The sequence below is a fragment of the Helianthus annuus genome, chromosome 4 (genome assembly GCF_002127325.2).
Source record: "Helianthus annuus cultivar XRQ/B chromosome 4, HanXRQr2.0-SUNRISE, whole genome shotgun sequence".
NCBI classification, from domain to species: Eukaryota; Viridiplantae; Streptophyta; class Magnoliopsida; order Asterales; family Asteraceae; genus Helianthus; species Helianthus annuus.
Window position 1 is genome coordinate 182691738 of NC_035436.2, and position 72089 is coordinate 182763826.

Here is a 72089-nt window from a genome sequence, read left to right on the forward strand (position 1 = left end):
GCCCCGCTTATGTTTCTCGTTCACAACCTCGAAGTGAGTAGTCATTTGTCAAAAGCAACGAAGCATCGATTCACTGGATGTAACTATCGAAGCCAACTGAATGCAACTACTAACCAGGTTTATTGGATGTATCTATCAAAGGCAACTAGATGCAAGTGTCGACTGGTTATGACCTTTGAACCCGAACCAAACTGATGATGTATGCAGTTCCTAGTCCGAGTGGTCTTTTTTGTGAAAACATTGGTGTTACTTAATATCGAATATTTTGTATATTAATTTATCTGAGGATGTCTTTTTCTTTTAAGGTATTTAAAAGAATTATTAAATGTATGGATAATGAGATAACACTTATAAGGAGATTATGTTAACATTATTTCGTGTTGATGGTACAGTTATATGGATAAATAACTTGATTGCTTAAAATACCATTTGATGGTAAGAAAAATTTCCAGAAGCTATCACTACATGAAACTAACTAAATAGTTGATTTTATAAATATAACCAAAGTTTATATGAAAAATCTGGTGTTTCAGTCATGTTATGCAAGAGTGCGACAGAGTGGATCAGTCGAATATTACAAATTAAACTAGTCCATCGAGACCTTATATAGATGATACTAACATCTTACACCTTATATACGCTTTGATTGTATTATATTCCCGTTATAAGAGGTCTATTGTGAATGATACATGGTTTGTAAAAGAATCAAACGGTCTGATAAATTCGAACCAAAGCTGCACGACGAGATTTAAGAAATTTGTGGTTGCCCATGCCACAGTTTTGTACTTGACCTTCAAGACACATATTTGGATTTCATGATGTTGCCATGACTTGATCCCATTTATTGTATCATCACAATCTTAATTCTGTCTTTTGTCTAACCTCAGATACACGCGCACACATATATATACATATATGCACACATATGGAGGGACATATCCACAAGCAACCACTGGTTCTAGTTCACACAAAGCAACTATATCAAAAAGAAAATGGATACCAAGAGTCAAACAATTGTTCTTTTTCTCATAATGAATGTTCTTGGTCTCCTGCTTTTGAGTCCTACAGAACAAAAACTAGTCATGATTCCTATATTATTGGTATTCTTCATACACATCTTTCCTACCAATGATTCATCTACCGACTCATATCAGCACGGATATGATGCTAATCACCAAGACCAATGGAATTTCGATTCAGAGATTTTCTACTCATCATGATATCCTCCAAATCACATAAGCTTCATGTATTGTACAAGTTATTGGTTGTATTTTGATTCATTTATGCCTGTTATCTATCATAAGGATGCACCATTATTATAGAAATGAACCTCATATCCATGACATGGCTACCTTAGGTACATATGCATTGTAAACTTGATTTCGAGTATATGTGACGATAAAAAACATACAAAATTCTGCTGATTTAATTATTCCCACAACTCTATTCTTGTCCAATTTGGAAGATTTGTATGGGCAAATTATTCTTGATTCAAAGAGTAAAGTACACGGATGGTCCCTGTGGTTTACCAAAATTTTGGATTTGGTCCCTAACTTTTCAAAAGTACACGGATGGTCCTTGTGGTTTGCACTTTGTAACGAATTTAGTCTCCAGCCAACAAATCTAAAGGTTTCAAAAGGTCCAAGTGAGGGACCAAATGCGTAACAAAGTGCAAACCATAGGGACCATCCATGTACTTTTGGAAAAAGTTGGGGACTAAGTGCGTTACAAAGTGCAAACTACATGGACCATTCGTGTACTTTTGAAAACCTAGGGACCAAATCCAAAACTTTGGTAAACCATAGGGACCATCTATGTACTTTACTCTTTTTCAAATATCCAGGAGTATTAAAGGGCATCTTCAATATCATGCTCCAATCACACAAGAACAAAAAACAATAATTAGTGCTCTCACAACTTAGTTAAAAGAATAAAAGGTACAATCCCTCTCCTCCTATGGGACAAAATTGTGCTTTAGGCAAATTCGCCAATAGACAAGTGAAATTGCATGTCTATGGAATACACTATATGTTATCCTGGTGACAACTAACCATTATTAGCGTTTATCCAAAAGGAAATGAATGCAGGCACCTTTTAGATGTGTTGCATTGCGGTCGACGTAACACAGGATAGAAGAACTGTTTTTGCTGGAGGTCTGTTACTCTGAGAGATCTTGTTGGTCATCGATTGACTAAAAATGCAGCATAAAAGTTACTAAAAAGGAAACTTAAACTTATAAACAAATGATTGGAGAAAGTTTTAAGATGTACCTTGTTATCCAGTACAGCTCCATCAGGGATTACGATTTTCTCGCCTGGTCTAGCATTAATGCTAACTAACCCCTATGTAATTAATAACAAAGCGTTGTATAAGAATAAGATACCAAACTAACAAATAAACCTAACAAATATCAAGTATAATGATATAATGTGGGAGCATATTTGGTACCTTGAGAATGACACCACTTCCGAACCAAACATCACCTGAGACCTTCAAGATATCAAGATCGATGATGCTTGGAATCGACTTAAAACGACTTTCAAAGTCCGCTACCTAAAAGAGTTTAAAAGAATGTAACTGTAAAATTCGATTAACAATTAAAAAGTATCCAATAAGGTGAATTAAAAAACGAATTAATTATTTACTGGCTGCAAATGTTACCTTTTCAAACTCGGGACCTAATTCTATGATAGGATTAGCAGGGTTTATTCTAGCTTCGTTGCGTATAAGAATGCCTTTGTCACAGGTGTACAAATCAGACTGCAGCAAGATAAGATTGTATAAGATCAGATCAGTCAGATTTGAAATTATAATGGATAATAAAAGTTTCCGAATGGGCGGCGGGGCAGTTAACGGTCAAAAAAGATAATTTTTAGCAGGTAAAACACGGCCTGAATCGACCCATTCCTATGTAAATGGGTCGAAATTGCCACCTCAGATAGTAATGTCACGATGATAACCTTAAAGATAAGTAAATCTGATGTATCCTCCACAGGAAGATTTTGAGATACAGGAATAGTTACAGCAATGGGAGGCCCAAATAACTGGAAAATAAAGAATAGAAAATCGTAAAGTCAGTACTCAGTATCTAATACAAAAAACTACACAACACAAACATAAACATGTATACCTTTGTTTCCGGATGATTCGCGATAGTATTAATGTTTACCCACCTGCAGAGTCAAGATTAATAACTATTATAAAAATGTAATAAGTTGCATCAGATAAAAAAGCATTAGATAAACTTAATACTCACGTATTCATTGTAGTGGCGATCCTAAACCTCTCTTCTATCTCCATACAATACTTGATCTTATTCTTGATCACGTGATTTAGAATATCTAACACATAACATAAGGATCCCAAATCATAATAATAGTGTTGGTTACTGATTAGGTTCATAAGTACATAACAATATAACATATTAGTACATTGCAGCTGCGTGGAATAAGTAACTTGTAAATCTTTACAAGTTTAAAGCGACAAGGATACTTAGGTCCACAACTTCAGCTAAATTATCTGAGTTCAGCATCAGTATGAACTCTTTACCCTGAAAAAGATATTGACGTTATCGTGTAATCTTAATAATAATATAAAAACTAACAGAAAGAAAAGATTTCAATAGATGATACCTGCGATAATAGATCATCAAGTTTACCACTCTTCTTTAAGGAAAGCAAAGCTTCCCTCTGGTCAAAAGCAATTTTGACATCATTCTCTTGATGTTGATCCTATCATGCATAGTTTCCTTGTGAGATACAAGATACAAGAATAGCAAAAGAAGCTACCGTAAATGATCAAAAGATTTCAAAGAAAACAAACCTTGACTAAACAAATTATGTTTTTGTTGGATTGTTTCTCCACAATCTATATGACAGGAAAAAAACACAGCTTTATTACACATGTATATGCAGAATAACGGAAATAAATAAAATTAAGCTACCTTCAAAGTCTCATCGTGTGTACTATCATCATTCATCAGAAGCAGAGGAACATTGCATCCGTATTTTGAGTTCAGAACCTACAAACAATTCTAAATATAAATTTTAAACTGAACCTAAATCTTTAAAATTTCACACAAAGTAGCAATTCAAAAAATTAACCTCAATATAATTAGCAAGTAAGTCTAGAGATGTCAATCCATTAGCAATCTCAATGGCAGACCTGCATGAAGTACATGAGACTATATTATATCAATAATTCAATATACTTTAACACCAATAATACAAGAATTATGAAAATGCAGGAACTGATGGTCATAATAAACCCATACTTTGGCCCATCAAAACCCATCTTGGTCCCTTTATTATCATTGATCTTAACGACAACAAGTTTTTCCAAAAGCTCCTTGATTTCTGTGGGATCTGCATTCAGAAATATATCACATGTGCATAAAAAGATAGTCATAAATGATTATTAAGTGAAACAAATTACACAATTACCATCAGAAGCCGGAGATAACCCTTTGTACGATAGAACCGTCAATTCATCATTTACACCATCTATCTTAATCGTACCAGCTGGTAAAGCAGCCTCACTTCAATCCAAAATTCAACCACAACAAAACTTGTTATTCATCTAAACATCAAAACTTATACACCAACATTATACACCTTCTTACCCAATTTTCGGCTCGACTTCCTTAACCACGTTCCCTTTAGCCGCAGCAAGCTTCTTCTGCTCGTATTGAATTGTTTTCGTAATCAAATTACAAAACAAATACACAAACTGCACCGAATCATTCGCCGGAACAGGATACGTAATCTTCTTAAACGTCTCCAATGGCATACTCGGATCCACCAGCCTATAATCAAACACTCAAATCCTTAACTCTACACTTAAATTCAAACATTCATCATCATTCATCATTCATCATAATTCATAAATAACACAAATCATGTTATCAATTTATCATAACACTAACCCTACAATAGGAATCTGCAACCTAGTAGCTTCCAAAATCACAGAACTCTTCCTTTCAGTATCAAAAATCACCACACAATCCGGCCGATTAACCGAGGTCAAATTAAACTTCTGATTCCTGGACCGAAACCTCTTCGGACTAAACCGATTAGTCAGAAACCCTCCCAGGCGCCACGAGGTATCATTTTTGCAGCCGGTGTTAATAATCATCTGCTCAATGATTTCATCTACTACTGGATTCGTGTTGACGAACAGAAACCTAGCGTTTTGGCTTGCAAGATGACCGATGAAATTGCAGGCGCTACGGAGGCAAACTAGGGTTTTATCCGAGTCGATAATGGTGAGTCCGTTTCGAGAGCCGTAGGTGTAGATTTTGAAGTGGTTTTCTGCGACTCGCCGGCCTAAGTGAGCGTTTGTGCGGAGGAGTTTTTGGATTACGGCGGAATGGATCGTCATTTTGGGTTGAATGTGTGGAGAATGTGAAGGATGACTGTGATTGGTTAAGTTGTTGATGTGGTGGAATGAAGGTTGTTCGAGTTGTTGTAGTTTTCGGTTTCTAGGGTTCAGTGGCGGAGCTCCGGTAGCGGGAGGTTCAGTGGTGGTGGCGTTACGGCGGAGGGGAGGGTGAAGAAGCCGTGATTGTGTAAATGCAAACTTTTTGGATTAATGTTGGGAATATTTGTGATTTCGTCCTCTAAGTTTTGATGTGATTCAATTGGACCTCAAAATTAGTTAACCTTTAAAAACTAGTATTTAGAACCTGCGCTTTGTACTTGCAAAAAATATATCAAGACGTAAAACAAAGATAAGAATAACTAAGTCGACATAGGACCCGCACTTTGCAACGGGATCGTCAAGCAACATAAAATAAAGACGTAAAGTGTTAACTTGCATTTGCAGCAAAACGTAAAACATTATCATAAAAAAGTGTGTGTTAACTCGCAAATATTAGACCAAAACGTAAACATAGAAAATAAGATGTAAGACCCGCGCGTTGCGACAGGATTGTTAAACCGCAAAATAATAAACGTAAAGACATTGAACCACTACGCACGTAGCATGTTAACTCGCAAAATTTAGACCGAAACGAACATTATCGTAAAAAAGACCTCTAAAAAGGTAAAAATAAAAAGCTTAAAGTTTAAATAAATAAATAAAAAGATTAATGGAAATGAAAGTGTCCATCTTGTAATTTTTAAAGGTATGATGTGTAAGAAATGAAAGACAAGAGGTCAAAATTTGTAAAAAATAAAAAATAAAAAATTTGAAAGTGCAACGATGCACAGTCGGTTTCATATGAGCCGTCGTCTTTTTTAAGAATTTCTAATGATCTTGCAGGCCAATATCCATTTTTCACACAAAGAGAAAGTGCTAGTCGCAAAATTGGATTATCTGGAATACAAAAGTGTACAGCCGCAATCCGTCAACTTGCGTGCGACACAGCGAGTGATGCGTGTGATGAATATTTAAGGATGTCGACTAGAAGTTGTTGTGACTATCTTTGTGACAACTCGAGTTTCCGAGATTCTACTTTCGCATTTATTGCACGTTCACTGTTTGTTTAGTTGTTTACTTGCACAATTGGTTTGCTTTGTAACCGTATACGTTTTGGTTCAATAAAGTGTATTGTGATTGTGCATGGTTATGTGTTAAAGATTTGACAAATACATGAACTTGGTGATGAAACTGTAAATTATATTGTGATGGGTGTTTTATAGGGGTGAGTAGAGTAGTTAGTGAAATCTTAACAACTCTTAACCCTAACCTCCTTCACTAATCATCTCACAAAAATCAACATACGTACTTTCACATCCTCCTCTCCTCTCCTACAATCATCTTCTTCATCATTGGCTCAAGCTCTCAATCATCACTCTTGATCCCTCTCTTCATCTAGAATCAATCTAAGGTAAAAGTTTAAAGATTATTTGTTGTTAATCATTGATTATGTGATTCATGCAAAACCCTAGTTAATGGTATCGTGTTTATTGATCAATTCTGGTTATTGTGAAATGGTTATGATTAGTTGGGTAATCATTTGCCTGATGTTAAGATGCATGATATGTTAGAACTGTTGATTGTTAATTGGATTACAGCATTGGCCAATGTATGAAATTAGGGTTTCTTGATCGAAGAATGTAACTGTTACATTGAACTTGAATACTCGCATGATTTTAGTCCAGAGAATTGTGTCAGGGTTTTGTGAAGTCACAAAGTCCGAATTTTATTTGAGATGCATAGTCTGAGTTTTGATTAAACACTATAGGGTCCGAATTATATAAATGAACATCATATGTCCGAGTTTTACCCTAGTCCGACTTTTGAATGACATGCCTCATATGTCCGAGTTTTATATGCTTGTAAGGGTCCGAATTCTTGGTTAGTATACATGAAGATCCGAGTTTTTGTATAAACAACATGGAGTCCGAGTTTTAGGGGCATGATGGTCCGAATTTTATGTAATTGTCCTAGTCCGAGTTTTGTTTAGGGTAAACAAGAGGTCCGACTTTTACAATGAATAAGGGTCCGACTTTTGAATTGTGTTGTGCAGTCCGAATTTTAAGTGTAGTGTGGTGTCCGAACTTTTGATTAAGGAAAACATGGATCCGAGTTTTGATATTCCATAAGGGGGTCCGAGTTTTATGATACCTAGTCCGAATTTCTTTGTGATGTTACTTAGTCTGACTTTTGTGATGTTACCTATGGTCTGACTTTTAAAATGCTTAACATGGTCCGAATTTATATATGTGATGCACATGGGGTCCGAATTTTATAAGAGTATGCTTGTATGTCCGAGTTTGTTTATAAGGAATGCAAGGTCCGAACCTTATGGCTTGTTAGCTCTGTTAATTGATTTACATGGTTAATTATTATTTCCTGTTAAGCAAGATAATCATGTTAAGCTTGTTAACCTTGTTAAGTATGTGGATCTTGTTTAGCCTGATAACCCTTAAAGTGTGTTATTGAGTAACTATGTTAGAATTAACCACTAACTCTGTCATATGACACATGATTGGATGAACGTGAAATAACTGTTATGTGTTTCATGACGATGATTGCTTAAACACACTTCATGACATATATTGCATGCAAATCCATGCGAGCTTAACTGATTGTGTATACATGCATAACTATAGGACTTGACTGATTTCTTGTGAGCACATAGTTTAGCATACCGGGCAAACCAAGGTGAGTTTACACTATTACCAAGGCATGGGATTCCCGGGATTGGGAATGGGATTGAAGGATTAGATTTGTACTTACACTGTTACTAGACTATCTACCATCGTCCTTGGATGCGCAGGATACATACGTAAAACCTACGTATACTTGTACTCATCACTGTCCTCAGGTTGCGAAGGACACTTACGTAAAACCTAGGTAAACTTACACTCACTACTGCCTCAGGTTGTGTCAGGCACTTACGTAAAACCTACGTAAACCCCCGCGTACCACTGTCCTCGGTTTGTGAAGGACACTTACGTAAAACCTTGTACGTACTACTGTTCTCGGGTTAAGAAGAACACTTATGGTTACAAATAGTCTAGTGTATATGCAACTATGGGAAGCCCCCACCAATAGAACATACTATCGGCCCAGTAGAGCCATACGTTACGAAACGAACTTACTATTACGAACTTACTTTCTGTGAACTCGCTCAACTAGTTGTTGACTCTCTGTTACAAGCCTTGCAGGTCGTTAGGTATACATGGAGCTTGCACTGGGAGGCGCGGTCGTTGTGGACAAGGATCGTGAATGCGTTGATTAAACATTATGACATTGCATACTTTATTTATGTTGGGCTATTACTCATATGCTTTTGCTAAACGTTGAATTTATACTTATGTTTTGAACACCTTTCATATGGATTGGTTTGGTTTAATTACATTTACTTTTACTATTTACATTGTTCTATATGATTGGTGGCTTGATCCTGGTCAGTCACGCTCCCAAGCGGTGATACTCCGCGTGTGGATTTTGGGGGTGTGACAGATTGGTATCAGAGCCATTGGTTATAGAGAACTCGGTTTTAATAAGGGAAAAACGTTTTTATTAAAACCAGACTATAACCAGTACAGTGCTCAACGATCCACAATGACGCCTCGCTCCACGTGCAAGACTCAGCATCCTAGGTAATAAGGTTTATGTTTATTGCCTACATGCTAGAATTATATAGAACTTTGCTCGTGGTATGCTTAGATTACATTGCCTACTATTCGTTATTGCTTGAGAACACTTGTGTGCTTACTCTCTTCTGTCATCGCACTATTCGCGAACCTCTCTCACATATGTTATATTTGCTATAAAGATCATGGTTGGACGCATTAACTTGACACAAGCCCAGTTGACGGCTCTCATCAACGAACAAGTTGCTGCGGCACTTGCAGCCGCACAAGCAGGAGGTATACCCTGCAGTCGCAACTCACACTAGGATCTTTAGATCCTACATTCCTAAACCAACTCTTGTGTTTAACCTTGTCCTGTTCTTATATACACAACAGGTCAACACGCTCAGCCACCTGTTTGCACTTTCAAGAATTTCATGGACTGTCGTCCAAGCACGTTCAGTGGCACGGAGGGAGCAGTGGGACTCCTCCATTGGTTTGAAAAGCTCGAGTCTGTGTTTGAAATGTGTGAATGCCCTGAGGCTTGCAGGGTGAAGTACGCCGCTGGCACACTAGAAGGAATCGCGCTGACTTGGTGGAATGCGCAAGTCCAACTTTTAGGATTGGCAGCTGCTAACGCCACTCCTTGGAATGATTTCAAGGAGCTGATTAAACGGGAATACTGCACACGCGACGACATCCACAAGTTAGAAGTGGAGTTATTTCATTTGAAGATGACTGGGTCGGAAATTGAGGCATATACTAAAAGGTCAAACGAGCTGGCCGTTCTGTGTCCAACTATGGTGGACCCTCCTATCAGACGCATTGAGTTGTATCTCAAGGGGTTGGCACCAGAAATTCAAAGCCACGTGACATCGGCCAAACTTGCTAACATCCAGGATATTCAGCGCCTTGCTCATCGCCTCACGGATCAGGCAGTGGAACAAGACAGGCTGCCTAAGCGCATTAGCGCTACTGCTACCGTTACCACTTCTGCTACTCCTGCTACCCCCAGTGACAACAAGAAAAAATGGGAGGGGGATTTCAGCAAAGGTTCAGCTTCAGTTCAGTCTCAGGTGCAGCAGCGAAAGACTGACAACTATCAGAGCCCTAGTCAGCAATCTTCGGGCAGTCACAGGCAGGGTGGTTATCGAGGGAACCTCCCAAGGTGCAACAATTGTAACAGACACCACAGTGGCCAGTGCAACAAGGGTCGCTGTCAGAGGTGCCTCAAAATGGGTCATGAGGCCAAGGATTGTAGGAGCCCGCGGCCTGCGAATCAGAATCAGCAACAACACCAACCACCACAGAATCAGCAACAGGGCAACAAGGGATGTTTTCATTGTGGCGCTGAAGGACACTTCAAAAGACACTGCCCTCAGTTGAACCGAAACCAGAACAACAACAACAACAATAACCAAGGCAACGGGAACAATAATGGGGGAAACAACAATGATGGGAACAACGGCGCTAGGGGTCGTGCATTTGTGCTGGGGCAGGGTGATGCCAGGAATGATCCCAACGTAGTTATGGGTAAGTTTCTTCTAAACGACTTTTATGTTACTGTATTGTTTGATTCGGGTGCGGATACCAGTTATGTGTCTTTGAAAGTTAGCCAAATGTTAAAACATGCACCAACTACCCTAAACACCAAACATGTCGTAGAGTTAGCTAATGGTAAAAGTCAAGAGGCCACACACATAGTTCAGGGTTGTAATCTTATCCACGCTGGTCAGACTTTCTCCATCTTTCTCCATCGACCTCATTCCTATAGTTCTGGGTAGTTTCGACATCGTTATTGGTATGGATTGGTTATCCAAGCAGCAAGCAGAGATCCTATGTAAGGAGAAGATCATTCGTATTCCCCGATCTGGTAAATAACCTCTCGAAGTTCAAGACGACAAGAGTGGTGCTGTGGTTGGCATCATCTCCTTCCTGAAGGCTCAGAAATGTTTACGAAAGGGTCACACTGCCATTTTGGCACTAGTTACTGATGCATCAACGAAAGAGAAAAGAATAGAGGATATCCCAGTTGTACGCGATTTTCCTCAAGTGTTTCCTGAAGATTTACCTGGTCTACCGCCTCATCGCCAGGTCGAATTCCAGATTGAACTAGCTCCTAGAGCAGCACCCATAGCTCACGCACCATATCGTTTAGCTCCAACTGAACTGGAAGAACTGTCGAAGCAACTACAAGAGCTCTTGGATAAGGGCTTTATTCGACCTAGCTCTTCGCCTTGGGGAGCTCCAGTGTTATTCGTGAAAAAGAAGGACGGCACCTTCAGGATGTGCATTGATTACCGCGAACTAAACAAGGTCACAGTGAAGAATCGCTACCCTCTTCCACGTATTGACGACTTGTTCGACCAGTTGCAAGGGTCGAGCTACTACTCCAAGATTGATCTAAGGTCAGGATACCATCAGCTGAGAGTCCGGGATGAGGACGTCTCTAAGACAGCATTCAGAACTCGCTACGGCCACTACGAGTTTCTAGTCATGCCATTTGGGTTAACCAACGCACCGGCAGTCTTCATGGATCTTATGAACAGAGTGTGCAAGCCTTATCTAGACAAGTTAGTCATTGTTTTCATCGACGACATCCTGATCTATTCCAAGAGTCAGGAGGAACACGAGCAGCATCTACGACTTATCTTGGAACTTCTTCGAAAGGAACAACTGTACGCCAAGTTTTCAAAATGCGACTTCTGGCTTCGTGAAGTTCACTTTTTGGGCCATGTGGTAAACAGGGATGGGATTCATGTTGATCCATCCAAGGTAGATTCGATCAGGAACTGGCCTGCACCGCGTACACCAACGGAAATACGCCAATTCTTGGGTTTGGCGGGTTATTACAGACGGTTCATCAAAGACTTCTCCAAGATCGCACAGCCGCTTACTTGGTTGACACAGAAAGGTGTTACCTATCGTTGGGGTAATACACAAGAAACGGCTTTTCAGTACCTAAAGGATAGGCTATGCAGCGCACCTATTCTCTCATTGCCTGAGGGCACGGATGATTTTGTGGTCTATTGCGACGCGTCGATTCAGGGTCTTGGTTGTGTATTGATGCAAAGGGATAAAGTCATTGCCTATGTTTCGCGGCAACTTAAAGTTCATGAACGGAATTACACGACGCACGATCTAGAGCTGGGAGCTGTTGTTTTCGCGCTTAAGATATGGCGACACTACCTGTACGGTACCAAGTGCACTATCTACACCGATCACAGGAGTCTCGAGCATATCTTCAAGCAGAAGGAATTGAACATGCATCAACGTCGATGGGTTGAACTACTGAATGATTACGAATGTGCCATCAAGTACCATCCAGGCAAAGCCAATGTTGTGGCTGACGCTCTCAGTCGAAAAGATACTTTACCTAGGCGCGTGCGAGCACTGCAGCTTACTATTCAGTCTAGTCTTCCTGCATAGATATGAGATGCTCAGGTAGAAGCATTGAAACCAGAAAACGTAAGAGCTGAAGCCTTACGTGGCTCAAGGCAACGATTAGAATAGAAGGAAGACGACACCTACTGACGCATTTGGGTTCCACATTATAGCAATTTACGCGAGCTGGTAATGGATGAAGCTCACAAGTCTCGCTACTCGGTACATCCAGGTTCGGATAAAATGTATCACGATCTCAGAACTACATATTGGTGGCCTAGCATGAAGGCCCACATAGCAACTTACGTCGGCAAGTGTTTGACCTGTGCGAGAGTCAAGACGGAGTACCAGAAACCCTCATGCCTACTTCAGCAACCCAAGATACCACAGTGGAAATGGGAAGAAATTTCCATGGATTTTGTTACTGGCCTGCCTAGATCCCAGCGTGGGAATGATACTATTTGGGTGATCGTAGATCGACTCACAAAGTCTGCTCATTTCTTGGCTATCAAAGAAACGGATAAGTTCTCTACCTTAGCAGACGTCTACTTGAAGGAAGTTGTTTTGAGGCACGGAGTGCCAACCTCTATTATTTCGGATCGGGATACACGATTCACTTCAGAACTATGGCAGGCAATGCACAAATCTTTTGGCTCTCGATTAGACATGAGCACAGCTTATCACCCTCAGACGGATGGGCAGTCTGAGCGCACTATCCAGATTCTGAAAGACATGCTTCGGGCGTGTGTTATCGATTTCGGCAACAGCTGGGAAAAACATCTCCCTTTAGTGGAGTTTTCATACAACAACAGTTACCACACCAGCATACAAGCCGCTCCATTCGAGGCATTGTACGGACGTAAATGCCGGTCACCTCTCTGTTGGGCAGAGGTGGGGGATAGTCAGATCACAGGTCCAGAAATGGTAGTTGATGCTACTGAACGTATTGCACAGATACGATAATGCATGGCGGCAGCTCGCGACCGTCAGAAAAGTTACGCTGATAAGCGTAGGAAACCACTCGAGTTCCAAGTTGGGGATCGAGTGCTACTCAAAGTCTCACCCTGGAAGGGTGTAGTTCGTTTTGGTAAACGGGGCAAGCTCAATCCGCGGTACGTTGGACCGTTCGAGATCATTGAAAGAATAGGCAAAGTGGCCTACAAACTGAATCTACCAGCTGAACTCGGTGCAGTTCACAATGTTTTTCACGTGTCGAATCTGAAGAAGTGTCTGTCAGATGAGACCCTCATAGTTCCTTTGAAGGAACTCACTATCGACGAACAGTTGCATTTCGTCGAGGAACCCGTTGAAATCACGGACCGGGATGTCAAGGTCCTCAAGAACACTAGAATACCTCTTGTACGAGTTCGTTGGAACTCCCGTCGTGGCCCAGAGTTCACATGGGAACGAGAAGACCAAATGAAACTCAAGTATCCCCAGTTATTCGAAAACCGTGCAACCACTACTGAGGCTGAAGCTACTACAGAATTTCGGGACGAAATTCCAAATCAACGGGGGATGATGTGACACCCCAGGAAAACCAGTAAACGATGCAACCTACCTAGCTTCCTCAGTAACCGCATGCTAAATTTCGGGACGAAATTTCTTTCAAGTTGGGGATAATGTGACAACTCGAGTTTCCGAGATTCCACTTTCGCATTTATTGCAAGTTCACTGTTTGTTTAGTTGTTTACTTGCACAATTGGTTTGCTTTGTAACTGTATACGTTTTGGTTCAATAAAGTGTATTGTGATTGTGCATGGTTATGTGTTAAAGATTTGACAAATACATGAACTTGGTGATGAAACTGTAAATTATATTGTGATGGGTGTTTTATGTAAAAGATGATACTTAGGGGTGAGTAGAGTAGTTAGTGAAATCTTAACAACTCTTAACCCTAACCTCCTTCACTAATCATCTCACAAAAATCAACATACGTACTTTCACATCCTCCTCTCCTACAATCATCTTCTTCATCATTGGCTCAAGCTCTCAATCATCACTCTTGATCCCTCTCTTCATCTAGAATCAATCTAAGGTAAAAGTTTAAAGATTATTTGTTGTTAATCATTGATTATGTGATTCATGCAAAACCCTAGTTCTACATGTAATGGTTCTGTGTTTATTGATCAATTCTGGTTATTGTGAAATGGTTATGATTAGTTGGGTAATCATTTGCCTGATGTTAAGATGCATGATATGTTAGAACTGTTGATTGTTAATTGGATTACAGCACTGGCCAATGTATGAAATTAGGGTTTCTTGATCGAAGAACGTAACTGTTACATTGAACTTGAATACTCGCATGATTTTAGTCCAGAGAATTGTGTCAGGGTTTTGTGAAGTCACAAAGTCCGAGTTTTATTTGAGATGCATAGTCTGAGTTTTGATTAAACACTATAGGGTCCGAATTATATAAATGAACATCATATGTCCGTGTTTTACCCTAGTCTGACTTTTGAATGACATGCCTCATATGTCCGAGTTTTATATGCTTATAAGGGTCCGAATTCTTGGTTAGTATACATGAAGATCCGAGTTTTTGTATAAATAACATGGAGTCCGAGTTTTAGGGGCATGATGGTCCGAATTTTATGTAATTGGCCTAGTCCGAGTTTTGTTTAGGGTAAACAAGAGGTCCGACTTTTGAATTGTGTTGTGCAGTCCGAATTTTAAGTGTAGTGTGGTGTCCGAACTTTTGATTAAGGAAAACATGGATCCGAGTTTTGATATTCCATAAGGGGGTCCGAGTTTTATGATACCTAGTCCGAATTTCTTTGTGATGTTACTTAGTCTGACTTTTGTGATGTTACCTATGGTCCGACTTTTAAAATGCTTAACATGGTCCGAATTTATATATGTGATGCACATGGGGTCCGAATTTTATAAGAGTATGCTTGTATGTCCGAGTTTGTTTATAAGGAATGCAAGGTCCGAACCTTATGGCTTGTTAGCTCTGTTAATTGATTTACATGGTTAATTATTATTTCCTGTTAAGCAAGATAATCATGTTAAGCTTGTTAACCTTGTTAAGTATGTGGATCTTGTTTAGCCTGATAACCCTTAAAGTGTGTTATTGAGTAACTATGTTAGAATTAACCACGAACTCTGTCATATGACGCATGATTGGATGAACGTGAAATAACTGTTATGTGTTTCATGACGATGATTGCTAAAACACACTTCGTGACATATATTGCATGCAAATCCATGCGAGCTTAACTGATTGTGTATACATGCATAACTATAGGACTTGATTGATTTCTTGTGAGCACATAGTTTACCATACCGAGCAAACCAAGGTGAGTTCACACTATTACCAAGGCATGGGATTCCCGGGATTGGGAATGGGATTGAAGGATTAGATTTGTACTTACACTGTTACTAGATTATCTACCATCGTCCTCGGATGCGCACGATACATACGTAAAACCGACGTATACTTATACTCATCACTGTCCTCAGGTTGCGAAGGACACTTACGTAAAACCTACGTAAACTTACACTCACTATTGCCTCAGGTTATGTCAGGCACTTACGTAAAACCTACGTAAACCCCCGCGTACCACTGTCCTCGGTTTGTGAAGGACACTTACGTAAAACCTACGTAAACCTTGTACGTACTACTGTTCTCGGGTTAAGAAGATATAACAACCCTCGGTAAAACCGACACCCTCATAATATTTCTGACACCCTAATATATCTTAAAATATCCCAATATGTCTTTATATGCACCCCATATGTGAAAACCGAGCCCAAAGTAGATTATAATATATAAAATAAATTAAAAACAATAAATATTAAGTTGAGGCGGGCCGCGTAGGACCTCACCTCAACTTAACGTGGGCCGCATTAAGATGTAACCGGACTCCGCTGAATTCTTAAGTTCATGCGGGCCGCGTATGATCTTGTTTAAGTTAATGCGGGCCGCGAGCGATCTGGAATGTGGCGTAGCCGTGGGCCGCCACATGGCCCAACACACGGCGAACCTAGGTGGTGACCGGGCCAAGCTACGCGTTGACGCGGGCCGCGTAAGCTTAGCCCATTCTTAACGCGGGCCGCCTGGTAGTGCGATTTCAGCCCTATAAATAGAAGGCAACGAGCCTTCAGTCCGTCGTTCAACTTTCTTTCTTTATTCTAAATTTCTGTAGTGGCGTTACTATACCCGGGTATTATACCCCCTAAAATAGCGAGGTTCTGCTATGATGTAAGTATTGTAACCCCTGGAGACGTATTAGATGCGCTGCCCGATTGATCTAGGGTTCCGTAACGGCTGTCGTGGTTCTGCCCGACGTAGTCGTTGGAATGCCGTCTCGGGGAGGGTATTACTAATGTTAAAATGGGTTATTATACTAACACACGTGCATTTGTGTAAATTATAGATATTCACCAGGAAACCCTAAAGAATAACCTAAGACAGCAATGTGAGTTGATCCACTTTTTGTAAATCTTTTTGTTACTGTTTTTACAAAACCTTAAATATCTTTCCATGCGAATGACAGTTATTGAGTATTTGTAAGAATACAATTACAGTCGGTAAATTTGGGGTTTTGTATACAAAATTTGTTACCACCTGGTAAAGGAGTAACATGACCATAAGTCGGAACGACAGTACCGAGTGGTGGTAATTGATATAACTTGGAAACAAATGTAATTGCGGATGCGCCCTCAATACTGTTCACTGTGAAATTGTTTTTATATAAACTTGATTAAACTGGGATTCACTCACCAGTATTTCCCACTGACAAAATGTTTTTAAAACGCGTTTCAGGTAACAATATGTGAAAGCCAAATAGAAGCCAGCTGGACAGCACTGAAGGCTTGGAAAAGTGGCAATAAAGTTACCTAAGAATAAAAGAGATGTTTTTAATAAATAAATAGGATTTATTCCTATGAAACGTGTGTATTGAAAACTTGGGTTTTACCCATATGTTTAATATTATTAAACGAGGTGGTTTACTCTGATTAAATATTTCCTAACTACGGTCCTGATGAAAATTCCGCTGCCAAATAAATGCGATACCACCGAAACTGGCTCACGGCCGCCCGTTCCCGGGAACTAGGGACCGGGGGCTGTGACAGAAGAACACTTATGGTTACAAATAGTCTAGTGTATATGTAACTATGGGAAGCCCCCACCAATAGAACATACTATCGGCCCAGTAGAGCCACACGTTACGAAACGAACTTACTATTACGAACTTACTTTCTGTGAACTCGCTCAACTAGTTGTTGACTCTCTGTTACATGCCTTGCAGGTCGTTAGGTATACATGGAGCTTGCACTGGGAGGCGCGGTCGTTGTGGACAAGGATCGTGAATGCGTTGATTAAACATTATGACATTGCATACTTTATTTATGTTGGGCTATTACTCATATGCTTCCGCTAAACGTTGAATTTATACTTATGTTTTGAACACCTTTCATATGGATTGGTTTGGTTTAATTACATTTACTTTTACTATTTACATTGTTCTATATGATTGGTGGCTTGATCCTGGTCAGTCACGCTCCCAAGCGGTGATATTCCGCGTGTGGATTTTGGGGGTGTGACAGTCTTGATAATTTCTGTGAAGGTATTCTTTGTTATTATTATTGTTGTTGTTGTTATTGTTGTTGTTATTTTTGTTGTTGTTTTAATTCATAGTTTATTAAAACTATTATGTTATGTGTTAATTTTCTTTACGGGAGGCGATATTTGAGAATGCCGACCGCTACCGACATTCAACTTTTATACAAGGCCCATCAGCGGATAGTCGGATACACGGGTTTCCCAGGATGTTGGGTAGTCTTGATTGCACGCACTGGGGGTGGGCGACATGTCCAACCGCTTGGAAAGGGCAACACCATCGTGGTGACCATGAGGGTCCTACCTTAATACTATAAGCGGTCGCGTCTCAAGATTTATGAATTTGGCATGCATACTTTGGCATGGTTGGTGCGAACAATGATATCGCTGCTTTACAATCTTCAGGTCTTTTCGACGACGTCATAAATGGTGTTGCACCAAATACTTCACTCTATGCAAACGATATGGAGTATAAGTATGGGTGTAATCTTATCGACGATATTTATCTGGAGTGGGCTACGTTGGTGAAAACTCTTTCATGTCCAGATGACGAAAAAAGATTGTATTACAAGAAAAAACATGACTCGGCTATCCGAGCGAGGATACGTGACAGGGACACACACCTTAACCTTCGAACCGATCTGACCGAGCTCCTATGGTTTGATCGTGAACAAGGAGGAGACGACGAGTGAAGATGTGTATTTTTTAGTTTAACCTTTTAAACATTGTATTTTTTTAAAGATTGTATTACAAGAAAAAACATGACTCGGTTATCCGAGCGAGGATACGTGACAGGGACACACACCTTAACCTTCGAACCGATCTGACCGAGCTCCTATGGTTTGATCGTGAACAAGGAGGAGACGACGAGTGAAGATGTGTATTTTTTAGTTTAACCTTTTAAACATTGTATTTTTTTAAGTGACATTGTATTTTTTATTTAAAATATGAGTTTATATTTTGTTCATGTTATTTAAATTTAAATTAATATATCAAAATTAAATAATGTTTAAATTTAAATAAAAATAACAACTAGATAATGATAATAGGGGTTTTAAACCATTGCAAGGATGTTAAAGGAAGGGACTTTAAAGTCCCCATATGAGGTGGCGATGACTTGGGCTTAAAACCACATCCACCAACCTACACAGAATGACCGTGTATCGAGATTTGATTAAAGGAACATTTTGATTCTAACGTAAACAAGACTCTGGATGTTGTTTTCACTCACATTGTCCGTAGTAAGCTTCTTTCAACTGTCAACACATATTGTTACCTCTGTTCCCGAGTTCACTTAGCGAGAGAAGAGAGAAAAGAAAGTAAAAGGAAGAAAGGAAAATAAGAGAAAGGAAAAAAAATGTCTTTCCTTCCAAATTGGAAGGAAAGAGAAACTTAAGAATTTAGCCTGATTTTCCTTCCATTTCCTTTTTTTTCTTCCTTAAATGAAACTCGGGAACACAAAATATTTTTACTTTCTTTCTGTTTCCTTTCCTTCCATTAGTGAACTCGGGAACACAATGAGTTTTTGGTAAGTGTACAACTCGATAAATCCTATTCGACATACACAGGGGCAGATCTATAGCCAATAAGGGGGTTCCCAGGAACCCGTTTGGTTCGTAATTTATAGTGTAAAATCATATATAAAATACTGAAGGAACCCTTTAATATTTTGTTGGGGAACCTAAAAACAAATGTGTGTATTGGTCTACTGGTAAACCGCGTGATTCATAAGGTTAAGGTTCCGAGTTTGCATGTCTGGTGAGAATTAAGAGGAAAAGATATGGTTGTTGCTGTAATAGAATATTGACCAATATTAAAACAGTGGCATCATGGTAAATAATCCTCCGACAAAAATCTCATTATTTAAATATTGAATCCAATATCCAGTCAGTCTCTATAGAACGTTATGAAAGTTGGGGTAAACATGTGCCGATAAGATATACCCATTTTCACTTAGGTTATATACATTTATACTACTTTAACCGTTAACTTTAGCTAACGATAAAAAAATAAACATTTCTCCGATATAGAGTTTGAGATTATGTATCAACTAAAAGTCACTTTAGCATGTGAATAAACATTGTTTTAATTTCAACAATAGGCTCTTAGGTTAAAGAACATAAAATTGAACTGCGTGAATCTGAAGTTTCGATCACTCTTTGAAGAAACACCAAACTAATATGGTGATTAGTTTGTGGTATGTGCCTCGACAAATAAAGTCAATCTTCTATGTCTTCTCCAAGCTGTGGTGATAATGATCCTGCAAAACACTAAACACCCCATTAAGCTCGTTACGAGGAGGGGAACAGAGGGGTTCTCCTCGTAACCACTCTCCGGCGTGAGAATAAGTATATGATTTGAGGAAATAAGTGTGTGATTAAGAGTGAGAAAGCAAGGAACAGAATGGTTAAACCTAGAGGTGAAGGCTCCTATTTGGTCCACTGCTCTACCACTTGTACATGTCGCACTTTTCCTAGGATGACTGGCGCTTCTGCCCTCCGCGCGGCCACTAGAGATGTGCTGTGTAGCCGGCGCAAGTGTAATGCCCAGTGTCCCTAAACTTTAGACTTTTGTCAGATTTAGTCCCTGAACTTTATCTATTTGGCAAGTCTAGCCCCTCTACTATTTTTATGTGTGATACTTAATAACTTGGAATGCCTAAATCTACGTGTGGAATGTCTATATCTATGTGCTTGGAATGCCTAAACCCATGTTTGAAATGCCTAATTTTATATTGAAATGCCTAATTCTATATTTGAAATGTCTAAATCTATGATGGAATGCCTAAATTTATGTTTGGAAAGTCTAAATCTATTTGGTGCTTGACTCTTCAGACTCGTGAAACTTGATTCTTGGTTAAACGAGATACTAGAGTCTTGTCACTGGCGGAATCTATAAAACTTGTGAAAATTTTAATCTAGTTAATTCTATTACTCAATAATACGTAACGCTTAATCTAACTCGCGAATCAAAGACGGGAATGCGGAAAGGGTTGGATTGGCCAAGTGGTGTCATACCCCGATTTCCACACGTTTCACCGGTGGGCCCGGTGGGGGATTACCGTGACGTAGTTGGCAACAATACGGTCAAACAACACAATAATTAAATGCACAGCGGAAGCAAAAGATAGATATATTTCAACTGAATATAATTGTAATATCGTGTATCACAAGTAGCTGAAATAATCCACAGGGGATCAAAATAAAATAGGAGTAATGTTCAACAGTTTGACGTCCAAGCTTGCGAGACTTATTGTGGACACTAGGAGAAAACCAGCCTATTTCGTTTAGTACCTGCAGTTAACCTTTTTGGGAAAATACGTCAGTTTACACCAGTAAATACATTCAACCGACACTTTTGTAAAAGGTTTAATATAATTTATTTAAATGCACGAGGCACAAACTTTTATAACTTGGGATAATTATTTTAATATAATACTTGTAAACGAATTACATGTTTCTTTGTGTTCAGTAGCCCGTTCCGTAGACCGGGTTAAAGACTAATAGACACACCACAGGTATAATGCCCACAAGGTTAATCCTTAAGCGGGATACCATTTTTCATATGCAGCTGTCAGGTGTACGCCTACACCCCGTGCTTAGGTCGTGGCCATCTCGTAAGATGATGCCAGGGATATCCGGGACATGGTCATTAACCCCCCAAAGGCTTTAAGCAAACAAATCAAATTTCTAACGGGTCATATTGATAATACTTAACCACTAATCGGTTAAGGTCAATAGCCCGACCAAGCGGTATTTTATATACCGTACCCCAAGCCCGTATGGGGAAATAAGTTAAAAGTATTTACCTTTGCAAGTATAATTCACAAACAACTAACGCAGGTAGCTTTTACCGGGTCTCCTATTCTGGAACGAAGGTTTATAATAACCTATTAGAATCCTAACGGGACTTTTAATTTAGCCTTAGCTTAGACTGGTTAGTTTTAACGAAAGATACGGTTCGAACGCACGATTAAGCGAGGACCGGAATAAAATGTGATTTAGACCCGACAAGTTTGAAGACTTGTTTAATATGGGTAATTCAATCACATTCTGGATTTTGAGATAAAAACGACAAGGTTTGACCCGTTTCGGCTAATTTATGCAAACTAGTTACATAAACCGAACCGAACGCGTAAATGGCGTAACGGGTAACCGTAAGAGTCCTATACAGGTTTCCTAAGTTAATATGCTCTAAAGAGGTTGTGATATCAGTAGGATACCTTCCATTATGCCCATAACGAGTTTAATCCCAATATACTCCCCGTAGGGGTATTTTGGTCATGTTAAAGATTATAAAAGAGATTTCCGGGTTATACAGGAAATATGAGTTTTCTGACCAGGTTATAAAGTTCAAAAATACTTTATTTATTATATGAAATCAGAAGCAATTGGATTCGGGTCAAAATACCATGTAGAACTCATTTTAGGTTCGAAAAGGGTATATTCGGTATTTATCGAATCAATGCCATAACCGCAGGTTATGAGCAGGTTAAAAATAATTAAAAATCTTTAAAAATCCTAAAATATTATTTTACATCAGCGTGTAAAAGGTTCGGTGTCGAAATCCGGGTTTAGATAGGCTTTATGCTAATTGCGCCGTTTAATTACAAAAGTTTTTCTTAATTGCGCTATTTAGCATAACTCCTATTCTAGACCTCGGATTGACATGAAATTTTAGGGACATGTTTAGAAATCAGTAACTGAGGTTATTGTCCTTTCACATATCCAAAATTCTCGTTTTAAGGTCAAAAGGGCATTATGGTCAACTTTAAGCATATAACGGAAAATGTGCAAACGACTCGGACAAACAACGAACCAGCCACAGAGGGTTATACCATCGTGTAACCTGGTCCTAAGAGAGTCCTAAGGCATATCTAAATCATACCGAATCGGGTCAGAACTGAAGTCAAAGCAAAAGTCAAAGTTTTGCGACTTTCGGTTCCGAACCTGGTCAAAACAGTAAATGGTCGGATCAAACAAGGTTAGACCAGTTATAATACTTACTATCAAGTTATATGAGTGATAAAACAGGTTACATGCCATCTACATTGTTAGTTATGCATTAAATCGAAAATTAGCATTCTGTTGACTTTTTCTAAGCAACTTTGACCTGACATTTGGACTAGTTAGAGTGGGAATCAGAGGGTGCCCTTTTAAGGGTTTAATGCCCACATAATTACCAACATATAACTACCTTTGATTCGACTAATCACTGGACCATTTGTGATTAACCGTTAAGTCAACCGTTAATTACGACGGATTGACTTTTAAGCTAAAACTAAGCAAAAACTTAACTAAGAAAGGTTAAGGGTGCTTACCAAAGTCCTATGCACGACTAGGGATGACTTGGTTCTGCTTTGGAGCTCCAGAAGTCTTCACAAATGCAGATTGAAGTTGTGAACACAATGTTGCACATGAAGGCCTTATATAGTGCTTATAAGTCACTAGATTGTTGACAACCAAGGCTACAACTGATCATTGATCATCAACAAGTGTCCCTAAGGGCTCTAAAGCATGTAGGGGGCGCCCATGCTGCATCATTTATGGTTCTAAGTCGGTTTGAATGAAAAAGGCAGACATATGAAGCAAAGTTTTCGGATCAGACAGGCCCTCGCGCTACGCGAAGCCCCCCCCCCCCCCAGGGACCGTCGCGTCGCGCGATTCCCCTTATGATCAAATCTTCAACTTTGATTTTTAAGCTTTGGTCCTTCCCCTTTCACAACATTGTTTTGATCTTTTTTCTTGCATTTTGAACTTTCCAAGTTGACTTATAAGGGCTTCAAGATATATACCCACTTCGTTAAGTCCTCGGTTAACTGTATTGTCACCCGAAAGTCACGAACTTCATCGTTGACGCTTTCAACCCCTTGTATATGAATTTGATCATAACTTTCTCATACGATAACGAAACCTTACGAAATTTTTGTCATCTATTCTAGTGAGCATAATTTACCGTTACAAAGCATCGGGTTTGCTAAAAGGTCACTCAGAGGTATAACTTAAACATGTTGACACATTTAAACCCTGCAGTTTGTAATCTCTCACTTTCTTCCACAATCGTTCCGTATGATCCATGATTCTATTTTGTGCTATGTGACGTTTAATCCAGGGTGTGTAGTTCCGCCTTAACAATAGTAGCGCTATAGGGGGTGCACCTCTCCCATTATTCTCAGGGGGTATTGTTAGGAGGATTCTAGTTTACCTTGAGTCTTGGGTAAACACTAAAGCATCGGGATACTTGGGCTATCACTGCGTGGACTGCGACACTAGCACGGCTGAAACTATTTTATTACTTACATTGTGGATATGAGTTGTTTTAATCTATTATTCTATTATCAAACTTGTATACTCGCCAATACCTTTGTATTGATATTTTAATACATGTTGCAGGCTAATAGGTTGCTATGGAACACATGGAAATCAAGCTAGGAGATGCCTAGAAACGTCGCCTAGTTAATTTAGTCATTTGAACAATTTGAACAAACATTTGTTATGTTTTCGGTACTTGTTACGTATGGTTGATGATTTTAGACAATCGCTATCACATTTATTTAATGTCTGTCGAAATATTTAGTGTTATGGAAATCTCATGAGCAATCTGAACGCTTAGTGCTCACACCCCGATGTTTCCGCCATCGGTTGGGGTGTGACAGATTGGTATCAGAGCCATAATTATAGGGAATTATGATAAGTAGGAATACTTGCCCTAGTCTATAGTTCTAGGAACTTTGACTCTTATTTGTTGTTTAAGACTTATGCATTCTACCGTATATGCTTCCTAGCAGCACATATTCCTGTTAAACTTACAAGCCTTTCCTAAGGCCAACACAATATACACTTAATGCTTGAAAACACTGTTATTCGGTGTTTATATGTTGCACGGGATTGCCCTCAAGTCAGGAGTGACATTCAAACCTTGATGGAAAATCTCCTTATTATTCTAGTAGGACTTGTCTGCGGATAAGTACCAACGCTATTTAGGGTACGATGTTATCAAGATAGATGTGAAACTCAGACCTTGATAACTAGTCCCACTCCTTGATTTTTATGTCTCGCCAAAGTCTCAAGTTTCCATTCAATTAGGAACGTGGAATGACTAAAAGGACGAATATCGTAGGCCTGACATCGATGACGTATTTGTCTAAGTAAGTTAAGACACGTTATCTCAATTCGAAAGGAGTTCAAATCACTTTGGTTAGTCTATTATGTGTTTTTAAATTTATAATGACGATATTTTTTTCATTATTGTATCATATGCCTATTATGTGATGAACCTTACCCGACCTGAATCGTCAAACCGACCCGAATTTTTTTGTTCGGATATATGAATTTGGAACACTTAAAAAAGTGAACCCGTTGGAAATAATTCCTGGGTCCGCCACTGGACATACAACTCGGTGGCATTAGTTTCTTAATTGAGTGTGCTACACAATCATGTATGTATTTACGTATAACTAAACGCGCCATCTCTCATTTCGTTTACACAGCAAGACTTAAACTGTTAATACCGAAGTTTAGACTATCAAACCGTCAAAAATGAACCTCTAAACCGTTGATCGATTTGATTTACGCTTATACAAAACCATCAAACTGCAAACAAACAGTATCAAGTGAACTGCAGTTCAAATAGATGAAATTTTTAATTACATAAAATGATAACAATTTATATGCTAACTGAACAAACTAAATTCATATAGAACATTAATACCAAACCAGCTTGGATATTAAAAACAGACACAAATCTTTAATGTCATATACAAGAACAAAATCACTCCTTTATCTTGTAACAAACATGGTTTACAATTCCTCTCACATATCTTCAAAAAATATCAGATTTTGTATTCTTTACAAAATCACTTTCAAATCACACTACCAGTTTCACTCTGCAACAAATCAAAAAATTTCAACCCATCACCTGATTTTGGGTTGAACAAAGAATGAACAAAAATCAAATTTTTAGCACTCATTTTATCATACTGTAGCTCCCTTGGATTCAAAATGGGACCTGCAATCATATAATTACACCAAACTTGTCTTTTTTTTTTCTGCTAGTTTCGCGTATAACCGAAGATTTTTCAATCTATTTGCTGCAGCAGGAAATGGAAATCCGATCTCTGGCGCAGGAGCGGTGGTGGATCGATATCGGATAAATCGACGTCAAGGAAAGATTGAGATATTTCTTCCAAGGAGAATGGTATGCTGCATTATCATGTCAAAAAAAAAAAAAATTAATAATAACAAAGTTTGCCGGTTAGTCGTGTGCTAGCCTTTTAAAGCAATTATTGTTTTTTAGGTTTGTTTTTTCAGTTACCTTGAATCCACATCAAGCAAGAAAGAATTGTTGGGCATGCTAACTGAATCTTCTGCCATTAGCGCTCTCATCTTGCCGATTACCTTAGTTCCATAAAATGAACGGTTATCAGATTGATATATATTATGTTGATCATACGCATTAGGTGTGGCCACAACAGATCTAAGTTCAGTTTGCCTCTTATTTTATCATAATTTTTTTACTGAACATGTTTTGGTTTGGTTTGATTTTTTTATAATACAACTATAAGTTTGTTAGTTACTAAGAAATATATTTAGATGTTGCTTTGCTGGTCCGGGTATAAACATAGTGTAAACTCTCATTGCGTGCTTAAGGGAAATTAGTGACATTATTAGATTCCTTACCTCTTTAGATAACCCTTGGGTTCCATATTTATCATCCCAAAACATAGTTCCGATACGATATATTTGTGGAACACTGAGTGCCTACATTAAAATGAAATAGACAAAGAAATGATTAGTTTTCTGATAATCTTATATTATATGCTTTGGTAATTACATTATATTTTTTGAGATGTAAATCTTGAAGTCCACTTTGATGGAAGGATATGCACTTTAAAACTATAAAAGGACCGTAAAAGTGTGTTGAGCAAATTACCGGGCAGAGTTCGTTTGTGATCTCCTCCATGGACTTTTGAGTTTTCTGGTGTGATACCTGCGTAAACATTGTATTAAATAATAAATATATATTTAATTGTTTAATTACTGAATTACTGCATTGAAGGTGATAGTCCAGAAAAAAAAACATACCAGTAATGCAACAGCCTGTCTTATGTGTTGTAACTCATCCCATGATGATCCAGTAAACTGTGTGATTACAAAATACAAAATTCGGTAAATTATTTTCCTAGCTCTTAGTAGGGGTTGCAAATGGACGGGTCGGGTAACGGGTCAAAACATGTAATATATCCTTTTGGTTTGGTTGACTAGAAACACTATTTATCCAAAACTTTAACTTCTTATAAATAGTTAGTGCATCAGATAACAACAACAACAACCATACCCAGTAAATCCCACAAATAGCAGAGCTATTTATAGGGCCTGGGGAGGGTGGGATGTAGGCAGACCTTGCCTCTATCCATAGGGATAGAGAGGCTGCTTCCAGAGAGACCCCCGGATCGAAAACGAACAGCAAACCAACACATCAAGTCAAAGAATATAGAAATAATACAGAGATAGGAAGCCGCCCATACCAAGAAAGTGATCTGAGTGGCACAATATAATATAATGTAAATCATGTATAATAGCATACAACATCAATTGGGCATAAACACAATGTACATCATGTATAATAGCATACAACGTCATTTGGGCATAAACACAAGATATGTCGACAAAAGTCATATTTTTTGGATAATAACGAATTACCTGATCGGTTGCTTTCTTGCACCACTGTTCAAGTTCATGCAAACCAGACTTAACATATTCTCCATTACTAAACGAGCAGCATTCACGACGAAGCAGTAAGCTGCAAAATCACAAATTATTTACTATCTCAACCCTAATTAACATTAATATATCATATTTTTGAAGTATTCAGTAAAGCTACATTACCTATTAAAGAACTGGACATCTATGAACGAGAAAACCTGACTGAAAATTTTCCTTGTGATAATCGAAGGGACCTAAAGATGGATAAAACAATCAGCACTAATAACTAAAACTTAAATTAAAAATTAAAAATAAATGTTATGTATTCAACTCACATAATTTTCAGACAAAATTCCCAAAGTGTTATCCAAACTGTTGACAATGCTTTGCCAGTGTATCATTGATGCCTGTTGTTTCGCCACAATGTTCGAAAGAATATTCCTCGATGCCCCTCTTGTTGGTCTCACTCGTGTTGATCTCGGTGCCTGTTAGTGTATTTGATGGTTCAGACGTTTTATCGAAGAACTTACAATCTATTTTATTTTTTATAAATATTTTACCTGAATACATGAATTTAGGAATGGACTTATTTCTTTCTTCAAGCTGTCACGTATCATTCCGTACAGTTTTTCCACACAAGCAGTTAGATGTTGCTTGAACAAAAGCGCGGGATACTTGGCCTCTATTTTCGATTGTGTGTTTGGCTTTCCTTCCATTCCGCTATACCCGCTAGAGATGCCCATTCCGACAGGCGATGTACGGAAACCCTGATAATCAATAACTAGGATTCGTAAATTTTAAAACATCAAATAAATATTCGGCGAAACACTCTAAGTAGTAAGAACATACTTGTGTCATTCGACCAAACAATGTACTGGGTGAAGCGCGGTTACGGTGTGGAGATTTATACGGTGAACCGCTTGCTTTTATTGTACTTTGTAGTAGGAACAAAAGAGTTGAAGTTGTCGATAACCAATACGCCAAATCTTTGATGTTATCCTGAGTATTTAATGATAAAGAATGCTAGATTAGTTTCGTGTGACGAAATAAATGCGGGTAGACTTGAAATTTTGTTAATAAACAAAAGAGTAAAATGTCATTTTCGTCTATGAGGTTTGGCCAGTTTTGTGACTTTCGTTCAAAGGTTTGTTTTTTCCGCATCTGGATCCAAAAGGTTTGAAATCTTGTCATTTTCATCTGGCTCGTTAACTTCATCCCTTTTTCTCCGTTAAGTCTGGGGTATTTTTGTCTTTTTTTGTTAACTTAAAGGGCAATTTGGTCTTTTAAATACATGTACATTATGCTAAATGCTTGTACGTAAAGTGAAAAAGACTGAATTTCCCTATAAGTTAACAAAAAAGACGAAAATACCCCTGACATAAAGGAGAAAAATGGATGTAGTTAACGAGCCAGATGAAAATGGCAAGATTTCAAACCTTTTGGATCCAGATGCAAAAAAACAAACCTTTGGGCGAAAGTCACAAAACTGGCCAAACCTCAGGGACATCATCATCATCATCATACTCAGTAAACCTCAGGGACAAAAATGGCATTTTACTCTAAACAAATACTACCTCTATAGAAGCTCGAATCGTGTGAATAATTCTATCAAATATATGTGTCTTCTCTGCCTCAAAAGATCTCCACTGAACTAACGTTTTGTACACGATACATGCGGAAACAGGTCTGGTTTTGTCGAAACGCTTATCTTCCAGCAGACATTTGATCAAAACATCATGATTTTCCTATTGTGGCAAGAAGAAATAAACTTTGTTAGCCTTGTTCGCATTTTAAAAATAGTATAACTGTTCTGCATTCTAAATTTTGAACTCTGAATCCATACCTGTTGTCTGTCAGTTAGTGATTTTTGTTTTGTTAGAGGTGACAACATACCGTTGTCCAACTCCTGCAAAAAATAGTTTACTTAACGTTATAATATTTCATTAAACGGTTATAAATTTCATTATTGTTCGTCGTTTGTGGCAATACCTTTATCTTTTCTTGCTCCACATGTGGTGTTTCAAAATCATCCTTTGTTTCATGACCATTATCCAAATGCTGTAACGTCATATAAGATCAATATTTATATCGTAAACGATCTATATGTAAGGAAAATAGGAAATCCACATGGTCAAATTTACCTGAAGTTGTGGTAATAACTTTTCAGGTGTGCTCATTGGGGTGGTTATTTGCTCCACAACTACTTTTCGGTTGCGTAGTATTTCATTCTCCGACTCTAATTCTTTGATCTTGCTTTTGAGTCTGAAATAAAGTGAAATGTTAATGTTTTGTTTAGATAGTTAGAAGTGTAAATAAGATATTATAATGTTATGTGTACTCTTACAGTTCAGTTTCTTCACTGAGTTCCTCGTTAGTTGAAGCAACCAACGCTTGTTGGCGCAAAACCTGATTTTCCGATTCCATGTTGGACAAGTTTGCATCTAACCTGATTATGTGCATACAAAATACCGCGTGAGGGTACAATCAGAAGTTTAATAATTTATTAAATTATATGTGTATGTATAAGGGGCGAAGCTTTCAAGGGGACGGGGGGGGGGGGGGGGGGACCCCGAACTTTTCGCTCAGTAGTGTTATGTATGTATGTTTTGTATAGAATTTTTTTAGGTATATACGTTTTCGACCCCCCCCCCCCCCGGCCGGTTTTATAAAAAAAATTACTTATATAGAATTTTTAGGTCCGGTGACTTCCGACCCCCCGTTGGAAATTTCAAGCTTCGTCACTGTATGTATAGATATATAATTTAAGGTCCTTTAGGCTTTAACTACCTTTCAATGGTCTCTTGAAGTCCCGAGATTTTAGCTTGTGATTCTTCTAACTCTCGAAATCTATTTTTGCTCTCGGTTTCAACTTCATTGTACTTGTGTTCAAACTCCTCAACTCTCTTCTTCAGTTCTATAATTTCATCCTGCACATATAGTATGTATATATTTTAAAATCATTAATTCATCAAGATAACCGGAATTATCGGAATAAACCGATAGGAACTTCATGTTTTTGGCAATACCTCCAATTCATGATTATGATTTTCCAATTCCTCCACTTTAGTATTATCAACAACCGGCACTTCTTTGATTACCGGTGGAGCTTGTTCAATAGCGATTTTCGCTGCTTCTTTCTCATGAATGATTTGATTGTGCGCTTCTTCCAATTTTTCTTGCATTTCTTGCAAAGCATTCTGCAACTTTGTGATTTCTTGCCCCTTCGCTTCTTCAAGATCCACCTGCAAGTTACGTACAAACGTAAAATCTTTATATATAACTTTATCTTGTTACTATTATCATGTTATTCTCCGTTGGACATATTAAACACGTACCCTCAAATGCTTTTCAAAGTCTAGTCTCCATGTTAGCTCCTCAACGCGCTTCTCCAGCTTGTCCTTAGCTTCTCTAAGGGCCCCTGCATCTCGTGCAGCCTGCATTAAAAGATTTAAACTTTTAGATAAATTAAGAGTAGATTATATTATTATTATTATTATTATACTACGTTACATAAGTGAAAATGCACTCACCATCTTTAACATCCGTAATTCTTTCCTCGCTACCTTTGATCTCCACAGACATTGAAGCGTAAGAGTTGCTTTCTTCTTATTCTTATACTCCGAACAAGCATGATATCTCCTCCATTCAGTCTGCAAAACAAGAAAACCGATATTATTTTAAAAAAAATAACATAAATATATGTTTTAATTAACATGATGGATAGTTAGATACGGTACCTGAAGTATAGTCGCAGCTTTGTTTCTTCTTCTTCGTCTGAACTCATCTCTCGCAGCCATTGCTCTAAGCCCAGTTTGAATAGCTATCGCAGATTTTTGTAAAAGTTTGTACGATGTTCTTGCCGCACCTCCACGTGTATGTTTCTGTATACGTATAGACGCAGCTTCCTTCCTTAAGTAATCATACAGCTTACGTGCAAGTCTTGCTGTTCGACGGCAAAGTTTTCATTTCATACTTTCGGTAAAAATAATATATATATATATATATTCGGCATGAAATGAACGGATACCTCTCCAGTTCTTTTGCATATTGATCGTTGACTTTCGAAGGATGATAAATTCTTTACGTGTGAGATACGTTCGGATTTGCCGTTGAATTCTTCTCGCAGCCGTTGCTAGAACCTCGGCTCTCCTTGTGTCTAACTCCGCCATCTGTCCCGCCCTAAGGAAAACCTTCGTTTTCCCTATCTGAAATGTACAGTATTATAGCTTGTGTGAGTAAATTCTTTTTAACTTTTTAAAGTATATAAAGGTAATAATAGTTAAGTTAATCTTTAGTACCTGATAACCCTTTAGTCCAAATCTATCGCAAATCGCTACGCATGCTGACTTCTCATCAGACCTGCATATTAATCCTTGCTTATTAACTTTATTTCATTAACATTTTAAACTTGAATATAAAACACAAAACATAATTACATATTTACCCATCTAGAACATCGGGAGCCAACATTCCAAACCGTTCGAGAAATTCATCGAAAGCTCGTTTTGTTGGATATCCAGCACAACTAATCCTAATTGCCTCTAGCACACCCTATCACAAACAAACAAAAAAGTTAAATATATCGTTACATTAGTGTAATTAATTATTAATCACGTTGGAGAAACGAAACTTACTCCACATCGTAATTGATTCAAAACATTGTCGTTTTCGAATATTCCCGGCTTCAAAACAGTATTAGGCTTTACGCATCTAATATAATGTGGCTCTGTTGTGCTTAAAGTTTCCATTAGAGATTGTAGTTGTTGCTGCATTTTTCGATCTCGATGAAGGACAAAAGTTCACAACATTAACATTTGAATTAAAACACGAAATTTGAATTACCTTAAAACGAGTACCGATGGATGAGAACTTTGACTGCTTAGATGAATCCTCCAGTGGCGGGAAAAGATTTGCTACAAACGAGCATTTCGAGTTGTTTAACAACGCTTGAAATTCCGCTACAACGTAATCCTTGTTCTTGTCCAAGAATTGGTCAGCTTGGTACGTAACCTGCATTATGAAAACATCGCATATTATAAACTGGAGTTATGACATTATGCGCATGATAATTGATCGCTAAGACGTAATATTCGGCTTACATCTCCTGCATAATGATTGATCGTGAAGTTCGTTCTAGAAAGTTTCGGCTTGCTAAACCGTTTGTGTGATTTATACGTCTGGTACATCTTCTGAGCGAATGTCTCGTGTGTTGACTTCGGAAACATACTGCAAATGAAGTAGAATTTTAACATTTACGGTTTACCCTTAGGATGCCAATAAATAACATGATTATGACATTTCAAATAGGATTTTAACGAACCATGCTTCATCAAGAAGAGCAATGATACCCCCGGGTTTCTGCATTAATCATAGTAGGTAAAAATTATTCTCCGGACCACTTTGGTGCATAACCGTGTAAAATGTAACTCCGGTGATTACGAAGTTACGTACCTTTTCAATTAGGTCTAAAACATCTTGATTATCTACAAATTCTACGTAGCTCCAGTTGATTTCCTCCTTGGTATATTCTTCTTGCTCCATCTTGAACACATGCTGCAAATATTTTTTTACGGTTTATTAAATTTGTATTTACAAAAGTGACAGTTAAAAACGGTGTGCCGTTTGGATCATTACCTGATTAAAATGTTGTTGTAGCTTTTCATTTGTTAGGTTAATGCATAGCTGCTCAAAGCTATCATATGAAGGAAATTCGTAACGTTATTTTGATGTTCGCCGTTAAAAAGTCAATGAAACAAGTCAACGACCGTTATGTACCTGTTAACCTTGAAGCTTTCGAAGCCGTAGATATCAAGAACTCCAATTATGCTTTTTGCATCAGGATCTTGACCAATTGAGTTGTTTATCTTGTCCACGATCCTGTCATAGTTCATGAAAACGGGTCAAGTAACGAATATTAGCTAAAAGGAATTAAGTCAAACGGGTCAAACAAGTCAAAGTCAGCCATAGATGCTTTTTATTTTCTTACCAATCAAAGAGTCTGGAATAAACTGTTTTTGCCAATGCATCACGACTCAAGACTGCAGCGGCTGGATCCAGTGGTTTTGTAATATTTCCGTCTGGAGTTACGATAACACGCTCACATAATGATTGTTCAAGTGCTTTCGCATCACACCTGATAAGAAACATGTATAGCTGAGATTACTTTCATATTATGTGTCATTAACGACTAATCAAATTGCATAATGACGGGTTGAGTTGGTTAGATTCGGACATGAGTAGCTCGGCTGCTGTACGAAGATGATAGAGCGATTTTTCGTCTTTCACTTTGGAAGAATCAAACTCCTTTCCCTTGATGAAGTCAACGTTTCCGAGATGAAGAATCGCAGCTACAACACGGAATATTGCATCCTACAAAAGTGCAAACAAAATTCTCTTGTAGAGGTTGGTACTTTACACAGGTGGCAATTTTGTTCCGTTTACTAGGGGTGCAAACGAGCCGAGCTCGAGCTTGGCAATGGCATGTGAAGCTCGTCAGGCTCATCAAGCTGTATCAAACCTTAGGGGCTGTTTGGTAGCCTCTTAATGACCATTCAGATACTACCTCTTAATGGTTTAAAATCTCTGAATGAATAAGAGGTAACCTCTGAATGGTAAATCATCACATGTCACATTCTTCTACTTTCTCATTGGTAAAATTCTTAATGGTTCCATTAAGAGGTAGCCTCTTAATGACCATTCAGAGGCTACCAAACAGCCCCTTAGTGTAATATTAGTTTTTATTAATGTTTAATAACATTTACTCCTTATTTAAAGTTGTCTAGTAAACGAAACGAGCCGAGCTTATTTAAACTTGTTTACGAGCCGAGCCCGAACCTAAAAATAAGCTTGTCTAGTAAACGAGCCTGAGCTTCACTAATTGAGCTCGCAAGCCTAAACGAGTATGTTATTTATATTATTTTTATTTAATATATTAATTTATAGATTATAAACGAGGTGAGCCTGAGCAGAACTCGAGCTTGAGAAACTACCAACGAGCCGAGCTCTCACTCTCATGAGTTAATCGAGCTCGGGCTCGGCTCGTTTGCACCCCTACCGTTTACTTTTGAATGAGTTGACTTTTTCAAACAGGTAAAATTAGCTTAAAGGAAACGGGTTGAAATGGACGAAAGGCTCTCACAGTGCACTTTCAGTGCATAAAAACTTCCTTAAGTAATTTTATTCTAAATGTTAGATTATAATAAACACTAACTATTTATATAAAGTTGAAATTTTTGGGCGAAAAAAGTGTTTTGGGTCAATCCAACCGACCCGTTTTTAGCTTAAAGGAAATGAGTCAAAAGGGCCGAAAGGGGCTCAAGGTATTTCATTGCATAAAACCTCCTAAATGATTTCAAAATGTTAGATTATTTTACTCAAACTATTTATTAAAAAAAAAAAAAAAGTTGAAAAGTTTTTTGGGTCAACCCGACCAACCCGTTTCATCTTTTTTGTTACCTGCTCATCCTGGTTGATTCCGACAACATCCATAGCATTTCGTGTTTCCAAATACTCTCTTCCATCGTCTATATTCGCTACTTCATAGCAATTAGTCTGATTCAAATAATGAAACGTTCTCGGGTCTCCTAACTTAAACCTCTTGACATCCTGAAAAATAACAATTGTATCTATACGTAAAAACCAGAGTCCACTCGAGACAATATTTACAGTAACCGAAAAAATGAAGTCACCTCAGGGGGTGCTGCACAGAGCATGTAAAAACAATGGTAGTTCCTCTCAGGATCCGACACTTGGCAAACTCGTGATCTTTCTAGAAGGTAAGTTCTAACCGCAGCTCCAGATATCTTCCCTTGCTTATCGAATTGGATCTCTACAAATTTACCAAAACGACTGGTACAAACACTCAGTCATGTGAACTTTCCTGTAAATTAACTTTTAATTTACTAAACAAATGTATCCAAATGTGTTATTATGCGGACTTTTAACCTGGAATTGTTGTTCTTCACCGTTTTCGCATTCCCAAAGGCTTCCAGAACTGGATTTGACTGTTAAATAATGCCATTAGTATCTATAAATTTTATAAAATAATCATTAATATTTTTTATCACTCACCTCTAGAACTTGTTGTTCAACTGTTCTTCCTTCTGTACCTGATCGACCTCCCATGAACGCAAGATATCTCATAAGCATTTTCGTCGTCTCGGTTTTACCTGCTCCACTTTCTCCACTCACCAAGATTGACTGACTTCCGTGTTCGTTAATCATCGCCCTGATACAACAAAAGTTTTCAAACGGGTCAAGTCGGGTTGACTCAAAACACTTTCTTTTTTTCTTTTTTTTTAATATATCGTCGGTTTTGCATGACAATACCTGTAGCAGTCATCTGCAATGGCGAAAAGATGTGGGCTTAACTCACCAAAAGCGGCCCCTTTATATTGTTGCATCATGTGTACATCATACAAATGTGGCAGCCTCCGGAAAGGGTTTACTGCTATTAGAATGTTCCCCGTGTAAGTCTGTTTATGTAATAAATAACGGTTTTATCAGTTTTCGTCATCGTAATGTTGTAATTTTAATATTTTGGTTAATCGACTTACGTATATCTCATTGAGGCCAAATCGCGTAGCAAGGTTGTAAAGTACTCCTGGTTCATGAAGATATGCTAATTTAGTCATGTCGTCAACTCCAGCTGCTGGTGCTTCCGTGTCTTTTGGATATATGTTTGATATATCCGCTTTTATCTGAAAAAGTATAGGAATTATGTTGTGTTTCTTGATAACCGTGAGAACCCGTTACCAGAAAACTGACTATATCTTGTTTTTAACATAGTTTTCATATAATTCCTTAAATTTCCTTAATTTATCAAATATCCAAGTATATAGCAGAAACATGTTCAAACGGTATCTAGTACAACTCGTTATCTAATTCCGATCATTAAAACTAACAATTCAATTATACATAAGTCTTGATTTATATCATCTTTATTTGAAAAATATATGAAAACAGGACAACTTTTTGGTGAAGTTACTTTAAACTTAAAGCATAAGTTACTATGCATAAATAGTCAGGATCCAATGAACACAAAAGATATTATAACCATATACAACTTACAGTTTTTCCATTTGTGGTAACAATTGTGGCATCTTTGCCTTTGATATCGATAACCTCCCCATCGATCCATGCAAGTTCCGGATCCTCTACCCAAACATGTGATCCGACGATAATATTCACCGGAGTTCCCTGAAACCATCAAACAAAAAAGATTAAAAAAACATCACAACATGTTGATCATGTGAATATGTTTTTTAAGAAAACAGAACATGTTCAAACACAATGATTATCATTAAAAACTTTACCATCTCTCCAAGAATTCTATAGGGTCATCAAAGATTCAAACACAAACAAGTATGAAGATAGGAATTCAAGAGCAGGAAATTGAGAGAAAGAGAGTTTAAAAGAATGATGATGAGTTGGTAGAATGTAGAAATAATAATAATAAAAAAAAAAGAAAGAGGGAAAAGAAAGAATGTGAAAGAGAATGTTTGAAAGAAAATGGAAAGCACAAGAGGGATGATGGTGTGTGTTAATGGTGGTGGTGGTAGTGATGGTAACTAAAAAGCAAAAGGAGAAGCAGTCACCCCACCCCACCGGCCAACCCCACCCCTCCAACCTTCTGTCATTTCTTCTTTAAATATTTGAATACATTTATTTAATCATTTTGTTAATGTTTTTTTATATCTTACAACAAATTAATCATATCTGGATGACAAGTGACAACTTTCACTTGCAAATAGGACTGGACCCAAATGGTGTTTGTTTTTATTATAAAATAATTTGTAATGTATGGTATGTATGTGTGTAGGTAGAAGTGGAATGTACCGAGGGTGTGTAATAACTGAACTGTTATTTGAAATTGAACTGATAATCGATAACCAAAAACCAACGAAATTGAAACTGAATTAACTGAAAGTTGGTTATCAGTTATTTTTTGTACCATCGGTTAAACGAAATTAACAAACCATTTATATTTTCATATATTTCTAGCTTTTATACTTCTATTTCATGTTTTATACTTTCATTTCATGCATTTATACCTCTATTTAATTTATTTTTATCTCAATTTCATGTATTTATACCTCTATTTTATGTATTTATACATCTATTTCATTTATTTGTACATCTATTTCATGTATTTATAACTCCATTACATGTATTTCTAAGCAAAAATTTAGCCTTTGTTTGATTTGGTTATTAACAGAAGTAAAGTCTAATAATAATAATTATTATCATGCTTGCCTGCTTGGATACATAATAATTATGAATTTACATCGAAATAGATGGTAAATGGGCAACAAGCTGCACCACTACCCCTTTTTGAATAGCAAAACCGAAGTTAATCGAACCGAACTGAAAACCGACAAATTAACCGAATTAACCGAACCGATTAACCGATAACTTCAGTTACGGTTAATGTTGATAACCGAACTGTGCACACCCCTACAATGCATAAAGCCAAACCCAACATCCATAAGAGAGTAAAACCATGCACAAAACACTTATACATTATGCAGTAAGGATTGTACTTTACACTAAGTTTACAAACTCAAAGTGTAGTAGGTATAAGTATGATCTTTAATCAACTTAATTAAATGGTTAAAATTAACATAGTGTGAATTTGGTAATTAGTTGGATACTTGGAAGTTAGCAAGAGGATAGGTAAAGTGGAGAATTCATCCCTTTTGTAGAAAACTTATGGTATCAATCACACAGAACAAGAACAAAGCAATAGCGACAAAACAGTGACCAAAATCTTATTATTCACCCAAACCAGAAAACACCCCCCAATACCCAATGATCTTACTAAATGTAAGATCTATATGAACAGATGTTCAGATCAACTGATTTAATCAGTTGATCTATATGAATACAATACAAACAAGAACAATACAGAAAGAAACAACCTGATCTACAAAGCTTGATCTCACAGTTGAGATCTCACCAACAACACCAGCAGATCAGTACAATACAACAACAAGAAATACAAAGGGTGAAACTAGATCGGAGTGAATGTGGAAGATGAACAGAGATGATGGATCTAGAACAATGAGAGAGAAACTCTCATTATATACCACAAATATCTAATGTTACATCCAGCACCCTTGAACTATCTCCCAATATACACCGACTCAATGAAAGTTGCAATAAGGCCCTCCAACTATATCAATCTGTTACAACAACTTTGTCAATCAGTTAGAGATTATAAAATGGAATATTTGAATGAACACTTTATATAAAAACAATATAAGCTATCATTCTTTCAACATCCCCTCTTCATTCAAATATGAAAACCAATTAACCATCCCTAACTTTTCACAGAATACCTTATGCTGCTCAACACTCAACCCTTTTGTAAAACCATCTGCAGGTTGACTCTCAGAGTCAACCTTAACTGTTTCAATAATTCCTGAACCAACTTTTTCTCTCAGAAAATGAAGGTCAACCTCAAAATGCTTGGTTTTTTCATGGAAGACAGGATTGGCTGCTATAGATATAGCAGCTTTACTGTCACAGTATAATTTAACTGGTAATTCACAGTTAACACCAACTTCTCTCAATAAGTTCAGCAACCACATAATCTCACATGTTGCCGAACACATGGCACGATATTCTGCCTCACCTGTAGACCTAGAAACAGTACTCTGTTTCTTGCTTTTCCAAGAAACTAATGAACCACCAAGATATACACAATAACCAGTCACAGACTTTCTTGTAGATAGACATTTAGCCCAGTCTGAGTCTACAAAACCAACTAAACCCAACTTATCATCCTTTTTAAACAGCAAACCACAACCTGGACCTGACTTGAGATACCTTAATAATCTTAAAGCAATCTGCAAGTGCATATCAGTTGGGCTGTGCATAAACTGACTCAGAAACTGCACAGCATAACTGATATCCGGTCGTGTCAAAGAAAGATAAATCAACTTACCAACCAGCTTTTGAAAACCAGTAATATTTTTCAAAACACTTTGGTTTTTAGAAATCTTGGCAGTTATTAGATAACTTTGTTCAATGGGTGTTTTAATAGGTTTACAAGCTAAATACCCAAACTCACTTAGAAGTTCTAAGCAATATTTTCTTTGATTCAAACACACACCAGACTTGTTATACAAAACCTCAATACCCAAGAAATATTTCAACTTACCTAAGTCTTTGATTTGAAAATTCAAATTCAAAACACCCTTAATTTTATTCACTTCATCAATATTATTCCCAGTAACAACAATATCATCCACATACACAAGAAGCACAATAAACACACCATTTCTAGACAACACATACATAGAATGGTCACATTTACTTTGCACAAAACCATAATCAACAAGAACACTGCTCAACTTTTCATTCCACTTCCTAGGGGCCTGTTTCAGCCCATACAACGATTTAACCAATTTACAAACTCTAGTCTCATCAGGAGAATAATAACCCTTAGGCAAACACATATACACATCTTCATTAATAGTGCCATACAAGAAGGCATTATTAATGTCAAGCTGAAACATAGGCCAATCATTTTGAACAGCAAGGGCAATTATACATCTCACAGTTACCATTTTCACTACCGGTGAAAAGGTTTCCCCAAAATCCAAGCCTTCCCTTTGATTAAACCCCTTGGCCACAAGTCTAGCTTTGAACCTTTCTATTTCTCCACTAGACTTGTACTTGACCTTATAAACCCATTTACAGCCAATGGGTTTTCTACCAGGGGGTAAATCAACAAGTGTCCAGGTGTTATTTCTGAATAAGGCCTCCATTTCCTTATTCATTGCCTCGACCCACCTAGGGTCTTTAGCAGCCTCATCATAACAAGTGGGTTCAAGAGTTTTATTCAACAAACTAACAAAGCTAAAGTTTTCTTTAGACAAACAAGCATAATTCACAGTTTTATCAATACTATACTTAGCATTTCCACTTAACACATAATCCTCAAACCTTTTTGGAACAACTGAAGTCCTAGTGGACTTTCTAAGACCTAGACCAGCACCCTCAGATAGGTTGGTCTCATCACTTGGTGTTCCACTGTCCTCTGCCTCGCCATAAAACCCAGTTTCACTACTTCCTTCATAACCAGTTGGAACTTGCTGAGGTTGATCAGCAATACTGGTTATGGTAGATGTGGAGGGTCCTAATGGCTGCTGATCATCACTGGAACTACCATGAGAGCCATTATTACCCTCTTCATCATCGGGCATTTGTGAAACTTCAGGTGTTTCAGTATCATAGCAATCAAAAAAGGTTATATGATTTAAGGTTTTATCAATAAAATCTGAATTACCAACATGTTTATTCTTAAAAGGGTAAACATCCTCATAAAACTTGACATCTCTAGAAAATAAGACCTTCTTATTATCTAGACTCCACAATTTATACCCCTTCTTGACATTAGAATACCCAATCAATACACACTTATCAGCATGATAAGTGAACTTGTCTGATTCATTTAACACAGTGCTAAAACACAAACACCCGAAGTTTCTAAGATGCATTAAAGAGGGTTTAAAACCAAAGACTATCTCATACGGACTTTTACCTAACAGCACAGAAGAGGGTAACCTGTTAATCAGGTAAACAGCAGTCAGAACACAATCAGACCAAAAACTCAGAGGTAGACCACCCTGAAACATCAAGGCTCTAGCTATATTTAATAGATGCCTATGTTTACGCTCAACCACACCATTTTGCTGTGGTGTGTAAGCACATGTTGTTTGATGTAAAACACCTTTACTTCTTATAAAACTACTCATTCGATTATTTACAAACTCGGTTCCATTATCACTTCTGAAAATCTTTACTCTTTTTTTAAACTGAGTTAAGAGTAATTCATAAAAATCAGTTATATTTTCAAAAACTTCCATTTTATTTTTCAATAAGTAACACCACACAGTTCGTGAGTAATCATCAACCACAGTTAGAAAATATTTAAACCCTTCATTACTAGACACTCTGTATGGACCCCATACATCTAAGTGAACTAAATCACCTATTTCTTTTGTTTTATGATCACTTAAAGGAAATGGAACCCTCACTTGTTTTGCCTTATGGCAAACTTCACATGGACCATGGTCTACAGTTTTAATATCTAGACACCCTTTTAAAACAGCTAGAACCTGATCAGACGGGTGGCCTAGCCTACTATGCCACAAACTTGACTTAAACACACTATTCAAACAGACATTAACAGAATTACCATGTTTTCCAACAAAGTATAAACCATTGTCCTGACTACCAGTCACCAGGACCTTCTTGGATCTCAAATCCTGAAGCAAACAATGATTTTCATCAAACAAGACTCCTATCTTATTATCTTTAGCTAATTTAAAGACAGACAGCAAATTCACACTATAACCAGGAACATAAAACACATCTTCAAGAATGACATTATTAACAAGTTTTATTTTACCAATTTTACACACTTTAACATTAGTTCCATTTGGATGACTTACTTTCAGATTATAATCAGAAACATCAACCCAATCAAACATGCCTTTATCAGACTTGACCATGTGTTGATTAGCACCAGAATCAACAATCCAATTATACTCAAACTCAAACATAGCAGAACTTGAACAACTAACAAAACCTGTAGCAAAGCTACAAGTTACAGAAGACTCACCTCCCATATTAGATTTAGCCTGTTCACCACCAGAACTTTCTCCAACAAGACTCAACAACTTAGAAATCTGCTCAGAAGTGAAAGGCATAGCAGTACCAACAGAATTTGAAGACCCAACAGTAGAATTACTTTTATTATTATTATTAGACACATTAGATCTATAAGACTGCCCACCTGATCTTTTCCTAAAACCAGGTGGATATCCAATAACCTCATAACACCGGTCAACCGTATGACCAAGCATATTACAATGAGAACATTTTAGGTTAGGATTAGGACCCCTAGTATTCTTCTTCCTAGAATCAAATGACTGATTTGACTTAGTTACAAAAGACACATTTTGACCCTTAGATCCATTTGAGGCCAGCCTATGAGACTCCTCTCTGGACACAATAGAAAATGCAACCTTAACTGAAGGGAATGGTTCTCTTGTTAACAAATTTGTTCTTACAGGCTGATAAATATCATCAAGCCCCATAAGAAACTGCATTAGTTTAATAAGTGTGGAAAAATCATTGTAATCTTTAGCAGCCTGACAAGAACATGTAGGAAGCTGCACCATTGCATCAAACTGCTTCCACATGGTTGTCAGCCTGTTATAGTATTCAGCAACAGTGCTTCCATTTTGAGAAATACCATTTATTCTTTTATACAAATCATACACAACAGAACCATCCACCTTATCAAATGACTCTTTCAAATCAGTCCAGACTTCTGAGGCAAGTTTAGAAAAAACTTGCCCCAGAAATAACTCCTCAGAAATAGAGTTTAATAACCATGTAATCACAACTGAATTACACCTTTCCCACTGATTTGCTAAGACCTGATCATCTTTTGGTTTTATACATTTACCATCAATAAACCCATATTTATTTTTTGCTTCTAAAGCAAGTCTCATAGCATTAGACCAGACAGGGTAATTTTCAGTTCCTTTTAACTTTATACTAACAATGGTTAGGGTACTAGAGTCACTAGGGTGAAGGTACAGAGGGTCTCCAATATCAAGTTTGCTAATCATAGTAGCAGAGGTACTAGTATCCCCCATGATCACAAACAGATACACACCAAACAAACAACAGATAATCAAACAACAAGAAGACACAAAACAAACACTCAAAAAAGGCTAACTGTGACAGAGGCCAGATTCCAGGTTCGTCACTCTAAAGGTGCCTGGACAAGCGTATCACAGGAGCACAAACAAACAAGAAATATCAAACAAACAACAAACAAGGTGCCGGTCCTCACTACCCCGACTTCAACTAATCAACCAACAAGACAAGAAAAACTAACTACAGAGAAGGAAAGATCTCACAGTGGGTGCAAGTCTTCACACAAGATGACAACTGTAACCTTCTAGGGTTACAAGTCAATCACCAACAGCAATGAACTAACACTGGTTGGTTTGCTCTGAATCCTTCTAGGGTTTCAGAGACCAACGCAGTCTTCTCACAGATTCCAATGAAGGACCCAAGCAAATCCTCCGATTAGGGTTTCACAAACCCTAACTCAATATCACCCCCAAGATCAACCAACTAGGGTTTCTCAAGATCAGAAACCCTAAGACAACCTACAAGAAAAAACACAAAAGAGATATGAAACAGCGGAAGAACAATCAATCAACCAAGAGCTTGTTTAGCTCTGATACCATATAGAAAACTTATGGTATCAATCACACAGAACAAGAACAAAGCAATAGCGACAAAACAGTGACCAAAATCTTATTATTCACCCAAACCAGAAAACACCCCCCAATACCCAATGATCTTACTAAATGTAAGATCTATATGAACAGATGTTCAGATCAACTGATTTAATCAGTTGATCTATATGAATACAATACAAACAAGAACAATACAGAAAGAAACAACCTGATCTACAAAGCTTGATCTCACAGTTGAGATCTCACCAACAACACCAGCAGATCAGTACAATACAACAACAAGAAATACAAAGGGTGAAACTAGATCGGAGTGAATGTGGAAGATGAACAGAGATGATGGATCTAGAACAATGAGAGAGAAACTCTCATTATATACCACAAATATCTAATGTTACATCCAGCACCCTTGAACTATCTCCCAATATACACCGACTCAATGAAAGTTGCAATAAGGCCCTCCAACTATATCAATCTGTTACAACAACTTTGTCAATCAGTTAGAGATTATAAAATGGAATATTTGAATGAACACTTTATATAAAAACAATATAAGCTATCATTCTTTCAACACCTTTTATTAACTTTTTTTAATTAAATAATAGTTTCATTAATTTTTAAGCTTAAAGAAATTTTACATACTTCATTATATGAAAAAAAAACATATTATAAAATGACATGGTGCGGTTATCTCAGCTTACACAAGTGTGTATCAAATGGATGCAGATGTGTGCTTAAGTGTGAAACGGGTTTTGGTTATGCATTAACAAGGTGTGACTAGACCATTTTATACAGTATTTTATGTGTGTTATAAACTCTTGTGTACATAAATAAACGCAGATACATCTTGCCAACAGGTACACGCATTGTCACCACATTGTAGTGTTAGTGTAAGTGTAACCGCCCTATTTGGGTGTGCGTATTATACATATAATTTTATTAAATTAAATCATAAGAATAATTAGAAATTAATATCCATATGTTAAAATTATATATGTAACGGGTAAGAACTAAAAGTATGATTAAATTCGTGAGTAATGTAAAAAGAGTAATTTTAATGGTACAATAGAAAGCAGTTTACTTTTTCAATTATTAAACCGGTGAATGTTTATTAGTATGTATTGATGAGTGTAGGACCCTTTACATGAAGATCATTATGGCATGCATAGGTGATAACCCCATGAGGTACTTACCTTAGTACCATTGATCTCATTTGGCTACTATTTTGAAAATTTATGGCGTATCAAATTTACCGAATAATATTGTATATTAATTATTAAACGTATATGTTTAGAACAAAGAAAAAACAAGACGGGATAAGGTTTAGGGACCATTAGATTCTGAGTTTGATGGCTAGGAGTTTTCCTAGATTTATTGGGTTTCCCTCTTGAATTGTGTATAGGTATTATTGTCTAGTGGAGATGAATATGATCGGGTGATTCCGCTGGTGGCACGATGATACTTCAGTGGTCCGTTAGCGATCCGAATTTATCGTTAAAAAACGCCTGATTTTTAAATGGTGTTTTGATAATCTCTTGCATGTTATTAATTTTTCAGTTGTAATTTTTTTTAACACTTTCAATATAATGGTTACACGATAATACTTCAATGATCCGTTAAGCTAATCGAACAAACATAAATGAACTTACTGATAAATGGTTCACAAACTGTTCATTGCACTCGTTTTACAAAAGTGCCTCACTAACTATGTTGACATCTGTGGGCAACATTTTGAATTTTCACATGTGACAGAAAAAACCAAGAATTAAAAAAAAAAAAACATTTATAGTAAATATTTGTAGAAGGAATAATGGAAGTAGAAGAGCGGGGTCCCCCCAAGCGTAGAAGTATTCGCGGGGGCGGTGTGGAGTTTGCCTAAATCGCTGGAAGATTTGTCCCGTTCACATGTGTGGGCCCTATACTTTCTTAATTCACACTTTTCATATTGAGTAAACTGCCATTTTGGTCCCTGTGGTTTGGCTAGTTTTGCCACTTTAGTCCAAATCTCAAACTTATTACATCCAGGGTCCTGTGATTTGGTTTTTGTTGCCATTTTGGTCCAAATTTCAAATTTGACCAGATTCTCCTACTTAAACCCTTCTATTTTGTCTTTATTCTCAGGGGCATTTTAGGCATTTTGTAATTATTATAACTGAATTATGTATATAAAATACCCTAAAACAATTATTTATATATATATATATATATATATTATATACCTACACATACAGAACTCTCTCTCTCTATCTCATCTTTCTCACTCTGCTCTCTCTCTCTGAACTACCAATACCACCGTCGCCGCCAACACCAACACCACCATCGCCACCCAACCCAAAATCATCATCCTCATCATCTCTCCACCCCCAAATCAAATTCCTTAAACACATCAAAAACCAAACCAGAAACCAGAAACAGAAGCTTGAATCTTTTTATGCAAACGATGGAGGAGAAATCAAGAACACCAGACAAAAATCAAGAACAGAGGCAAAATCAAGAACACCAACGGTGAGCAGAGGCAAAATCAAGAACACCAGATAAAAATGGTGAACAAAAGAATCAAGAAAACCCTTAAACCTTCCTTCTCACAAGCTTCCACGGAGGATGCTGATAATCAATCGATTGAATCTGGAGCTTTGATTGGATTGACGGTGTTTGCACCGAACGATGATGCTAGTGGGTTTGATTGGTTTACGGTGGAAGATGGGGATTGTGGTGGTGCTAGTGGTGGTTGTGGTGGTGGTGGTGGTGAGTGTCTTTAGAGAGAGATCTAACCTGATTTCATGGGGATGATGCAGAGAGATGGTGGTGGTGGGGGTGGTGGTTTGTGGCGGCAGGAGGAGAGAGAGAGAAAAAGAGAGAGACGGTGGAGGAGGTGGTGGTGGTAGGTACGGTGGTGAAGGTGATGAATCTCGCAACTTTGTTACTTGAATCTGTGCTGCATCTCTGTGAATCTCGTTTCTGGTTTTGTTCTGGTTTCTCTGTGAATACACACTCTGAGCACATACGATTTATGTTTCAGATCTGAGCACATACGATTTATGTTGTTGTGTAAAAGAATCGTTTTTTTGTTGTAAATTCAGAAAACGAAGAAGAATGTTTTTTGATTTGTTGCTGCAAATTGATATTGTTACGACTGAATCTGATTAAGTTGCAGGTTGTAAATTCGTGGTGTTTATGAATCTAAGATTGAAGTTTGTGTGTTCAACATAAATCAAAGTTGAATCAAAACTGTAGGTTTGTTGTGTATTGCATCGAAGAAGAAGAGTGAATTTTGTTAAAGTGCGGCTGCTGTTCTTTCAGTTTAGGGAAGGAAGATGATGAGGTTGAAGATGATGAGGGTGGGGGTGGGTAGTTGGGCGGTGGTTGCAGGGGGTGCGAGAGGGTGGTGGCAGGTGGTGGTGCTTGGCGGCGAGAGGGGGTGTTGGTGGTTGAAGATGATGAGGTTGAACATGATGAGATTGAAGATGATGATGATCAGGGGTTGAGGTTGAAGATGATGATTACCTGGGGTTTTTTATATTTTGGGGTTTTTTATTAAATGAATTGCTTTAAATAAAACATAAATGAGCAAAATACCCCTACATTAAAGGACAAAATAGGCAGCTCTCAACAGTCAAAAAATGGGGTTTTTTTTGGATTTTGGACTAAAATGGTCCCATATGTAATAAGTTTGAGATTTGGACTAAAGTGGCAAAACTGGCCAAACCATAGAACCAAAATGGCAGTTTACTCTTTCATATTTCATGTTTTAAAATCCAGTTTTATATCATACCAGATTGGACTTAAAAACAGTTTAATCAGGTGTATCGAGTGATTCAACCAGGTATATCGGGCTGTTTAATCGGTTGTACTGGACGATTCAACCGGTACTACCGGTCGATTTGAATCAGTTTTTAAAACATTGTATATTTCCCCTATCTTTTTTTTCTCTCCAATGTTTTGTTTTAATCATACGAGATTATCAATTTATCATAAAAAACCGGCCCATCGGTTCAACCTTCAGTCCTTCACTTTTTAAAAGTCGACCCGTATAATCTAGGTGTTTTAAGAAGCTTTGCCTCTGACCTGTGGTGATTCAACTGATATTGATGAGGGTATCTGAGTTCAACAGTATTGCAGAATAGACTCATATGTGTTAAATTGATATCATGTGTGTAACGAAGTTGTGTTTTTTTTTTCATTTACTTGTTTTTTCATGTTTTCGTGTATATACTACGCAAGCAAGCATATCGATGTACTTCTTGCATGTGTGCTTTTATATTCTTGTGTCCTTTGTGTGTGTTTTGTGAACATCACCTCAAGAAAATAAAAGACAAGTTCGTTGAAAACCCAGGATTAGGATTATGATCTAATACAAAGGATCCTAATTGTAAGAAGGGTATAAAGACTCCTAAAAAAACCCATTACAAAAAAAAAAAAAAAAAAAAAAAACTTAAACATCCACCACCACCCAAAAACCTAAACCCCCATCCCCACCCCACCCCCATCACCCACCCCAAAAAAAATGTTTTTTTTTTGCCGAGGGGGTTGGGGGTGGGGTTTAGGTTTTTGGGTGGTGGTGGGGGCGGGTGAGGGCGGATGTTTAGTGTTTTTTAGATTTTTTTTTTTTTAGGTTTTTGGGGGGTGGGGGGTTAGGTTTTTTGGTGAGGTATTGGGTTTTTTTTTTGTTGGGGTGGGGTGGGGTGGGGGGGGGGGTTAGGTTTTTGGGTGGTGGTGGGGGGGGGGGGGGGGTGTTAGGTTTTTGGGTGGTGGTGGGGGTGTGGTGGGGATGGGTGTTTAGGTTTTGGGTGGTGATGTAGTGGGTTTAATTTTAGGTTATTGGACACTTGTTACTCTATAAATCATTCTTACACTTCTTACAATTAGGAGACTTTGTAGAATAACTTGACCCTGAAAACCCATGCTACACCCTTACGCATGAAACGCATAAGTTTAATAATATGGTATATATAAAATAACATGTGTCCTAATGGTACTAAGGTGTTCCTCCTCATGAGGTTGAGAGTTTATGTTATATGGTTGATAAATGCATACATTTATAAGTGGAATTAGAGAATGTGTGAGTAAACTGGTATAATAAAGATATATATACTTTATAAATTTTTTTATTAGGTTTAGTTTTATATCTGTTTTCTAGAACAACTTGCTAACACACACTGGCGAAGCTTTACACCCTCCTTGATCCTAACCGACTTTTCGCTTGTAGTATTAATTTTACCAAATTTTTTCGAACGGCTCTTACGTAGTTTCCGTTCAAGCTCCGAAACTACGAACACACACCTTCTAATCCTACTTTGAATTTTAATCCAATGTTTACCATGGACTCAAACTCTTAACAACTCAACCTAATGAGAAGGGACACCACTTTAGTAAAACTTAATACCACTATGATGGAAACCCTTAGATAGTTGTAGGTCATTGGTTTTCTCCTTTATGTATGGGTCAAATAAATATAAAAGAAGGATCCGTAAAGATGATGAATGGATGTTTGAGTGCGAGAAAGGATAATTAGAAAGGGTGAATTTCAAATATTTGAAAAGTATTTGGGTCAATATACCTTTTTTTCATGGAATTTTATATTTGATGTGCAAGTGGACACCGTTTATAATTGGTATTATTATTAAAGAGAATTCATAAATAACATCATTTATGCTTACAACATGTACAAATTGTTATAATTTTGGTGATAAAGAATTTAAGAAAATCAATGATAAGTTATTAACTTTATTGTATAATATTTTACCTCTTAAACCGTCATAACAATATTACATCCTTTTTCTGTCTATATTATTGCTAAATTTTATGACAAATTTAGGGTTGATGGCCCAATAGCAGAGGCGAAACATCATTTTTTTAAGTGATAACTTTATTCACAAAGGTAACGCCCAAAACGGACAACCAAAAGACACGACAAAGGACACCGACTATTTACATAATTCGAAACTTACACCACTCCTCCCAACTAATACATCTAAACTTCGATCTATTCGTAAACCAAGCCTTCACACTGCTTATAATGTTGTCAATTCTAACCTCTTTATTTGAATACCATCTTTCATTTCTAGCAATTCATAAGCACCAACACACCACCATCACTATACCGTAGAAAGCCTCCTCCTTGCTATCGATGTCGCCTTGATACTCCACCATGCTTAACAGGTCCCTGACTGAGAAAGCATAAAACGTGGTACTCTTGCACCAAAAAACAACCTGCTGCCTAACAACACAGGAGACAAAGCAACACGTAAGAAGGTGCTCCGTCGACTCCTCCACACTTCACACAACACTCCTTTTATTCTCCACAGCTATGTTACGTTTAAGCAAAGCATCTCTCGTTCTAAGGGCACCTAAGGTTTGAAGGTCATGGGTTTAAGTCTCATAAATGACATAATTAAAAGAAATTCGCCTTAAAAAAAGGCTATATATAGGTTCGAGAAATCATTAGTTTAATATGTTTTATGTCAATACTATAGTCCCAATTTTTTTTTTGAACGATAAAGGATATCATGTGTAAATCCATCCTGTTTGGGGCTATGTCTAAGGTCGACTCCTCAACCGTCATGAGACCATGCCCCCTGATGTGCGGGAACTTGATGGAATCTGTAAACCCTCGCCCCCCCCCCCCTCGCCCCCCCGCGCGCGCGCGCGCGCGCGCGCGTCAGGTTCGAACCCGGGATTAAAGCCCCGATTCGTCCCTTCGCCCAGATGTCCATCGAAAATGGCTCAAGCGGAAATCGAACCTGCATCTCAATAGTAAAATATACCAATTAACCACTACACAAATTCTCATGAAAGGCAGACCAATTAACCCGGATGTCCCAATTAATAATCTAAGAGCATCCCTATATTTGATTGGTTATGATGGTAACTTTCTTTATTTTGGTTTAACAGTGGATATTTGATCAAATTAAATATAAAACCAAACAATTGTATTTCGCTATTTTCTTATGAACAAAAAGAGACTGAATCATATTTAATTAATCGAAGACAGTCACAATAAAATTAATAATATTGTAATTTGGGGACATAGTTAGTTGGTCGCTTGAAAGCTGGAAGGCCACCACAATGCTTTCCAAGTTGTATAGATCTAAAGATTCCGTCATTTGTGCTTTATGACACTTTAAATCACCAACTAAGATACGTGTATTGTATATTTATTAAATAATATTATTCGCTACCAATGGGGTTGGTAGCCTAATGGTAAAGGCAAAGTCTTTAGAAACATTTAGGTTTGAAGGTCTTGGATTCAAGTCTTCCCTGCAAATATGATTAAAGAAATTCATCTCTAAAAAATAATTATTATTCGCTACTATAAATGTATTATCTACTCGTGTTTCATACAATTGCTGAATCGCGTACAAATTATAAGTTTATGGTGTTTTATGAATTTGTAGATATTAGATTGTTAAAAGATCATATTGTGATAGGATTGTAATTAACAGAAAGTAATGTGACTGGAAGGAAAAGAGAAAATAAAGTTCTCAAATTTAACTCTTCATTTAATTAGTTTTCATATGTATTTAAAGTTTCAACATCTTTATTAAAACTTTATTATTTAAAATAAATATGATGGATTGTTATTACAATGTTGTATTTAAATATGCATTCATATTGGAGTCTCGAGACAGACACGTATTTCTCGAAGTTTTGTTAATATTTCAAAAACATCTCACATCCGGCTCTCTATATCTATAGAGTTCTTACTCACAAACACTTATTTTATTACTTTTTTCTCTTTCCTACACACTCACAATAAAAATATAAAGAGTTGAATATGAATCTCTAAATATAGAGGTGTACTTTACTTTCTTTATATTTTTCTCTATTGCAAAGATTTCAACGTGATGGTTTTTTTGTTGTTTTTTCTATTTTTTTCTCTATTTTATATAGAATACAAGCTTCAATGTGAATGTTCTTGTAATGGCGTGGCTAAACTCATTACAATGTGTCTAACTATTACACTGATGTGTCTAGTCTTTCAACTTTGTTTGTTTGTTTGTAAAGAACTTTGTGATTTGAACATTGTGTTTTTAATTAGTTTCTATCATTAAACAATCAACATCTTTAATATATTTGTTTGTTTAAAAAAATCATACCAAAAAGTTTAAAATTATGATGAAATGTGTGATTAGAACGTAATGGTCCATCTAAACATTTTATAACAGCGCGCCTAAATTAATTACAACACTGCATCCAATGATTACTTTAATGTGCGTAGTTTTCCATGCTTGATTAGGGGGTCGGGGCACTCAGTGATGGCACGTTGTGAGTGGCTCACCACGCGTGGAACACCGCCGCCACTCATGGTGACCACGCGTGCTGGTGATAACCATGGTGGTGACAACGCGTGAAGATTTCTTCCCAAACACTCCATGGTTCCTTCTCCTTCACATGATATCATTGGTGTGATGAGTGATGGGCACCCCCAATAAATTCCATCACTAGTGTTGGAACCAAGTTCGATGACGCGGCGGAACATGATTGAGTGTGGTGAGTGATGGAAAGTGGAACACCCCCACCCCCTTATGATAAAATGTGTGATTAGAATGGCGCGCCCAACTCTTAAATATGTTATAGTTACACAAGTATACTTCTCACATTACAACAATGTGTATTACTCATTGTATTGTGTGTCCAACACTTGCGTATGTTATTTGTTTAACCCGTTTGCAACTTGGCTTCAACATGCCAGTACCTTCACAACCCACCATCTAACTTTTACAGATAGGCCTGTAAACGAACCGAACGAACACGAACATAGGCATGTTCGTGTTCATTCATTTAAATTTCGCCGGACACGAACACGAACATATAATCGAACACGTTTTTTGTTCGTGTTCGTTCATTAAGAAATCGAGCATGTTCGTGTCCGTTCATGTCTCGTTTAAAGCCTAAACGAACAGTTCACGAACATTAACGAACACAAACGAACATAAACAAAAAAAGTTAAATGAACATGTTTAAATAAACATAAACAAACATAAATTAACATGATTGAGCAAACAAGTCTAATATATTACAGTTCATCCGAAAACACATCTAAATTAGAGTTGATAAATATACTAATTAGTCATATTAATATAAGTAGTTAGAAAACCAAATATTTATATAAATCTAACTATTTATGTATTTACTAAATTTAAACGAACGTTCATGAACATAAATGAATGAACACAGGGTGTGTTCATGTTCGTTCATTTATTTAAACGAACAAATTTTTTTGCTCGTGTTCGTTCGTTTATTAAATGAACGAACATAAACGAACTTCCCGTCAAACAAGTTCATAAACAATTCATGAACGTTTGGTTCATTTATAGGCCTATGTACAGATAAATGAGTTAGGGTTGAAGTTCTTCATACAATCCGGTAACATATTATCTTCCTTTGTCTGTTGGGCTTATGGCATTAATGGGCTAAAAAGGGATGCTGGGTTCAATATCAACTTGCCAGTTGGGTCAGGGCCCACTTGTTTGTGTTTGGACAAAAGACAAGCGTCACAAGCGAATATTAAATCTTGGCATTATTTTGATGCTATTCTTTTTTAGTCCCAGAAGTTTTCACTCTTTTATCTTATATCTAAGTAACTAGTTGGTTTTAAACTAGTGGAATCTCGTTTCAAAATTTCAAAGTTTTAATTCCAACCTCATATCTGGGTCTATACTCATTTTCTCTGGATATACTTTACACACTTCTCATACTTTTCATATCCATATATTTAGCCTCACGTTGAGGTCTGCAAGGATCTTTTCACACCTTCATGAGACTAACGATGTTTTACTTGTGCAGATTATTAAGACCAGATATGATTATCAATACGATACATGATTCATGTTCAATTCATATCTATTCTAGTCAGGACCGGTCCAACGTTATTGGAGGCCCTAAACGAACTACAAAGTCGGGGCCCTTTTGAATTTTTATAAAGAAAAATCAGTTATGCTTTTTGCCTTCCAAGTCTCAATCGGAAATTCGCAAGCATGCCTCATCACAAGCACAATATCAAAATTTAAAGATTCGAAGTATTAGTTAGAGATTTAGGGAAAACAATGATGTAGTTAACTAACCTGGATTATCCTTGAAACACCATTGTTTCCCCTAGTTTCGCCTCTAATTTTTCCCCAATTCGCGACGCCATTGAGTGAAATGAGCAAGCATGGCGTTACAGTTAGCGAGAATGACGATAGCGGCCTAAATTAATAACGAACCATATATTGCTTGGAGTTGGAATTAGGCATTTTTTATTCTAAAATTGGTTCTTTAGTTGGGACTTGCAATAAATATAGTTTTTGTTTAACTTATTTGGGGCTCACACATCAATACACATATTCTATATAAAAGGTTTTAACAAAAATTGGTGGCTCTGACTCTAGTCATTCCAACTAGCTCCTATAGTCCTATATCTCTGTGTTAAAACTTGAAAATAGGGGTGTGTAGTCATGCTTGAAGTGGCCCATAAGGCTGGTGGGTATGGGGTCCGTCCTCCATGCGTCGAGGACCGGCGCCGGGTGGAACACCCCCCTCCCCCCGTCCCCGTCCTCTCCGTCCGGCTCTGGACGTTTGAGACGTTCCAAAAAATGTGGGCCCCCTCTGAATTGTTACCGTTGAATAAAAAAAAAATTATATTCACCATTTTAAATTTCAAAAGCAACGGTCCTTTCCCTCAAAATATATAAATTTCAAACCTTTTTTCACCTCCATTCACCATTTTAACCACTTTTTCTCATCTATCTCACTTTATTTTTTATAAAACATCTTCCACATTTATAAACTTATATTCTACCATGGATCCCTTCAACAACCTGAACAACCCGAACGTCCCCAACAACCCGAACAATCCCAACAACCCGACCCAACCGAATGTTTTCTCGGTTCCAGGATATTATCCGACGACCGAACCGAACCAATTCTCTCAATATTCGTCAAACGCCTTTGCCGCATTCCAACACTCACCTAACCAATTCTTTCAATTCTCTCAAAATCAAGCCCTTCAACAATTGATGATGCGGGGTGCTTTTAATCTCCAACCGAACTCGATGCAACCCGTTCAACCCCAACCGATCCCGACGCAACCCGTTTAACCCCAATCCGAACCCGACGAGGATGTGGAAGTTGTTCCCGAAACCCAACCGCAAAAAGAAAAAGAAAAAGGAAAACGAAGAAAAGGCAAGCAAGTGGTGGATGAGCAACCGTCCAAACCAAAGGCGAAACCATGGACGCCAATCGAAGAAGAAGCCTTAGCTAAGGCTTACATAGGCACGTCTACACACCCGATAAAAGGTTGGTAAAACTAACTTTTTTTAAGTTTATATTTTTTTAGAATTAGTTTTTTATTTTTTGTAACATATTTTATAGGTAATAATCAAACGGGTGACGGGTTTTGGAAGGCGGTTTTGGAAAAGTTCCTTAAGCTAATGGATCAAGGCCCGTATCGAGATATCGACTCTGTATCATCAAAGTGGCGAAAAATGAACGGGTTCGTCAATAAGTTTTGCGATGAATATAATAAAATATATTCTAGTGGGCGTCGTAGCGGCATGAGCGACGAAGATGTGTTTAAAAAGGTGTTGGAGATGTACAAGACGAACAATGGCAATACCAAATTCGCACACGTTCGCGCGTGGAAAGTTTTGCGCACGCACCAAAAATGGGCTCCAATTCCCAACGAGGTGGAGATGGCGAAGCGGCAAAGGACATCGCAATCGGGTAGTTTTAGCGTCGGTGGATCGGACGCGAGGTGTCACATAAACTTAAACGATAAAGCCGAGTTCGACGAAAAAGAATACGCCGTACATGAAGCGGAGCGTCCACCGGGCCGAGACAAATCAAAGAAGGAGCGGGCGAAGGGGAAAGAAAAGGAAAAGGTGGACCCGAAGATGGACGAGTTTATGGAACAATTTAAAACGTACACGGACGTCTCGGCCCAAAAGGCGAAGGCGAATGAGCGGGCCATCGAAGAAAAGACTCGTGTCGCGGAAGAAAAGTTACTCGAAAAGGTCCGATTGTCCAATGAAAAAATCCGATTGTCCGATGAAAAGATTCGGCTCAAGTAATGGAAAATAATAACGATGGATGTCGATGATTATCCCGAGCCGAAACGTTCGATGTTGAAAAAACTACAAACCGACATCATGTAGAAGCATCAAATTATTTAAGTCTATGTTTTTTTTTAAGTTTTTGTTTTTTTTATTAAGTTTATGTTTTTTTAAGTCTATCTTTTTTTTTTTAAGTTTATGTTTTCTTTTTTAAGTTTATGTAATAGTTTTTAATATTAATGAAAATATTTTGTTAATTTATTTATTAAATGTTAAAAAAATAGAAAATTAAAAAAATAAAAAAAACATAAAAGTGGTGGGGTAGGATCATCTAGTACCATCCTCCCATACCCTCTAGTTTTGTGGGATGGACCATCCTTAGGAGTACTATGATGTGGCGCCTACGTGACGGATCATCCTCCAAAGAAGGATGGGCACCATACCTTCTAGCCTAACGCCACACTTGAAACATCCCTAATCTTTCTTGGGTTCCACAACCCTATAAGTCTTAGCCTTAAATAAAGATTACCACATAAGAACATGCGTAGTGAAATACACCACACTCTTGGGTGTTTTGTGCCATGTGGCAGTCCAGTCAGCAATGGGGCATTACGGGGCGTTTTTGTAAAATGGGTTTATTGAGCATTATGTTTAAAGGGGTATAATAGAATTTAAATAAAAAAACCTTCAAAAATTGTTATTGGCCAATCAAAAAGAGATGCACGGCGATTGGCCAAAGAATTGAAACTTTGGCATGGAAAAAAGGACGCCTCTTGCAATTTTTTGGTGAAAAACGCCCAGGGGGGCAGTTGAAGGGGCGTTTGAGGGCGTTGTTGCTCAAAATTTTAGCTCGGTTTAAAATTCGAGCCGAGCCGAGCTACCTTAATTAGACCTTGAGCCAAGCCTGAGTTAGCATTGTCTCAACTCGGAACATTCCTATTGATGACAATTATCGTCGTGTCGTGTGAATTTTGTTTATATATACACGTTTGTATTTTAGGGACACATTTTTACTAGTCATACAGGTCAATGGAATGGAAATTCAAGGACTAGCTCGAAAATTTTCCACAAAGCCGTTGTCCTTAAAGGTCACCTACTCAATAGAGTTGTAATTTACATGATTTCATTGATTAGTAGATTATTTATGTCACACCCCGATTTCCACGTGTTTCACCGGTGGGCCCGGTGGGGGATTACCGTGACGTAGTTGGCAACAAGTTTGGGGAAAATACGTCAGTTTACACTGGTAAATACATTCAACTGACACTTTTGTAAAAAGATTTAATAAAATTGATTTGAATGCACAAGGCACAAACTCTTTATAACTTGGGATAATTTGTAAATTAAATCTTGTAAAAGAATTACATGTTCACTATGCGTTCAGTCGCCCGGGTCGTGCCGGGTTTAAGGTTAATAGACACGCCACAAAGCATAAAGCCGTGGCGGGAAAACCAACGGTTATACCTTTATAAATATAGACACATTGTCGGGTGTACGCCTACACCTGCGTGTCGAGGTCGTGGCCATTTCGTAAAATGATGCCAAGGATATCCGGGACATGGTCATTAAGCTCCCAAAGGCGCAAAGCCAACAAAACCAATTTTTTTAAACGGGTCACATTGAAAACACCCAACTACTAATGAGTTGGGGTCAATTTCCCGACCAAGCGGTATTTTTATATACCGTAACCCAAGCCCGTATAACGGAAAATAAGTTAAAAAATATTTACCTGAGCAAGTAATAACATCAATAAACAAATGCAAGTATCTTTTACTGGTCTCCTATTCTGGAATGAAGGTTTATAACAACCTATTAGAATCCTAACGGGTCTTTAATTTAGCCTTAGCTTAGACCGGCCAGTTTCAAAGGATAATTACGGTTTAATCGCGTGAAAGGCGAAAACCGGGAATGGAATGTGGTTTTGACCCAACAAGTTTGAAGACTTGTTTTATATGGGTAATATAACCACACTCTGGAGTTTGAAGTAAAAACAATAAGGTTTGACCCGTTTCGGCTAGTTTATGTAAACTAGTTACATAAACTGAACCGTGCGCGCAAAAGGCGTAACGGGTAACCGTAAGAGTCCTACACAGGTTTCCTAGGTTAATATGCCCTAAAGAGGTTGTGGTATCAGTAGGATACCTTCCATTATGCCCATAATGAGTTAAATCCCAAAATACGCCCCGTAGGGGTATTTCGGTCTATTTAAAGATTATAAAAGAGGTTTCCGAGTCCTACAAGAAATCTGAGTTTTCGAACAGTTTATAAAGTCCAAAATACTCTATTTATTATTTAAAATCAGTAGCAACTGGAATCGGGTCAAAATACCATGTAGAACTCAAGTTATGTCCGAAAAGGGTATATTCGGTATTTACCGAATCGATGCCATAACCGCAGGTTATGAGCAGGTTAAAAATAATTAAAAATCTTTAAAAATCCCAAAATATTATCTTACATCAGTGTGTAAAAGGTTTGGTGTCGAAACTTGGGTTTAGATAGGCTTTATGCTAAAGCCGTTTAATTACTAAAGTTTCTGTAATTGCGCTATTTAGCATAACTCCTATTCTAGACCTTGGATTGACGTGAAATTTTAGGGACATGCTTAGAAATCAGTAACTAAGGTTATTGTCCTTTCACATGTCCAAAATTCTCGTTTTAAAGTGAAAAGGGCGTTATGGTCAACTTTTAGGCATTTAACGGAAATGTGCAAAAGACTCGGACAAACAACGAACCGGTCACAGAGGGTTATACCATCATGTAACCTGGTCCTAAGAGAGTCCTAAGGCATATCTAAGTCATACCATAACGGGTCAGAACTGAAGTCAAAGCAAAAGTCAAAGTTTTGCGACTTTCGGTTCCGAACCGGGTCAAAATAGTAAATGGTCGAATCAAACAAGCTTAGATCAGTTATAATACTTATTATCATGTTATATGAGTGTCAAAACAGGTTACACGCCATCTACATTACTGATTATGCATAAAATCACAATTTAGCATTCTGTTGACTTTTTCTAAGTAACTTTGACTCGACATTTGGACTAGTTAGAGTGGGAATCAGAGGGTGCCCTTTTAAGGGTTTAAAGCCCACATAATTACCAACATATAACTACCTTTGTTTTGATTAATCACTGGACCAATTGTGATTAACCGATAAGTCAATCGTTAATTACGACGGATTGACTTTTAAGCTAAATCTAAGCATAAACTTAACTAAGAAGGATGGAGCATACTTACAAGAGTCCTATGCACGACCAGGGATGAGTAGTGAGAGTTCTTGAGCTCCAGAAGTGATCAAGAAAGCAGTTGAAGGTGTGAGGAACAATGTTGCATCACAATGGCCTTTTATAGCCAATTTAGAGCCATAAGATCATTACAACAAGGCCTACAAGTGTTTCTAGATGATCAACAACTGTCCCTGAGTGCTAGGGGACGTTTAGGGGGCGCCCATGCTCACAATAATGGCACATAAGTCGGTTAAAACAGCAAACAGTGCTTCTGTCCGACTTTTCTGTATCTGGGAGGCTGACGCGGCCCGCGTTAATGATCAGGTAACCTTTACGCGGGTCGCCTGAATCTCAATGTCAGAGCCCATATCTATACTGTCAGCGCGGCCCGCGTAAGATCCCTTATTTCTTTAACGCGGCCCGCCTGAGACCTGTTTTTCAAGATTTTCAAATCTTTTTAATTATTGCACTGGCCTTTGGCGTTTTGAAGGGGTAACTTTGCGTTTTGGGTCTCGATAATTTACGTATAAGGGCCCGTGACTTTTACCCAACTTATTAACCCTTGGTTAATTTATTATTACCCGAAAAGTCATAATTTTCAAAGTTGACGCTTTTAACCCTTTGCATACGAATTTGATCATAACTTTCTCGTTTTAAAACGGAACCTTGCGAAATTTATACCGTATACTCTAGTGAGCGTAATTTACTGTTACAAAGTCTCGGGTTCGTTAAAGGGTCACTCAGAGGTATAACTTAAACATGTTGACACATTTAACCCCTGTAGTTTGTAATCTCTCACTTTCTTCCACATTTAGTTCTGTACGATCCATGATTTATTCGTTTGAAGGTACGAGCATCATTTAGGGTTACTGTACAATATATTTATCCCTCATTGACACTTTGAACCCTCGGATTCACATACTTTCAATGTTTGTCAACTTTAATCCTTATTTAGTATTTATTACCACGTGTAAACCTATGACACGTGTCAATACATTATTGGACGCAAAATTTCGAGGTGTTACAATTTATAGTCCTATTATGGTTGTAAAAATCCAGACTAGTCTTTGATTAGTCGCCGATTAATCACTAATCAGAGGTTCACCGATTATTGGCCGATTAATTGCTAGGCGATCAATGGCGGTCCAATTCTGGCCAAATTTTGGTGAGACATCGGCCAAATTTCGACCAAACCTTATAATTCCTTCAAGTTACTTAAAAAAATGGGTTAATGAGGAGTTAAAACATGTCTACTTTAGAAAACTACATATAAAAATGTATGTGTAAATATATAACTAAATATTACATATAAAAATTCGATTCGATTAATTCCGATTAATCCCTATTAATCCCGAATAATCGTTAGTCGGTACCCCACTGCCCGACTAGCGCCTAGCGATTCTTACAACATGTACTCCAATAGTTTACCACTAACATGTTTTCATAGTAACAAAAATAGTTATAAAAACTCACCCGAATACAGGATTGCTCAGAAGATAAGAGGTAGATGTCATCACTTTGATAGGGAAATCAGATTAAATTTTAATTTTGTTGTATGATTTTTTATTTTATTTTGTGAAAGTGAAACTTGCTACCGTGTCGGTGATGGTGAAGTAATGAAAAACAATTAAGAGGATTTCGTTCAACTTGTTATTGATATAGAGAGGCTTTTTTTATTTTATTATTTTATTATTAATTTTTCTTTTTTGGGAGGGGGGGGGGGGGGGGGTGGAGGGGTTCTTTATGTGCCGTGATATTCTACGGGAATATTCTAGTTTTTCTAGGTTAATTATACGAAAATTTCATAAAAGATTTAGATAGGTTAATTATACGAAAATTTCATAAAAGATTTGGAATGTAAACATGGGATTGGCTAAATGCACCCCTATTTTTACTAGTTATACCCCCTTTTTTAAAAATACAGTTTAAAAGTTGTTAAATTTCACCTCTCTATACAATTCAAATATTGTTTTTGAGACAGTTTCTCTAACTAGTATTTTATTATTTTTCTATAAAATGTCACTATAAATTAATAAAAAAGATATTTTTTAAACAATAAAAAAGTTTTAGAATTTTTTTTTTGAAAAAACAGTTGATTTTATATTTTTTATTTATTTCATATTTTAGTTCTCTCGTCTTTCTATTTCTATTAGTATCATTCTTATATTAAAATGTATTATAATATAATTAACAACTATTTATTAAAAGTAATAAAATGCAAAAAGAAAATAAAACGTTACTAGCACATTATAATTAGGTAGTAAAATGCTTTGATCAAAACATGTAATATCAATCAGTAATCAATAATCGACATAAGTTGAAATTTAATTATTGTAAGGGTATGATTGATTAATCAAAATCATTATCTACAAATTAAAGTGGTGATTTTCAAATATATTTATCTTCTTTTTAACTCGAAAACTATATTAAGTGAGTTGACTTCAAACCTTCAATTAAATTTGTGTATTATTGTTTATTCAAACTAAATTCGAACTCCCACTTCAAGCCGTTATGAACGGAAAAAAAATCCCATTTCAAAATGAAAATGACTCGCCTCAGTTTAAGACATATGAAAACGATTTTTTTTTTCAAATAGCAAAAAAAAATATTTTAAATAAAATAATGTTTTAAAAGCAAATGCTAGTAATAATAATAATTAAAGATAAAAAAAAAAACAAAACAAAAGGGTTTGAATTGTATTAATGTGAAAGTTAAAGGAGGAGGTACGTTTAGTAGAAAAAGGGGTACATTTAGCAACACCCTATAAACATATAGATTGTGCAATATGATCTGTAGGTACAACCGTACACACATATTTTTTAGAAAGTCAAAATTAGAAGTTGATCTGATTTTAAAGAATGGAATTTATGCTTATTTACAATTTAAGATAGTCAAGCGATCTTAAGATCGGTCCAACGACTCTATCAACGGGTCTATTCTATCAGGGCCGGCTCAAGGGGGAGTGAAATAAAGCAAGAGCTTTAGGCCTCCATTTTTCTAGGGCCTCAAATTCTAAGAAAATATATTATATGTTGGTAATTTTGATTTTGATATTGTTAACATTGAGGTTTATGATCTATAATTATGTGTATACATAGGTGATATATGAATAATAGGATCCATAGCAATTTTTTTCGTTTACAAAAAGGGCCCCAATTTTGCTATCCGCTTTAGGCCTAGAAAAATTTAGAAAATTTTGAGCCGGCCCTGTATTCTATGTAAATAAACTTGTATGATCGTTAGATTGTATTATCATACCACAAGGGTCATGATCTTAGTAACCTTGTTTTTATAGTTTTTGTATTTTTGTGCTTTTGTTGTTATTGATATGCATGTATTTAAGCTCGATCATCATCGACTACCATCACCATCTATCAAGGTCACACACACAACAAACTATTGATGATTTAATATTGATCAATAACGCGACAATTAGAAAAAGCGCAAACTGAAAAAATAAGATCAATAACTAAGCTCAAAATTCAACCAACATGGGGATATAATCCATCTTTAGGTTGAGATGGCAAGCATGGGCGAAGCTTTTAAGGGGCGGGAGGGGGCGGCCGACCCCCCGAACTTTTCGCTCAGTACCGGAGAGTATGTAGTTTTTGTATTGAAATTTTTGGGTATATACGTTTTTGACCCCCCGGTTTTATAGAAATTTTTAGGTCCGGTGACTTCCGCCCCCTCGGTCGGAAATCTCAAGCTTCGCCACTGATGGCAAGGGCAATGGCGCCCCATATCCTACAGCCTTAATATAAAGTTTACAACCTCAAAGGGGAGTATACATGCATACAGGGAAAGGCGAGACCGAAGGAGGCCATGGTGCATAGACACTAGTGTTGTGGTGATAGCATGTGGTCCCCATTAGTGTGAGAGATTGCAAGATTTTATGGCTGCGATTTTGTGAAAAAGAAAAAAAAAATAGTGTTAAACCCAAGGACTTTATGGTTGTGATTTTGTAATTTTCTTGCTTTTAAAAAAAAAAAAAAAACCATTTTTACACCTAGACTACCACCAGACGCTATAGGCTCACCTCACTAATTTTTGTGGTTTGTTAAACTCAAATGTCACATGGATGTCATATATATACCACTTAGATGCCACCTAAGACCAATTTTATTTACAGATCCGGCATTTGCGATACTGGTTTTACTTCATAATGCCCTCCACCCTTAGTGGCGCGGTTATGATTTTTTATAACCGCTATGGTTTAGTTATGGTTATATTTGTATAAGTAACTTAACTTGGACGGCTAAAGTAACATTAACAGTACCCTTTATAGCTTTTTTTTTAATAAATAATATGTTATACGCTATAATAGTTTTTTGTACTTTTTTTATACACAAAATACCAGTTGTCACTTCTTCCCTCTTCTCTCATATAAATTAAAAGGATCTGATGAAACAATGGTTAACCGGGCGGGGTTAACACACTGGTCTCGTCAAGAAGGGTTAATCCCTTCCTCCCGAGTATCGCTGGCTGGATCGTCCGCTGGTTGATCTCCTGCACAAGGAAACAAACCGTGACTCGTAACAAGGAGGATGGGGTAGGGGATGCTCCTTGTTACCACTCTCCGGCGTGAGAATCAGTAATTTGCTTGGGAAGCAAGTGTGATATTAGTAGTAGTAGTGAGAGAGTTGTGTAGATATACCTCAAACCTGGTTTGGGGTTGGTACTTATAGCCGAGAAGTGAAGGAGGAGTTGAAGGGACAGACTGACGACGTGCAGCCCTTATGCAGGTGTTTCAGGCTTGTCGGTTGTGGAGATGCTGCCACGTCCTACTGCAGTGTCAGTCTGTTGCTTACGTGTGGTCTGACAGGCGACTGTCATTGGTGCCACTTGCTCTGTGATGTCAGTCCCACTTGCCCCGTGGGCAGGATACTCGAATCCCTCCTCGCCCACAACCGGCCCAAAAGGGAAGGGCCTTTCCCTCTGGGGGTAGGAAAATCATGATCGGGATAGCGGACCACTGCGGTAACCGCTGTCGTTTCCGCGTTCTCACGATGGCGAAGACTGTGGGATGCGGTGCCGGGCCACATCATCACTTGTGGTGACTGTTGCTGTCATCCAGCTCCCTTGTATTGATAGAAGTGTTCACTGGATGCGGTGCTAGGCCGCATCGCTATGAGTACTTCCGTTTTCATACACCAGATGCGGCGCCAAGCCGCATTGCTATACCGTTCTCATATTCCAGGTAAGTCTTCTTCCATCACTGGGCAGATTGGATTCGATCGCTGTGTTCGCGCATACCCACACGGACACAGGTTAGCTAGTGGGGGTTTTGATAAGGGTAATGGTCACTCGCGGTCGTGCTGACGCGAGATCTGGGACCATACCCCTTCAAGTCCCCCCAGTCTAGTGTTGCTGCCATATGCAAGTTGCATGTGGGAGGAGTACTGGACTATGGTGTCTAGAAGGTAGTTTGGAGTCTGGAGAAGATTCTAGGCCATGTAGATGGTCTTCGTTCTTCTTAAATCAAGCTGGAGATCCGGTAGAGTCATGTGACGCCTCTTCCGTACCGGTGAAAAAGTTTCGTCTGATGCGAAATTCTCAGCCTAGGGTTTTGATATGGTAGCATGTGCTACTTGTTTCTGATGTCATCAGGGTTGGGTGCCACCTGTTGGTGTGTCGAACCAACCTCTGAGAGCTTGCTGGGGGTGTCCACAAACTTCGAACCAACCTCTGAGATTGTGGCTGAAGATGTCCACAAACTTTGAACCAACCTCTGAGATGGTGAATGAAGAAGAGAGTGGTCTTCAGAAGCAATTGGACATGTAATGATGATCCCTGTTTTTGTGGGCTCTTCATGTTCTTCCACTTAGCTCTCAAGTAACCGCACGTCCTTTGCGGTTATCTCGTTGCTTGGCATTGTTGGTCGCGTTTGGCCGAACAATGTGAGATGCTTGCGTCATTGTTGGCCGTGTTTGGTCGAACAATTTGAATCTGGATAATGGTCAAATAAACATGGTCATAGGCATGGTTATGCCCACTATTGTTTATTCTATACGTCTCACAAGTGGGGCAGCAAAGTCATAAGCAGACTTGTTACCGCTGTTCGGCTGCTTGTTGTTCAATGAAGTCTCTTTAGGTGAGTGGGAATCTCGTTCGCATCTGTTCTCTAGCCGCTTTCCTTCACGCTCCAATGCCGAGGAGTTTTCCTTGAAGTAGCTTCGTTCATCCATGTGATGACTTAGTCGTGGCTCTTTCGTAGCAACCATTTGCGGAGCTATTAGTGCGTCCGCAGCTACTCATAAGTGTCTGAGGCTTTGTAACCCCAGGCTTGCTTGAAAAGAGTGTGTTGCTTGGATGTGGCTCTTGAAGGATCAGGAGTCAGGGTTGCTGATGTGCGGTCGCGTACATTCCCATCCTTCTTCCTTAAGGAGAAGCTGTTTGCGCACCCTCTGTGGTTGTGAACCGGACACGAGGGATTTGAAGCTTGAAGAGAATGAAGGCAATGCGGGTTACCTGTTTCTGAGATGCGGTTCAGTCCAAAGAACAACGCTGGTTCTGAGCGTCTAACACACTTTTATGGGCTTGTGTGTCACTTCCGCATATTCCACGTGTGCTCGTGGGTATATGCGGATATAATTTATACCCCCTTACATAATATAGAGATATATATTTTTGCCTTTTTTGAGTGGTATGTAAAAAAACGACATGCGGTATGGGTTATGGTGCGGTATACCAGAGAAACCGCATGCCGCTTGTGTTTGGATAATGTTGTCGCTTTTTGTTGCATACGTGGCTGAGCGCACGTGTGAGTTGGTGGAAGTTGGTGAGATTTCCTGGAACGTGCTAAAATGAAAGGACATTTGCACTGCCCGAGGTCATAAATACACTGTAGCAGGAGTGTAAACGTCTCTAATGTCAGGCGCGTGTGCGGCCATGCGCGCGTGGTAACCGTCAGCGGAACCGTCGCTGAACACGTGGCACCGCATAATTCGTTCTTTTTGGACGTGATAATTTATTGCGATGAGTATATAAGGGGAAACCGTTCTTGGTTTCCCCTCACTTGTTTCAAAATTTCAAATTTTCCGGCGAGAGAGAAATGATTCCTTCGTCTTCTCCGATAAGTGTTCTGAAATTCCGGTGAGATTGTTTGAGTTTTCGTACTCATTTTCTTTTCTTCTACATCTCAATGGCTGAACCATCAAATCCACACAATGTGGGGGGTGAAAACCCTGAACAACAGTCGCCGGTGGCGGCTGAGGAAGATGAAGATGATGGTGGTGCACCCGGTGGTGGTTTACCGGTACTGAAGTGGCCATAGGGTCAATTTAATACCCTGATGACCAGTATACAAATGGCCCAGGAGTTTGGGGCCACCTACCCACAAGAGGGTGACACCGGTGCCGATGCTCCGGCGGGATTTATCACCTTGTGGGCTGAGTTCTTTAACGATGGCAACCTCCGACTGCCTGTGACGATGTTTGTTGCCGAGGTGGTAGAATATTATCACCTTCGTATTTCCCAACTGAATCCGTTTGGGATGTTCCGGATCAGGAACTTCGAGTACACCTTCCGTGCTCTTGGATTGGACGTTACCGTTGAGAATTTCCGGCGGTTCTACCAGTTAACGGTAAATACCGGATTTTTCTCTTTTAACCAACAGTATGGGAGTCCCAAGCTGATGACCCCTCCGAAAGGTCTTACCAAGTTGAAGAAGAGGTTTTTCTACGTTAAAGCCTGTGCGGTGCATGCCAACATGACCTTTTGGAACGTGAATGTGGGCGTTACCGTTGAGAATTTCCGGCGGTTCTAGCAGTTAACGGTAAATACCGGATTTTTCTCTTTTAACCAACGGTATGGGAGTCCCAAGCTGATGACCCCTCCAAAAGGTCTTACCAAGTTGAAGAAGAGGTTTTTCTACGTTAAAGCCTGTGCGGTGCATGCCAACATGACCTTTCGGAACGTGAATGTGGGCGTTACCGCGGAAGATATTGCTCTCCCCACCGCAAAGACTGTGGATTGGTTCTCTAGGCTGAGACCTATTGAACTTAAGAAACTGGGCAACAATGAACTTTGGGTGTTGCGGATGATGCTAACCAGGCCTGATAGGAGGGCAAGGCCTGTTGTGCGGGAAAAGAGTGGTGGTAAGCATTATCACCCTTGTGCGGTTTCCTTGCATCCTTTACTTGTTTTACTGACTTTGCATGTGTTTTATCAGAGGATGCTCCCCTATGGAGGATGTTTGAGCCGGATTTCGAGGGCAAGGTTGAGTTGCTTCCGTGTGGGGAACGTGAAGGTTTTAACTTGGAGATTGTTGACAATTTCCGCATTCCCACACGTGATATGTTGAAAGCACCCCTGCCGCAAGGCAAAGGTACATTCTAACTTCCTTTGTTGTTTAAAGTTCACCCCTTGATTTGCTTGCTTGATTTTTCGAACGCAGGTAATCTTGGGGACTTGGGGAAGTTTGAAGTGAAAACTGTCCCCAAGAAACATGTGGAGAGGAAGCAGGTGAAGAAGCCCGCGCAGGGTCGCGGTAAGGGAAAACCTGAGGGTTCTGTTGCCCCTCCTTTGGTGTCACAGGCGGCAGGTATCTCTCGTTCTTGTTACCGCAGATATACTGATTTCGTGGTAGTATCTAACACCCTTGAGGGTTTGGGTGTTCTAGGTGGTGGTGTGGCTGCAGGTGGGACCTCTGCGGGTTCGCAGCCTGCTGGTGAGAAAAAGAGAAAGCCAGAGGAGAAAGCTGCTGGTGCCGGTGAAGTAAATCGTCGGAAGATACAGACCAAAAGGTCAACTGGTGTGACGCAAAAGAAACCTGCGATTACTTCTGGTAAGTGATTTATAACTTCTGCAAGTGTTTGTATGTACAACTTGTTTTCTGATAGTTATTGCTTTTTTTGTTTTGCAGAACCGCAACGAAAGGACTTCTCCTTTTTGTTTGAGATGCCTTCTTCTCCCCCGCATGACACAGCTGCGGATGTGGAGGAGACTAAAGAATTCACCGATCCTTCTGCCAAGGTGGTGCCTGATCCTTCAGTGCAGGCAGAGGAGACTGTGGGGAAAGCTGCGTCCCAGATTTTTGATACTGTTGATTCCTCCAACAACCTGATCTCTCCAAATGATGCTGATGATTTGGACTTGAGGTTTTCTGATGCTGGAAAACAAAAATCTGGTGCTGAACAGCAGAAGTCTCCTGCTGCTGAGAAGGTTTCTGGTTCCGCCTCTGGTGGTGCGGGGTACGAAGAGCCTCCGATTCAGCCTGGAGAGTCTGAACTGGAGTACGACTACCGCACCTATACACCGGATCGAAGTATGAGCTATCACCGACCCCCCTGGATTGTTATGCAGGGGGATGATATCTCAAATAATGCTTCCTTTTGCAAGGAGATTTTGGGTGGCGTGGGCACCCCGTTCGAGGTTAACCGAGCTCGCGCTTTTCCGCGTGAGCTCCGAATCAACCAACTCTCTTCCATGTTTGTGGGGAGTTCCATTATGGTGAATGCCATTATGGAGGACTATCAAGCGTTGGGTCGTAGGGAGGAGGAGTCTGTCCGCCTGCGTGCGGAGGCGGAAAAGTTGGTGAGAGCTGCTCGCGAGGGTGCGGAGCAGCTTGAAAAGGATAGGGCTGCTTTTAAGAAGCATAAGCAGACCGAGGAGTGGGCTACAACTGCTGAGCTTAAACAGGTTCGTACTCTTGCCAAGTTACTTTCTGATGAACGCAAGAGTTGGAACGAAAAACTTTCTGATGAGTGCATGAGCTGGAAAGTATCTTGGGCCAAACAGAATGAAACATTGTTTCGTGTGCGCTAGGAGTTGATTAATGCCAAGGCAGCGAATGCTGCTTTGGGCAAGGAGAAGGCTACGGCCGAAGCGGTTGCTGTTAAGGCCCGGGAAGCAGAGGCCCGGTTAGCAAAGGCTCTTAAAGAAGCCAAGGAGGTGGGGGCCCGTGCTACAAAGGCGCTTGAAGAGGCCAAGGAGAGGGAGGGCTGCGTTTCTAAGGCTCTTGAAGAAGCGAATGCTGATCGCGGCCACTTGAACCAGATTGTTGGGAGCCTTCAGGTATGAGTTGCCTTTTCTGTTTGAAATTTCCTTCTGCCTTCTGAATATGTTTAATAATTTTTGTACAAACTGTGTTTCTTGTTTCCGAAAGGCTGAGGTGTAGACTCGCGAGGCCAAGCTTGCAGAGATTACTGCCCGCGCGACTGTAGCTGAAAAGTGGGCTAGCGAGGCTGCCGAGGCTAGAGATAGCCTTACCTCTTCGTTTATCCAGCTTGAGACTGACCGTGAGTGGATGCGGTGTCACGGTATTGCACATGTAAGTATCTGGTGTCTTTGCATGTAGTAGGGTTAGCATGTGATAATCTTATTGCTCTTTTATTGCAGATTGTTAGGGCTATCCTGGATGCGCCTGAAACTGTAACTGGTATAGACTTGATTAAACAGCGCGCCCGGGATGCTGGCTTTAAAGCTGGTTATAATCGATGCATCAGCCATATAAACATCCTGGCTAAAGGCGAGTACACCGATGAACGGTCCAGGTTCCGTGATGTGAATACTGAAGCGCTTCTTGAGGCGGCTTGTGTATCATTTTACGACACATCTATCTCTGCGCTTGAGAAGCTTGACGAGTGCCTGGATGCGCCTGACTAAGTAGACCGTTTACGGATGTTGTATGCTAATGCTGATGACTTGGAAGAGGAAGAGGTTGCTGGTGACGCCAAAGGTGGCGCGGGTACTAGCGGTACAAAGTAGGACTAGGTTGGCCTGCGTGCCCTTTTTTGTTTTCCTCATGTAAATGTTAGAACTTTATGTAAATCCTTTATACACCGCGTGGGTGTAGGAATTTTTTGAATATAAAGTTTAACTGTTTTTGCTCAAGTTGTACAAGTGTTTTTACTCCTTGCATGTTTGAACGTGTGTATGTAAAACTCTACCTCTTTCCAAGTCTCTAGCCAGTAAACCGGATGAACCCATTTTTCCGGAACACCATCACCTCTACCATGCAATCCCATATCCCAGATACATGCAACTGCATGTCTACAAGGGATACATGTGAGATCCCATCTTCTACAAGAGCAGGTCCTTTCATCCAAACTCACAACCCTTTGGTCTTGGTGGTCATTAAAGTGTGTGCTGACCTGATACTTTGACCCTCCAGTCCAAATCACAGTGTACTCTGCAGCTTCATTCTTGATAGTTTGCAACAATTCAGTAGCTCCTGGAGTTAAAGGACCTTTACATTTGGCAATCTTCTTATGCACCACAACAATCTTCCTCGTTAAATACTCCCTGATATACTCTAGACATGTTATGATTGGCTTGTCCCTGCCCTGTATCAGTTGCCGATTGAATACCTCGCAAATGTTGTTTAGCAATATGTCACACCTAGCCCTGCCTGTAACATCTTGAATTCATTAACTATGCTAAGACAAGCCAAATAAATGTAATTACTATGCTAAAGTACAAACCTGTGAAGAAGGCTCTTGACCAATGTTTGCTTGGTATTTGTTTGAGCCAATCATGTAAAGCTTTGTCCTTATCAAGCACTGCCTTCATAGACTTTTCAAACTCTGGTATTGTTGATGCAGAGGCACAATTCCACAGCAGGTTTTTGTTTTCATCTCCACTCCATTTTGGTTTCATATTTTCGTGTATATGTCTCAGGCAGTATCTATGTTCTGCACTCGGATACACTTTAGACAATGCAGGAATTAACCCCTATGATTATAGTCACAAAACAAATTAACAGTTAAATAAAAGAGTTTAATACCAGTATAATAAAAACAGAAAAAGAGCTTAATAACAATCACCTTTTGCCTGTCACTTATAAAAGTGAAGTTGTTGTTAGATTCCAGATCCAAATCTCCACCTAGACACTTAAGAAACCACGTCCAACTGGCAGTTGTCTCAGCCTCCACCACTGCATACGCAACAGGGTAAATCCCATTGTTGCCATCCACTCCTACTGCTGTCAGAATCTGGCCAGGAAAGGGCCCTTTCAAAAAACATCCATCAACCCCTAGTATAGGTCTTCCTATTAGTTTGAAGCCTGCTCTCATTGCACCTAAACAAACGTAGATCCTCCTGAACTGCCTTGTTAGACTGCTAGGATTGCAATTTGGCTCAACATCAATCTTCACTGTGCTGCCAGGATTAGATCTTAGTAGCTCCTCATCATAATCCCTAAGATTCTCATATTGTGCCTTATAATGACCCTGCACTCTTTGTGTGGCCTTCATCTAGCCCTAAAAACTTGATGCAAAGTAACCTCCACTTGATACTTCCTTTGTAGATCTTCCTGTAAAGCTTTCAGTGGAATCCCAGGGTTGATTTTAACAGTTTGTTGAATCTTCTTAGCTATCCAAGCAACTGTACAAAGTGTCACACCCCAACCAATGGCGGAAACATCGGGATGAGACGAAGTGTGAAGATTGCTCGAGACATCATAACGCTATTTGTGACAATAATTTAATAATCCAAATTTCATTTCCAAAATAAATTGTCAAAACATTACAAGAAAAGCAAATAACAACATTGTTCAACATAACATAAACAAAATTGATACAACACTTTAAACCTAAACGTCTAAGTGAGTATCTAGGCATCTTTGCTATCCGTTTTCATTTCATCATCATCAACCTGTAACATGTTTAAAAATACAATTCAATGCAAAAGCAAAGGCGAGTATACAAGTTTGGTACGTACATAGCATAAGATAAAAAGTGTGAACAATTCCTCATGGCAAGCATATGATTCAAGATAACATTAAATATGGCATGTGTCTAACATATCAAACCAAGAAAACGCAATATGCTCAAGACATAACCTCAAGTTTACGGGCGGGTCGTTAATCCTATAGCGCTACATATGTCAAGGTTTGGCTCGTACGAAGTTAATGATAAGTTC

General features: G+C 38.4%; 3 protein-coding genes and 1 long non-coding RNA gene across 5 annotated transcripts; all 4 read right to left on the reverse strand.

The window, feature by feature from the left end:
- Positions 1-1846: 1846 nt before the first annotated feature.
- On the reverse strand, positions 1847-5646 carry LOC110937310 (UTP--glucose-1-phosphate uridylyltransferase). The gene is made up of 16 exons (XM_022179710.2): positions 4925-5646; positions 4622-4804; positions 4443-4537; positions 4274-4364; positions 4104-4164; positions 3944-4021; positions 3823-3867; positions 3633-3731; positions 3493-3550; positions 3257-3341; positions 3131-3173; positions 2961-3044; positions 2662-2760; positions 2449-2553; positions 2271-2342; positions 1847-2191 (listed from the first exon to the last, which is right to left on the reverse strand). The coding sequence occupies exons 1-16, from the start codon at positions 5377-5379 to the stop codon at positions 2159-2161; spliced, it is 1686 nt and encodes a 561-aa protein (XP_022035402.1). The 5' UTR covers positions 5380-5646; the 3' UTR covers positions 1847-2158.
- Positions 5647-25652: 20006 nt separating this feature from the next.
- Positions 25653-37233, reverse strand: LOC110937308 (myosin-12). Of its 2 annotated transcripts, XM_022179705.2 has the most exons (40): positions 36998-37233; positions 36753-36881; positions 36239-36382; positions 36012-36157; positions 35754-35910; positions 35628-35686; positions 35372-35531; positions 35139-35288; positions 33916-34052; positions 33670-33816; positions 33459-33560; positions 33318-33375; positions 33135-33236; positions 33004-33041; positions 32783-32909; positions 32526-32693; positions 32318-32449; positions 32128-32234; positions 31982-32042; positions 31711-31888; positions 31421-31626; positions 31214-31333; positions 31019-31117; positions 30710-30925; positions 30471-30610; positions 30028-30129; positions 29825-29945; positions 29673-29741; positions 29527-29589; positions 29258-29428; positions 28533-28682; positions 28244-28450; positions 28019-28168; positions 27867-27937; positions 27681-27780; positions 27063-27119; positions 26911-26967; positions 26658-26738; positions 26293-26375; positions 25653-26180 (listed from the first exon to the last, which is right to left on the reverse strand). In XM_022179705.2, the coding sequence occupies exons 1-40, from the start codon at positions 36998-37000 to the stop codon at positions 26057-26059; spliced, it is 4692 nt and encodes a 1563-aa protein (XP_022035397.1). In that variant the 5' UTR covers positions 37001-37233; the 3' UTR covers positions 25653-26056. The 2 variants fall into 2 exon arrangements, with proteins under 2 accessions (XP_022035397.1, XP_022035401.1); XM_022179709.2 differs by lacking the exons at positions 35754-35910; positions 36012-36157; positions 36239-36382; positions 36753-36881; positions 36998-37233 and having other exon boundaries at positions 35372-35511; positions 35628-35669.
- Positions 37234-38427: 1194 nt separating this feature from the next.
- LOC110937307 lies at positions 38428-44255 on the reverse strand. The gene is made up of 2 exons (XR_002590694.2): positions 43628-44255; positions 38428-38866 (listed from the first exon to the last, which is right to left on the reverse strand). It is a non-coding gene; the product is annotated as an uncharacterized LOC110937307 (long non-coding RNA).
- Positions 44256-70057: 25802 nt separating this feature from the next.
- LOC110933916 lies at positions 70058-71422 on the reverse strand. Its single transcript, XM_022177115.1, has 3 exons — positions 70994-71422; positions 70652-70901; positions 70058-70578 (listed from the first exon to the last, which is right to left on the reverse strand). Exons 1-3 carry the CDS (start codon positions 71420-71422, stop codon positions 70058-70060), a joined length of 1200 nt encoding a protein of 399 aa, XP_022032807.1.
- Between the last annotated feature and the right edge of the window lie 667 nt (positions 71423-72089).

Excerpts from the sequence above, each read along its gene's own strand:
- LOC110937310 (XM_022179710.2), bottom strand. The coding sequence starts at position 5,379 with ATGACGATCCATTCCGCCGTAATCCAAAAACTCCTCCGCACAAACGCT. Across the intron at positions 4,805-4,924 it reads TTGCAGATTCCTATTGTAGG|GCTGGTGGATCCGAGTATGC; the intron begins GTTAGTGTTATG and ends GTTTGATTATAG. Across the intron at positions 2,554-2,661 it reads TAGGTCCCGAGTTTGAAAAG|GTAGCGGACTTTGAAAGTCG; the intron begins GTAACATTTGCA and ends AAACTCTTTTAG.
- LOC110937308 (XM_022179705.2), bottom strand. Across the intron at positions 29,946-30,027 it reads CTCAGTGAAGAAACTGAACT|ACTCAAAAGCAAGATCAAAG; the intron begins GTAAGAGTACAC and ends ACTTTATTTCAG. Across the intron at positions 29,429-29,526 it reads CACTAACTGACAGACAACAG|GAAAATCATGATGTTTTGAT; the intron begins GTATGGATTCAG and ends TTGCCACAATAG.
- LOC110933916 (XM_022177115.1), bottom strand. The coding sequence starts at position 71,422 with ATGAAGGCCACACAAAGAGTGCAGGGTCATTATAAGGCACAATATGAG. Across the intron at positions 70,902-70,993 it reads TTATAAGTGACAGGCAAAAG|GGGTTAATTCCTGCATTGTC; the intron begins GTGATTGTTATT and ends CTATAATCATAG. Across the intron at positions 70,579-70,651 it reads GTCAAGAGCCTTCTTCACAG|GCAGGGCTAGGTGTGACATA; the intron begins GTTTGTACTTTA and ends AAGATGTTACAG.